Source organism: Taudactylus pleione, unplaced genomic scaffold (genome assembly GCF_031769625.1).
Source record: "Taudactylus pleione unplaced genomic scaffold, aTauple2 ptg000587l, whole genome shotgun sequence".
Classification (NCBI taxonomy): domain Eukaryota; kingdom Metazoa; phylum Chordata; class Amphibia; order Anura; family Myobatrachidae; genus Taudactylus; species Taudactylus pleione.
In genome coordinates this window covers 3,255,982-3,316,929 of record NW_028284989.1, presented here as the reverse complement: position 1 = coordinate 3,316,929, position 60,948 = coordinate 3,255,982, and the positions used below count along the sequence as shown (strand labels likewise).

The 60,948-nt window shown below is 40.7% G+C and overlaps 2 protein-coding genes across 2 annotated transcripts; both read left to right on the top strand.

The window, feature by feature from the left end:
* Positions 1-1,063: 1,063 nt before the first annotated feature.
* LOC148481284 (olfactory receptor 10A4-like) lies at positions 1,064-14,922 on the top strand. The gene is made up of 5 exons (XM_088453740.1): positions 1,064-1,093; positions 6,824-6,877; positions 13,738-13,780; positions 13,965-14,529; positions 14,850-14,922. The coding sequence occupies exons 1-5, from the start codon at positions 1,064-1,066 to the stop codon at positions 14,920-14,922; spliced, it is 765 nt and encodes a 254-aa protein (XP_088309866.1).
* Positions 14,923-27,914: 12,992 nt separating this feature from the next.
* Positions 27,915-28,850, top strand: LOC148481283 (olfactory receptor 6N1-like). The gene has a single exon (XM_088453739.1). It carries the CDS (start codon positions 27,915-27,917, stop codon positions 28,848-28,850), a length of 936 nt encoding a protein of 311 aa, XP_088309865.1.
* Positions 28,851-60,948: the final 32,098 nt, after the last annotated feature.

Genomic DNA, 60,948 nt, shown 5'->3' with positions numbered 1-60,948 from the left:
CCCTTATGTGCACCAATGCAACACCCAAAAACACTGGGTAGCCAGACCCCTATCCCCGGGCACAAGAGGCGCAGAACACCCAGAAACATCTCCTCTACAGACCTCTCTTCTTGGGCATCAAAACACCATAAGGACTCTTAGAAAAATAGGTCCCTTTCCCAACATAGTTGGGCCACTGGTTGTCACCGCCGCACATACCCATGACTACAGTGTGCATCCACATCCTGGCCTCTGGCAGTGGGATTCCTGAGGCACACACAGAGCTGAGAGCCAGAGTGGCCCAAGACCAATTACCTCAGCATCAGGCGGCCACATAAGGGTGTGCCCTAGACTGGGGGAACCCTCATGTAGGTCAGATACCTGGTTGGCAACCCAGCAAAGCACCTGGGGTGGGAAATAATCACAAAAAACACAACTTAAGAAAAATTGAGAGCTAAAAACAAGAAAGGAGGGGAAAGACCAAGAGGGCATAGACAAAACAGGACAAAAAAAATTGAAGAGGGTAGAGAAGAAGTAAGGAAAAAAAAGAGAGAAGAAAACCACGCTAATATTCAAATGATATTGAAAAGCGATTCCCTGTCCAACGATCTCAGAAGGAATCACCTAAAAGAGATCTATCTGTCTTGTTCCTCGCTGTCACCAGGTGATGTTGTCTTCATGCTGCCGTGGTTGTAAAGCATTAGCTATATGGATTGCTGATTTGTCTCTTTCACTTCCTCTTCCAGATTACGCTGGGTGAAGCTGTTGAAGTCGAAGCACAGTGTGCCGCACAGGGGGCAAACGTTGTTAATCTGAAGCCATTCTCTCAAGCATGGTAAATGGAAGATGTGGCGGCAGGATGACATGGCAACGTCCTCTCCAATTTGAAACTGCAAGAGACAGATGGTACAGGAGTCTCCTGCTTTTCCTTCCCCAACAGTTTGTCTTCTGTAGGTTGGCAGGAGAGGAAGAACGCCTCTTGGCATGGTGTTCAGTGCAATGATCTCTACTCTTTGTGCGATTGCTGCATAATGGCTTCCACTTGGTCCATCTCCTGCACTTCCTGATGATAGTACTCCTGGGGATGGTCGCCCTGAGTATGGTGCTCATGATGGTATCCTTTCTGAAGGCATCCTTCCAGCTGATGGCCTCAGGCGCCCTGATCTTAGCCATGTCCCAGTGATTTTGTTTTCTCCAGCTGGAAAAATATTTCATATATTGCAGATATAACAGATAGCCGTAGGCAACATATAAAAATCAAATATTGTTGGTAGACAATATGAGTTACAGAAATAAAACAATTTATAGATTATTTTAATATACTTCTAACTTAAACATGTTGCAGTAGTATGCGTAACCACCGACCATGGTGGTGCCGCCGACCATGGTCCGACCCCTCCTTGTTAGGCAGTGTAGCGCCGACCGCAGTGTGTGTGGTCAGTGCTACACATTTACACAGGACCGGCACTAAGCTTCCAGCGCCGGTCCTGTGCTGCACAAGCTGAGTTGATTCCCTCCCCCTGAATGCTTACCCAATAGCACCAGGAGGAGGGCTCAGGCTGTGCAGCATTACACACACATCGCCGCCAGCGCGGCAATGATGTGTGTGTGAAACAGCAGCCAATGAGCGTCAGACAGACGCTCATTGGCTGCTGCACACACATCGCTGCCGAGCGGCAGCGATGTGTGTGTGAATCAGCACTGCCCACTGCAAGAGCCGGGCTGGAGCTCACTCATGAGCTCCGCCTTCTGGCTCTTGCAGTGGGTAATGGGAGAGATGTCATGATGAATGTCTCTCCCATAATGCAGAGCGCGCCAGCCCTGGAGGACTGACATGCGGCGGGAGCAGTGACCGGAGCGTGGATTCAGGTAAGTGTATGTTTTTATTTTTTTGTAACTTATGTGTCTGCACTACGGGGGGTGGTGGCTACTACTGGGAACACCATTACTGGGGGTCTACTACTACTGGGGACAGCATTACTGGGGGGGTGCTACTACAACTGGGGACACCATTACTGGGGGGGCTACTACTGGGGTCAGCATTACTGGGGGGCTACTACTGGGGACAGCATTACTGGGGGGCTACTACTACTAGGGACAGCATTACTGGGAGGGGGACTACTACTACTGGGGACAGCATTACTGGGAGGGGGGCTACTATTGATGGGGACAGCATTACTGGGGGGGCTACTTCTACTGGGGATAGCATTACTTGGGGGGGAGCTACTACTACTGGGGACAGCATTACTGGGAGGGGGACTACTACTACTGGGGACAGCATTACTGGGAGGGGGATACTATAGATGGGGACAGCATTACTGGGGGGGCTACTTCTACTGGGGACAGCATTACTTGGGGGGGAGCTACTACTACTGGGGACAGCATTATTGGGGGGGAGCTACTACTACTGGGAAAGCATTACTGGGGGTGAGCTACTACTGGGGGCAATGCATCGGGAGGGGGAACCTCTACTGGGGACTACTACTGGAGGGGGGAACTACCAAAGGGGGCACTATTTAAGGGTCTTACTACTAGGGGACCACTACATTGGCACTAAATAGAGAGGACCACTACAGGGGGCCCTGTATAGGGGACACTGGATAGGGGGAGGAATCACTGCTGGGGGCCTGCATAAGGGGGACCACTACTGGGGGCACTATATATGGGGCTTACTACTAGGGGACCACTGCTGGGGGCACTAAATAGGGAGGACCCCTACAGGGGGCACTGTATAAGGGCACTGCATGGGGGGTGGATCACTACTGGGGGCCTGCATTAAGGGGACCACTACTGATGGCACTCCATGGGAGGGATGGGGGACTACTGCTGGGGGCACTATATATGGGGCTTACAACTAGGTGACCACTACTGGGGGCACTAAATAGGGAGGACCACTACAGGGGGCACAGTATAAGAGTACTGGATAGGCGGGATCACTACTGGGGGTACTGCATGGGGGGAATAATGCTTGGGGCACTATATAAGGGGCTTACTACTGGGGGCACTAAATAGGGAGGACCTCTACAGAGGGCACTGTATAAGGGGCACTGGATGGGGGGACCACTACTGGGGGTACTGTATAAGGGGAACTAATGGGAGGCTGCTTAAGGTGGACCACTACTGGGGGTACTGTATAAGGGGCACAACTATGGGCCTGCATAAGAGGGAACACAACTGGGGACATTGCATACTGTTTGTCCTGCATAAGGGGCACTACTGGGGTTAAGGTGCATATGGAAAGGAATGTTCAGAGTGACGATAAAGGGGTGTGTCATGTTGACATGCCCCATTTTTAAGTGACCACGCCCTATTTTTAAGTGACCACGCCCATTTTTCACCTTCGGCGCGCACATAGCAGAGGTGTGGGGGGGCTCCATTTTGACATTTGCCCTGGGCTCCAAATACCCTACTTATACCACTGGCATGGACAGGTAAGTTTAAACTAATATGGGTGCAGGATGTGCGGTGTGGGGCCCCCCTGGACCCGGGGGCCCGTTTGCCTTGCACACACTGCACCCATTATAGATACGCCACTGCTCTAAGCACAACTGGAAATATATTGATATAGTTATTTATAGAAAAGAGGCTGCCAGCTGGAATGGTAACAGAGAGATCCTTTTAGTATGATATTTGTGTTTTATCAAACATATAATATAAATCTATAAAGAAGAGAAATGCAGCCAAAACATTATATTTAAGCTGTGAGAGCTCATCAGGCTATAACATGGGGAAGCAGGACACAGGTCATCTCCAGAGCCTATCTAGGAGTGGTAATCAGTGTAATAACCTAGGGCTCAGCCTCCTGTCAGACAATGGAGCAGTCACCACTCTCCCCTCATATTTGCTGAACGTAGATTTACTGTGAACTCACCTAACATATTACCCATAATCCCCCTTTTGTATTAGAAAACAATCTGAGGACTGAGCGTTTCCTGATCAGTAACTGAGTAACAGCATGGGAGGTGCCCCCAGTAACACAGTACTCTGACCTAACACCTCCATCATCATTCCTCCCACTTCCTAATACAGCTGCTAAAGACTGAGAAACTGGTCTTAGATCTCATTGACTGAGCTAGCATTATACTTAGCCTCATTTCCAATGAGCTGGGCCAACTCCCTCCGGCTCATGGCAGCAGGTGATGATGGGTAAAGTGAGGTAAGAGGGAGATGTACAAATAATAACACAGCACAGATGGGATTGTGCGCTCAGCTCCGGTCAGCGATAACTTGCTGGTAGTATACACTCATGTACAAACCAGTTGTCTCTTTTGAGCCCTTTCTCTAGTGCCAGTAACTGCCAACTGAAGAAATGCCAGTGACCTGGCCATGTGCTGGGGCTTTATACCCGGCCCATGCAGTGGGCACCTCACCAGGATGACCATGAAGAATGCTGTGTACATGTGAATGTGGCATGCGGGCGGCAATTGGTGATGGCCATGTGGCACATCAGCTCTCTGCCCTATACCCCACATCATCATCTTCCCACTGACATTACACAGTGACACATGTGGGGAATCAGTGGGAAATGACAGGTTAGTGCTGAGGAGTCATCACAACCAGAAAGTGAAGCACTGTGAATACTTTCCGGATGCACTGTATATAAGACAGACAAAAAGTATTAGGTATTGGTAAATACATTTAGAGGAAATGCCAAATCTATCCCATATGATGGAGAACTCTGAAAATGTGGCAAACGGTGGGAGGGCCTGGATTAATTTTATAGTGTGCCTGATCCAATGGTCAAAAGCTTTAAGATCATGACCCGGGGTGGAGGCATTATTGTTCCAGCACTGTCTTGAAATTTTATGCAAAAAAAAAAACACTTTATGGCCATTCTAGTTTTATAAGGAAGCCAATCATGTTTTTTGAATTTGCAAGATTTCATGAAAAACTGATACTGGAATGCGACCAGGTGACAATATCCGAAAATAGGCTAAGCACTGGGAGAAAATAAACCCTCTACAACTTTTGCCCAAATAAGCTATATCTACATCAATACATACCTGTATAAAATATGCATTTTGATTTAAATATGTACCATTATATTAACCAGTTTGGGATACTAGAATATATATATATATATATATATATATATATATATATATATATATAAGGCAAAATAAGTTATCAGATACATTTTACTCAATACAGTGTTTTTAAATTTCCTGTGAGATAATTCTTGTCTGATTTATAGCAATTAGTGTATTTACTATATAACAGCACTAACATAATTGACAGCTATTTTTGGAGCAGAAAACAGTTGTGTTAGGACTGTTCTTAATTAAGTAAGAAATTAAATGGATAATGAGAACTATTTCAAGTATCAATGGGAACAATGCTCCCCTGTGTAAAATCTGTTTTTAGAGCACATTATAATGAAGGGTATACATATATAAGGTTATGCTGCATTACGTGGCTCTAACGTTGCTGAATCTGCAGCAGAAAACTTTATTGATAACTCATTTTCCAGTTCTCTCTTCTAAAATATAAATAACAGATCCTGCACCTTAAAGTCATATTAACTTCAATTTTCTTCTACAATATTTTGGACAATGAGATATTTACATTTGCAATAATTGCAATTATAAATAATTTGATCAAATATGTAAGACTTTGATGTGTGTATGTTAAAACCAACTCGGTTTTTTCCCTAAGGTAAACTCCTGCATATAATTATTTTATGATTAATTTTAAGTAACAAATTACTAAAATTGCAAATTCATGGTATGCCTGCAGTGTACAACTTGCAATTGATGAGAAAATGCAAAAAGTTATGAACTAGCAAAAAGTAGATTTGTGTTTCCTGCTTCATAGAAACCAATGTAATGTATTTGATTTCTAGACACCAATAGCTTAAATGTTTTTATGGCTAAAATGCAGACTACTTGCAGCTGACATAAATTATTATTATTATTATTATCCTTTATTTATATGGCGCCACAAAGGTTCCGCAGCGCCTTACACAGTACATAAATGAGCACACAAGAAAAACAGTTAATAGTAATACAAAACAATGCAGGACAAGGACAAGGTTATAAACTCAGCTGCAAAACACAAGCAGCAGGACATGAGCAACCAGATAAATAAGACACAGCGACTGTATGACAGAAGCAGAAAGGAACTGATGTGTAAAATTATAACACCAGGCGTTGAATTCACATAATTACTGCTGGTTTTTATACAAAAGAAAAATAAATTCAGATTAGGGACTAATGGGCCAATTTATCAAGCTTTTTTTATTCTTCACAAAAATATGTAGAAACTGCAGTTTCTGCTTAATTTGATGAACTGTTGCTATGTACTAATAGCACAATGCTGGAGATTTCACAGAAAACGAATTAGCACTGTAGATCAGCAGTCCCCATTATTATAAATTGGGACTACAATCTGACCCCTATGCATGTGCCAAACTCCAAAAAGCGAAGCTTTTCAGAGTTTAACGCTGGTAGTTTACATCATCTTTAGATGGTGTAAACCGATTAAGCCTATGGAGGTTTACGAGCAGGAGAGAAATCTTCAGAACTCTCTCCCTCAGGATCTAGCTGGCTGGTATCTGGTCATTAGGTCTACACTAGTGGAATTAATTCTAGACACTTTTAACAAATTTTTAAAATTTTGCATTTAATCATTATTTTTACATTATAATCACTTCTAATTTATATTCCAATCGAAGTATATGTGAGTATAATCATTACTATTTCTTTTTAAGTTGTCATTTGTCAAATTTCCAGTGAAAAATTCAGTAAAACCACAGTTTTACAGGTATGCTTTTATTATGGAAAAAAATATGCAATTTCAGCAATACACAAAATTAATATTTCGTTGGATATCCTCTGTTTTTAAGAACAGCTTTGATTCGTGGAAGGCATCAAGTGAACCAGAAGTCCCAGATCTTCAGGTGAAATCATATGGTACCAAGCCGGGATTATGGCTTCAATCAGCACTCTCTTGTTTCTTTTTTCATGATACCATCACTTCAAGCCTTGATCAAAGATTTTCTATTGGATTTAAATCCAGACTATTTCCTGGCCAAGTGTCTACCTTCATCTTGTTGTCCTTGTTACTAGTCGACCTTTAGTGTGTCGACTTTCAGTCCCTTGTCGACCTACTGCCTGTTGACATTCATACCTGTCGACCTTGTTACCAGTCAACCTTTAGTGTCGACCTTCTGACCCTGTCAACCTTCAGTCCCTGTCGACCTATTGCCTGTTGACCTTCAGAACCTGTCGACCTTGTTACCAGTCGACCTTTAGTGTGTTGTCCTTCAGTCCATGTCTATCTATTGCCTGTCTATCTTCTACTGTCTACCCAAACATTGTCTATCTAGACAATGTAGACCTAAAGATCCACACCCCTGCCAACACTGTGAGTTTCCTTTAGAATACACTCAATACAGTGGAGATATTTTCATTAAAAATAAAAATATCCACCTAAAACGGATACTTATTAATAGTGGCAGTTCCGCAATTATTAATACTTAAGCCTCTAAATATTTACAAATAGTTAAAACACCTATTAAATATATATATGAATATCTTAAGTGATAGATTGAAGTTCAATATTTTTCACATTTATGACTGATTTCTAAATATATATTGGGAAACCATATAAAAATATATGACAAGTAAGGTTCATTTTAGACATGTCAGCGATGCTTCTTTTGTTTACAACAACCTTTTTGTATGGTTGTTATATTCGTGCACATTAACACTAGAGATGAGCGGGTCTGGTTTCCTGAGAACCGGACCCACCCACACTTCGGGGATCCGAGGCAGATACGAGTCAGCTCGGGTTTTCCGTACTGACTCAGATCTGAAAACGAGGGAAAATGTCATCATCCCACTGTCGGATTCTCGCGGGTTTTGGATTCTATAAAGGTCCCATGATTCGCCGCCATTTTTCATTCCGGCTGTGGAGAGTGAAGAGAGAGGGAGCTGGGAGCTGTGCTGTTGTTATATTGTCAATACTTGTTACTGGCTGGCTGTTGTCTATAGAGGGGCTGGCTGGTTGTCATTGTCCTGTCCATAGGGGCTGGCTGGCTGTTGTTGTCCTGTCCATAGGGGCTGGCTGGCTGTAGTGCTGTGTTGTCCAGGGGGTGCTCTAGTCTTCACCCACCCCCAGTGTGAAAAAAATAAAAAAAATTAGTGTTAGCTTAGCAACACTCATCAGTGCAGGGGTGCTGTGCTGCTGTCTGTTAAGGGGCTGCTGCCTCTTTTCAGGGTTTCACCCCAGTGTTAAAAAAAATCAAATAAACCAATTTTTTGTGTGGCATGTTAGCCACACCTGTTATCATCGTAGGTGTGCAGGGGTGCTGTGCTGCTGTCTGTCGAGGGGCTGCTGGCCAAAAATAAAAAAACTTTTTTTGTGTGTGTCAGTCACACCTGGCTGTCACTGTCATTGGCGTAGGTGTGCAGGGGTGCTGTGCTCCTGTGTATCGAGGGGCTGCTGCCCAAAATAATAAACAATTTTTTGGTGTGCGTGTCAGCCACATCTGGCTGTCTCTGTCATCGGCATAGCTGTGCAGGGGTTCTGTGCTCCTGTCTGTCGGGGGATTCTGTCCAAAGTAATATAAATAAAACCAACAATTTTTTATGTGTGGTTGTGTATGGAGGACAGTCACATGACCGGAGAACAGGATCCACATACCAGTCTTGTAGCTGCCGGCAGCAGTCATGATGACGATGCAAGGCCGTCAACGTTGTCTATGAAGGCTGATGTACCAGGGCTTAAGTCAGACCAAAAAGTCAGGCTAAAAAAATAAACTTTTACCCTGTAAAAGCAAAACAAATTTAAAGTTAAGTCAGCTTTAGAGAAACCAAATATTGGCAGTATGCCATTCACTACATGAAGTGGCAAGGAAAGGATAAGGCATTGGCTTGTATATATGACTGATGGTTCTACTGATAATTTAAGCCCCCTCTGCTTGTAGGAGAGGTACAAAATAAATTACAATTGTTAAGATGAGTAAGACACCGGAACCAACTGTGTGCTTGGAAAAATCAGAAATCCCAGAGGAGAGTCCAAGTGTGTCTGCAGTTGCCATGTGTGAGCCTGACCTTTCTAATACTGTATTTGAAGAGGAACCTCCTTCCACCATTTGTGTACCTTCTGAAGTAGAAATTGAGGATGCTTCTATGGAATTGAACGAGGAGGATGACGAGGATATTTATGTAGTTTGTGATAACAACAAGGATGATGAAGATGTTGATGATGATGCGGATGTTGATGGCGAGGATGTTTGTGTAAAAACAGTAAATCAGGCAACAGTTGTTGCCCATGGTGGGAAAAATCCCATTTTTGCCATGCCTGGGCAAAGGACCAAAAAATCCACTTCTCATGTGTGGAATTATTTCCACCCAAATCCGGACAACCTTTGCCAAGCTATTTGTAACTGTTGCCAAGTAACAGTGAGTAGAGGTAAGGACTATAACCATCTGGGAACATCCTCCCTGTTACGTCACTTGAAGTGCATTCATCAAATCGGAAGGGTACAGAAACTTTGGGGACAAAAAAAAAAAACAACAATCAGTCCAGTGTCACCAAGCTGCTCCCATCTATCTGGATCCAGGCGCCTGCAATATCCACCACCAACACCTGCATCATCATCAACATCCTCATTCGTGATCAGAAGTAGTCCTGCATCCAATATCATAAGGACTGACTCCTCTCCTATCCATTGTTCCTCAGAAGGACCCTTGAGTGTTACGCCTGATGCTGTCGCTATAAGTGGATCTTCATCCCAGAAGGGGACCAGGAAGAAGACTACTTTTAGTAGTTCAGGAAGTTCAACAAAACAATTGACTATCACACAGTCCCTTGCATTGGCAACAAGTATGACAGCAAACACCCAGCTGCACAGCGGATTACTGACGCCATAACAGCTTTGCTGGTATTAGATGTGCGTCCAGTGTCCACCATTAATGCAGTGGGTTTTACCCAGTTAATGGAGGTCCTGTGTCCCTGCTACAATGTTCCTTCTAGATTCCACTTCTCTAGAATAGCAATTCCCAATCTGTACAAGGGCATTAAAAAAAATCTTATTAATGTCCTATGAATTGCCATTGTGCCCACTGTCCACTTAACCACAGATATGTGGACAAGTGGGACAGGGCAAACTAAAGATTACATGACTGTGACAGCCCACTGGGTAGGTGTATTGCCTCCAACTGTGCAAACAGCAGCAGCAGCATCTAACAAATGCCAGCTCATTCAGAGGCAGGCTACTCTGTGTATCACCGGATTCAGTAAGAGGTATACCGCTGAGAATCTCTTAGAAAAACTCAGGGAAATCATTGCAAAATGGCTTACCCCACTTGGACTCTCCTTGGGATTTGGGATTTCTGACAATGCCAGCAATATTGTGCAAGCATTACATGTGGGCAAATTTGATCACATCCCATGTTTTGCTCACACAATTAATCTGGTGGTGCAACATCTTTAAAAAAATGACAGGGGCATGCAGGAGATGCTCTCGGTGGCACATAAGATTTCTGGACATTTTTGACCTTCAGCTACTGCGTGTCGAAGATTGCAGCACCAGCAAGAACTGTTAAATTTGCCCTGCCATCAGCGGAAGCAAGAGGTAGTAACTAGGTGGAATTCTACCCTCTATATGCTTCAGTGGATGGAGGAGCAGAATAAGGCCATTCAAGGCTACACTATGGCATATGATATAGGGAGAGGAGCGGGAATGCACCTTAATCAGGTGCAGTGGATAATAATTTCCATGTTGTGCAAGGTTCTCAAACCCTTTGAACTTGCCACACGTGAAGTTAGTTCAGACACTGCCAGCTTCAGTCAGGTCATTCACCTAATCATACTTTTGCAAAATCAGCTGGAGAAACTGAAGGAGGAGCTGAAACAGAGTGATTCTGCTAAGTATGTGGGACTTGTAGATCAAGCCCTTCATTCGCTTCAACAGGATCCAAGGGTTGTCAATCTCTTGCAATCAGATCACTATATTTTGGCAACCATACTTGATCCTAAGTTTAAGTCATATCTTGTGTTTTTCTTTCCGATTGACATAATTCTGAAAAGATGCAAAGAGCTGGTGGTGAAAAAATTGTCAGCTGAAGCGGAATGTGACACAGCAACATCTCCTCCTTCAGTTTCTACAGCTGCCAGGAAAAAACTAAATTTTCCTAAGAGACCCACTGCTGGTGGTGATGCAGATCAGACAGCAAAATCTAATGACATCTGGTTGGGTCTGAAAGAACTGCCTACAATGAGTGACATGTCTACCGTGACTTTGTCTCATACGGTCACCATTCAGAGAATGGTGGATAACTATTTTAGGGATAGCATCCAAATAGGCATGTCAGACAGTCTGTTTCACTGCTGGAAGGAAAAAGAGGCAATTTGGAGTCCTTTACACAAACTGGCTTTGCTGTACTTAAGTTGCCCACCCTCCAGTGTGTACTCTGAAAGAGTTTTCAGCGCAGCCGGGAACCTTGTCCGTGATCGGCATAGGAGGTTACTTCCCCAAAATGTGGAAAATATGATGTTCATAAAAATTAATTACAAATTCCACGAGGGAGGCCTTTACCCACACTTAAGTCCAAAAAATACAGACATTTCTGACTCTGTAGTGGTGGATTCCCACAGGGACAAATTCATATTGTGTGAAGAAGAGAAGGATGCACACACTGATGAGGATGATGATGATGACATCTAATGTACTATAAAGCCAGTTTGTGTATAGGATCATTGCCACCAATGTCCACTGTGCATTGTCAGCTTGTTTTGTGGAAGGTCCAAACAAACCAATAATTTTAGCAGCAAGTGGCAGTCCCTGTCACTGAAGTGATTGGTTTGTTAAACTGTGAATGTCCTGTTTCATATACAACATAAGGGTGGGTTGGAGGGGCCAAGGACAAGTCCATCTTGCACCTCTTTTGTTTCCAGTATGTGCTGGTTGGGACATTGCTGCATCACATTTTTAATGTTATGGTTTATGAATGTCCAGAAATTGGAATGGCCACAGACAGCATCTCCTGCATGCCCCTTTCTTTTTTTTAAGAAATTCTGAACCAATTGCTGCTTGTTGTGCGACTTGCGCCATTTGGTTGACACAACAGTGACATTCAGGCAAGGGTACACAGCCCAAAGGCCACATCCTGCTTCACGGCCAAAAGGCCACCTGTCGTCTCTCCTCACCAGCCCTCAAGGCTATAATGGCCGCAGCTTGCCAAGAGTTCCAGGCATCAAGGCTGTTGCAGGACTGTTTCCTTCCTAATCATAGCTCTGTATTCCACTACTACTCAGCCCAGAGGCTACATCAACAATCAACTATAAATTCTTCAGTCAGTGGCTGCACCACCAATTATCAATTCTTCAGCCAGGGGCTGTAACACATATAATAAATAAAAAGTATACTTAGACAAATGGAAATGACATGCCTAATAAAATGACAATTCATCACTTTTATCAATTTGGAAATGTTTTCCCTATTCACGCTAAGCTCATGTACATGTTAAGCTGTTTAAAGTGATTGCTATTGTTATGTACCCAAGTAGGTCCAAGCATTGAGTGTAATAATTTTCTAACTAATCTCCTATATATTACCTCAGTGCTCACACTATTTTCATGACACTGCCAACAGTATTATCATTGTTTAGGAAAAAAATATATTTGTTAGATTCACTAAAACAATGCTATATAATTACCATATAGCTGTAGTGCACATTTTTTAATTGAATCATAAAAATGTTGTAGCTAACAGTACAGCAACTTGGGCTCTGATTCAGAGCCGGACGCTCTGACCAGAGCGCTCGCTCTGAATCAGGGCCCACCTCCATTAATATGGAGCGTCCTCCTGGATGCTCGTATAGCTGTGGGTCACCACCCACAGCCTATACGAGCGTGCGGGATGATGGTCGCGATGGTCTTGACCATCGCCAGTGCGAGCAGAAGCCTGCGGTTGAGTTTCTCAACCTCAAGGCCCAGGAGTGATTTTGGCTCTATCAGAGCCAAAATCACTCCCACTGGCATCACTAGTGATGTCAGTGGGGCCGGCTTCTGATGGTAGGTGTTCCCTTGGGAACGCCTCCGTCTGGCAGGCAGGCCCCCGGCACGCCCAACAAAGGGGGCGTGCTGTCAATCAACATCGACAGCACGCCCCCTTTGATCAGACACAACGAGCAAAGGAAAGTCCTTCGCTCGTCGCATCTCGCGCATGCGCACGACGGAGCTCCCTCCGTTGTGCGCATGCGCAGTGCACACCATCGACCCACTTGCGAGCGGACAGCCACTCGCGAGTGGGTCTGAATCAAGCCCTTAGTCTTTTTGCTTTAACTTGAACTAAAATAATGAATGGTAGATATTATTAAGAATAGTAATAATAATAATAATAATAATAATAATAATAATAATAATATGTTAATTCTTAATTTATTTTTTTTATGACAGCAATACTAGTAAAATGACATGTTCTTGACAAACTCAAAACCCTATTTATGGAATAAAATCTAAAGCAGGCCTGGCCAACCTGTGGCTGTCCAGCTGTTGTGAAACTACAAGTCCCAGCATGCCTTGCCAGAGTGTTAGCATTCCCTAATAGCAAAACTGTGGCAAGGCATGCTAGGACTTGTAGTTTCACAAAAGCTGGAGAGCCACAGGTTGGCCAGACCTGATCTAAAGTATATAAAAAAAAATCCTTTGCATTTAGTTACAGTACATAATATAGGCATAAACAATGACAAATATTTAATATTTATTATTTAAAAATTAAATTTTAGAACCTGACTTTTTATCTCCCAGGTATCTACTTGTCAGCAAAATGATGAAATCAAACAAGACTGTGGTAACAGATTTTGTTTTGTTTGCTTTCGCTGATTTGCACCAATTTCGGAATTTACTTTCCTTTATTTTTCTACCGACCTACATTACATGTGTCATAGGAAACATTGCTATTATTATTCTTGTAAGAATAGAACCTTCTCTTCAAACAACAATGTATTTTTTTATTAGTGTATTTTCTTTTTTAGAAATTGTGTTTGTCTCTGTCATTTTGCCAAAACTTTTAGCCAATCTCATTGCAGCTAATAATATTATTTCTTTCAATGGATGCTTTGCTCAAATGTATGTCTTCATTTCCTTGGGTTTAACCGAATGTTGTCTTCTCGCAGTAATGGCCTTTGACCGACACGCGGCTATTAATAATCCTTTACACTACCCAGGTATAATGACACCTGCTTTATGTATTAAGTTAGCACTTTTACCATGGATCATGGGATTTTCTATTACTTCAGTCCCTGTCATCATCACAGCAAATTTAGAATTCTGTGGTCCTAATAAAATCGATCACTTTTACTGTGATTTGGCTCCGGTGCAGAACTTGTCATGTTCCGATCCCTTAATCAGCTTTATATCTACAAGCGCTGCATCAGTATTCAGTGCTGTTTTGTCTACTAGTACAATCATAGGATTCTATGTTCATATAATTATGACTGTGTCAAAGATTAAGAGTAAGGACGGAAAACAGAAAGCATTTTCTACATGTTCATCTCATCTCATCGTTACTGGTCTATTTTATGGAACAGCCTTCACTGTGTATGTCAAGCCTAAGTCAAGTTATTATAATAAGTATATCGCTTTTATATACCCAACAATCACACCTATAAGTAACCCTTTTATTTATACATTTAGAAACAGGGATGTGAGGAAAGTTTTAAGGAATTTAATAACCCGTCTAATAAAACCAGTGTCATCATAATTATTTGTAAATATTTAGTAAACAGACTTTGTACATTTAAGATTTTTTTTTAGCCACTCTTATTCAGTTCACATTTACAGTAGGTAAAGTAGAACAAAATATTTTACTGCATGTGAAACATATGTACAGTTAGTGAATAGTATTTGTATGTTTTTAGAAATCTGTACAGAAATCTCAATAAATTTTCAGTTATGTTCCTTGGTCCTGTTATAAATGTTATAATTCAATAATCATATTAATGCAGGGATTCCACTTCTGGCTTCCATCCCTAAAATTTAAATAAGTTCAATATTCAATTTAATACTTCTTGAACAATTGTATAGTGCCACAAAATATACTGGTGCTATATTGGTAAATGTTAGTAAAATAAATAACATTGAGTTTACAGTGACTCCATGTGTTGCTGCCATATTTCCCACTGCATGGATGTTGCAATTGTTTTTTTAAGGGGTATAGCTACAATGGGTGCAGAGGGTACAGTTGCAGTGGGGCCCTCCTTCCCATGCACCCAGCTCACATCAGTGACATTACAGTGAGAGAAGCTGCTGATCCCTCCTCTGAACTACTTCTTAGTCAAAAGCACAGCACAACAGCTTGTGATTAGGAAGCAGTTTTGCATCAGTACTGTGGGCTCCCTTCACCAATCCTGGGAGAGGGAGTTGCTATTCTGCGCTTACTAGGACATCCCTGGACCACAGCCACACCTCCTCCCTACATAAGTGAGCACTGAGGAGGGGGGCACTGTAAGCTCCTCAGCCAGGCACAAATCCAGGGGGGCATGATCAGTGTGAGAGGAAAAGACTATGGACCTCATTCAGAGTCGGTCGTTGTGGCCGCACGGTCGTACGCCACCGATGTTCGCTAAACTGCGCATGCGTAAAGTTCGCAATGCGCGTGCGCAACTAGCTGTTATGATTAGAAATTTCTCTCTCCTTAAACACAGCCAGGTCGTTAGTTTGAGTGACAGAATGAACCGTTTGTGGGTGGTAACAGGGGAAGGTGCTTGAAAACGGGGGAGTGGAGATCCGAACGCAGGCGTGCCTAATTATGCGAACGGCGTTTAATGGGAGTGCATAATTAACAAAGTAGTGTCATGGCACATGTGACATAGGTTTGTACACTGACTTGATCATAGTGCTTAAGAGAGGGTATGGTCAACCTTAAGCTCTACGACCAGCTCCGATGGTTCCCGATGGTCGCGATTAATCCTTATTTCCCAGGAGATGACGTGTGTTGTGATCGAGAAGGGGGCGTGATTTAGTCTTAGGACCGCTTCTTACCCTCGGTCGTTCAGCTAACAATCTCATTTTAGGATGCAACTTGTGATCGCTTCATTTGCATATCCGGCCCCTTTCCCCTACGACCGAGCGGCCGCAACGACCGACTCTGAATGAGGTCCAATTTCCCTGGTCCCACTGCAGCCCAGCACACAGCAGCATGTGCTGGGCTGCTGACCGGCAAGAGGTGGGGGGGGGCAGTATTGGACCCGGGCTTCCGCCAGGCCCCTCCAACAATCTATCCCTGCCACACCATACTCACTTGCTACTATCAATAACCAAGATCTTGCTTCCTTCTTCAATCCTACATAAAATGGTATTATCTACCTCAGCCAGCAACCTACTCAATTATCTCCCTGACCCCTCACCTTCCCTGTATCTTATCCCACCAATAATAATGAAGGTTATTCACTGTTCTTAACTTTTTACTCTGCTACCTCTCTTCTTGGTCCTATACTCTCACTAATCAGTCAAGCTCTGTCTGTGCTCATTCCAAACTTAAATAAAATCTGTAATCTCTCTCTCTCTCTAATGATATCTTTCCATCGTTATTTAAGCATGAAGTGATTATTCCTATTCTGAAAGAACACAATTCTGACTCAAACGCTCTGTCTAATTACCATCCCATCTCTTAGCTCCCATGCCCCTCCAATGGCTTAAGACAATTGCCTACACCCATCTCACACACTTTATTGACACACACAACCTATTGTAACTTCGTCAATCTGGCCAGCATTCCCAACTGTTCACAAAGACTGCACTAAGGTGTTCAATGATTTAATCACTGCTAAATCTAAAGGCCATTATTCTCTCTAATTCTTCTGGATCTTTCTGCTGCATTTACCACTGCTGACCACTCTCTTCTGATAACAATACTTCAATCCCTAGGTCTTTAGGACAAAGCTCTATCTCAGTTCTCATCCAATTTATATAATCTATTTTTTAATGTTTGCTTCTCACGGCTCAGCCCTAGGTCTACTGCTTCTCTCTATCTTTACCTCATCTCTTGGCAAACTAATTTTTGGGGGATTTCAGTATCATCTATATGTGGATGATACTCAAAGTTAGTACTCCTCTTTAGATGTCTCACCAGCTGTGTTGGCTGACATCACAGATGGTCTCTTTGCCATTTCATCTTGCAGCATGTGCTTTCACCACCTCAATCTCAGTCTTTCAAAAACAGAAACAATAATATTTCCACCACACATTAGAAGTTACAAACCTAACATTCCTCTTTCTGTTGACAGCACAGGAATAAACCCCAACCCTCATAAACACTTTCTAGGTGAGTGACTCTGAACTATTTTGCTTCCGCAATCTATCTTTATCCAAATCACATTACACATATCTCACACAAGACAATGCTCAAACTCTAATTCATGCTCTCATTATCTCCAACATTGATTGTTGCAATAGTCTCCATACTGGTCTTCTCCTAAATAGACTTTCATCTCTACAATCTATTTGAATGCAGCAGCTAGACTGAACTTCTTTGCAAAATGTTCATCTTCTGCTGCTCCGCTCTGTCAGTCCCTCCATTGATTATCTGTATTTTACAGTATTCAATATAAAATATGTCTTCTAACATATAAGGCTATTCATCAAACTACACCAACATATGTTTCTTTGCTTATCTCAAAACATCTGCCATTCTGACCACTCTCCTCTGTGTAAGATCTGCATTTGTCATCCTCATTAATAATCTGGTCACATTCATGGTCATACAGGCTTGGACTGGGCTGCAGGGGATTCAGTGAAATCGTGTCCCACTGATTTGTAGCCATGACCCCTATTGAGGGAGGGCGTGGCCTATGGCACCATTTGTAAATGTATGCCAGGCTGCAGTGCAGCTGCTTGCTGGGCAGTCATCAAGGCTGTGACTGACCCTACTGGCAGCTACACGCAGAGAGGACCAAACAGAATCAGCACTGCAGTGCACTGGTAATAACTCCCAGTAGTCTCTACAGTGGGGTCAGAAGAGCATGTGATGAGCTCTGATTGGAGGAGCCCATTACATGCACATCTGACCTGGAGTTTAGTAGCAGCGCAGCCTCATGAGTGTGACTCATTGTGAGACTGTGACTGCTGCTCTGCTGGCTGCCTGAGGATGCTACTGGTGAGTACACTGTGTTGGCACTACAGGTGGCATAATGTGTGGGCACTAGAGGTTGTTTAATGTAAGGGCTCTACAGGTAGCATAATGTGTGAACACTACAGGTGGCATAATGTGTGAACACTACAGGTGGCATAATGTGTCAGAACTAGAGGTGGAATAATGTGTGGGCACAAAAGGTGGCATAATGTGTGGTCACTACAGGTGGCATAATATGTGGAAACCACAGATGGTAGAATGTGTGGGGACTACAGGTGGCATATTGTGTCGGTGCTAGAGGTGGCTTAATGTATGGGTGCTACAGGTGGCATAATGTGTGTGGATTACAGGTGGTATAATGTGTGGTCACTACAAGTGGCATAATGTGTGGTCACTAGAGGTGGTTTAATGTATGGGCTCTACAGGTGGTATAATGTGTGGGGACTACAGATGGTATAATGTGTGGGGACTACAGATGGTATAATGTATAATGTCTGGGCACTACAGGTAGTATAATGTGTGGAGACTACAGATGGTATAATGTGTGGAGACTACAGATGGTATAATGTGTGGGCACTACAGTGTGGAAAAATGTTTGAACACTTTAGTGTTGCATAATGTGTGAGCACTACAGGTAGCATAATGTGTAGGCACTACAGTGTAGAATAATGTTTGGACACTTTAGTGTGGCATAATGTGGGGGCACTACAGTGTGGCATAATGTGTGGGCTCTATAGGTGGTATCATGGAGATGCTCTACACTGGCATAATATGGGCGGCACTATAGTGTAGCATAATGTTAGTACATGTGTAGTGATCTCATTTACCCACAACTGACCAGCATTGCAAAGGTTACCACTACCTTCCTGACCCCTCCATAATCACCACTACCTATCCCTATCTGCACTACCTTCCTGACCCCTCCATAATCACCACTACCTATCCCTATCTGCACTACCTCCCTGACCCCACCATACTCACCACTACCTATCCCTATCTGCACTACCTCCCTGCACTACCTACTACCTATCTGCACTACCCTCTGACCCCTCCTTACCAAATACCATCTCTCTGCACTACCTCCCTGACCCCTCCATACTCACCACTACCTATCCCTATCTGCACTACCTCCCTGACCCCTCCATACTCACCACTACCTATCCCTATCTGCACTACCTACTACCTATCTGCACTACCCTCTGACCCCTCCTTACCAAATACCATCTCTCTGCACTACCTCTCAGACCCCTCCATACTCACTACTACCACTCTGCACTAGCCTATCTTTGAGTTTTCATTCTAAGATGCCATCAATGTCACACCTTTGCACTTTTTTTATTTTTGTGAGGGTACCGGCAGCAGTTAAACATTGTTATTGGGAGTTCCTGACTAAGGACAGATTTATATGTATAGATAGACACACCCCTTCCACTGACTGGCCACACCCCTTTGTGGGCCTCTATTATTGTGTTCCCCTATGGTCCCTTCATGCTCCAGTCGACCACTGTGGTCATATGACTTATTTAGCTGCCCCCCTCCTCTGTGGAATATCCTCTCTCACACTAAAAATATTTTCTTTAGACTCCAAGCCATTAAGTGCTCATTTAAAATGGATCTTTTCAGACAAGCTTATGAAATGCCAGAACCACACAAATAACCTCCATAAGCTGTTCTACCCAATCGTTTCCCATTTACACCGGCCACATATAACTTTACATAAATTCTCTTTCTGCACTCACACAACCCACTGACCCCAGGCCAACATTGCTGATATACTGTATGCCACCAAGTTTGCAATCTAGAAAATACAAATTGCAATATGTAGCACTTATACTTCTGTATGAAACTCCTATTCCCTATAGATTGTACGGTTGTGAGCATATACCTGTTATTGCTTTCCCTAGAAAGTAGACCTTTATTTCTTTGCACAAATAACACTATTGAAAAATCATATGTATGGGAAGCCATAACTCCGATCCGACAGCTGGGAACACCGGAATCCCAATCAGCATAGAAAGACCGGTGACAGAATCCCGACATGGCTGAAGATGCCGACGCCGTGATCCTGACAGCCGGCACCCCAAAGTGAGTATAGCGGGGCCGGCAGGGATGTTACCCGTGGGGGGGAGGGTTAGGTTTAGGCACCCTGGGGAAAGTTAGGGTTAGGCTGCAGGAGGGTCGAGGTTAGGGTTAGGCTTCAGAGGGTTAGGGTTAGGCACGAAGGGGGGTTAGATTTAGGCACTCAGGGGGGGTTAGATTTAGGCACTCAGGGGGAGGGTTAGGTTTAGGCACTAAGGGGGGAGGGTTAGGGTGCAGGGTAGGGAGAGTTAGTATCAGGTTGCAGGAAAAAAGGGTAGGGTTAGAGGGTAAATAGGACAGGGGAAAATTGCTTACCAATCACCTTTCGGGATTGAAAGCACCTGGAAACCGCTGTCAGTATATTTAAAGCCAGAATCCTAAGTGTAGGAATATCATACCCAACCCCTGTTAAACATCAATTAACGAAAACCATACAGTAGGTTGGCCTCTTGCTTTTGTGCTGCAATTGTGCATGGATGTGTACTGGTGGTAACATCAGTTCTGGAAAAAATGGACACTACTCGTGGACTACATTATACCACCAACACTATATGGATAAGACTATACATTTCTTTTAAAAGTTTATAATGTTGGATATCAATAAAAGTTCACTTACTGTATTACATGTTGATGACCTTCTGGATATTTTTGTTTATCATTTTTTTTATAATATATTTTCTATATTTATGTTCTTGGTTTAGATCAATATACTGTAACTTTGGGGATTCACATTCTCTTATAAGAAGAGCATAGTACTGTTGGAAAAATAAAAAAAAATGTCTACCATTTGTATATCATTTGTACAGTATTGTTTTATTTACAAAAAAAAATATTAGGAACATCATAGAACACAATTCTGCTTGCTATAGCCTTTTTCATCATCTGTATATGCACCTGTGCATGCATGCACACACACATAGGCCTGCCATCAGAAATTGTGGGGCCCGGAACTGACAAAATAGGTAGGGACCCCCTTACTGTGTTTCTGCAACTCTAGACAGCCCCCCTTCTGTCTCTCCAGCCAGCCCCTGCATTCAGCCCCTTACAGCCTACAGACACCTTCTTCTGTGTCTTCTGGCTACTCCTCTTCATGTTGTGACTGGTTCATCTGTCAGTTGTGCGGCACCCATGATGTCATAATGTCACATATGCCTTGTCTCAATAAAAAAAAAAAAAACTTTACTGTAGCAGGCGGCCGCAATCCCCCCACATTTCTCTCTCAGTGATCGCCCCTATATTCCATTTCACAGTAATACCAACACACAGGCACAATCACATTCCCCTCTGCCTGTCAGTGACCCACACACACACACATGCTCCCCTCTGCCTGTAAGTAACCCCCCCACACACAAACTCCTTTCTGCATGCTAGTTACCTCCACCATACATACAGACATTCCCCTCTGCCTGCCATTGACCCCTCCTCCCACACACACTCCCCTATGCCTGTTAGTGAACCCCAACTCCCCTCTGCCTGCCAGTGACCCCCCAACATACACACACTCCCTTCTGCCTACCGGTGACCCCCTCCCTTTCACACACACACTAACACCCCTCTGCCTGCTAGTGAACTCTCCCATACACACACTCCCCTTCTCTGCCCCCCCATTACCTCTATCTCAGTGGCTTGGGAGCCCTTACTGCTGCCTGTTGCAGTTGGGAGGACCTGGGAGGAGTCAGAGTAGCAGAGTGTGCTGGTCACAGCTGAGGCATATGCAGGCTTGCCTACCCTCCTAATTTGGCCGGGAGCCTCCTGAATATCGGGTGCCACTCCTGGCCCCCCAGAAAGGCAGGCAAGCCTTCTGGTTGGCCGCCATCCCTCCCGACTCCCTGTCAGACAGAGTACATAGAGAAACTCCTGCAGTGGGGGGGCCTGGTGACGCGATTCACGCTGAATCGCATAATTATGGCCCCGCCCCCTTGCTTTACAATGCCATTTATTCTGGCATTGTGAAGAGGGGGCGGCGCCACGATGACGTGATCACTCAGTCACGCCCTAGGTTCTGTCCCCAAAACATCACTATCATCCGGTCATGCCCCCTGCTGTAAGCAGACATTCAGCTCCCTCCCGGAAGTATGGGCATATGCCAATCTGGATGCTCTGATCTCATGGTAAGGTGGCTGGTCCAGGGGAGGGGCCAGGCACCAGAAAGTATAGCTCTCAGAAAACAAGCTAATGAAGAGAACTATCTGCAACCCTGACAGCTTTTAGTGACAGCTGCCCGGTGCTGTGGATTTTCAGTCATGATCCATTATGCGCTGGGCCCCCTGTTGCATTGCCTTTAAGTCCATTCCTGAGCACTCCCCTCTCTCTGGCCAGGCCCGGGACTCCAGACCTGAGAGTCCGTCCCCCCCTTGATGGCTGCTCGGTGCACACACACCCTCATACACACACACACACATATATTCATACATATTATTAGTATTCAAGAAAAGTAATTTAAAAAAAATGGGGTCAGTCTATAAGAAAGCATTAATGGCCGAATTCAGACCCACTCGCTAGGAAGCGTTTGCACGCTGCCAGATGACTTTTGCATTCTTCACAGTGCACGTGTGCAAACCAGTCCGAGCGCCACGCATAGACAGCCCGGCTGAATGAGTGACAGGAGAAGCCGTTTGTGGGTGGTAACAGGGGCTGGGCATTAAAAACGGGGGAGTGGAGGTGCAAACGCAGGCATGCCTGAGCGTCTCAACGACATTTCGTTGGTGTGCATAATTAAGAGGAAGTGTCATAGTACTCATCGCTTTATTGAATATTACACTGAAGTGATCGCAGTGCTTGCGGTAGGGTATGGTCAGCCACAAGTGCTGTGTATGGGTCTGCTGTTACCTCATGGTACCGATGGTTGCATAGACTTCCTGGAGATCACATGCGCAAGTGGGCAACTTAAGACAGGCTGGTGGGCATCTGCATACACAAAGCAATCGCACGCCAAGACATAGTGGGCGTGCTAATACCTTGACGTGTGATCGCCTGCCTTCCCAAATTTGCATATGCATCGAGCGAGCGGGTCTGAATCAAGCCCTAAGTTCAATGTATATATTAAGACCCTTTGGTGTCAATGTCTTAAATTCATTAATGCTATAGTTATTCAAAAAATATCCCTGCATTGGAGAGCAGGTGTCATAGTGACTGATTTAAAAAAGTGGAAACGAAGCGGATTTATGAACTCAAGACATTGACACCAAAGGGTCTTTATATAGACATTGAACTTAATGCTTTCTTCTAGACCGCCCACCTTTTTTAAAATTACTTTTTTAAAGTTACTTTTCTTTTAAAATTACCTTTCTTATATTAAAAAACAGCTTGTTTTATAAATTTGACTTTTTTATAAAATTGCCCATTTGTACATATATACTTTTTTTTTTAATAAATTGCTTCCATTTTAGTGGTTTTTATTCATCATTATATACACTTTTATAACCCATTTAATATACACATACTGACATATGCAATGCTAAAAGAAAACAGAGCCACAGAAACGTGCTTGCCGCCTCTGTAAGTAGAGATCCGGCTGATGACATCCGTTTTTAACAGACAAACAAAGTTATTGAAAGATTTTTATTTAAAATATGGACTGAAGAGATCCATCTGTATCCTTGGCAAAGAGCATCTGCACAAAACGCACCACACCGGAAGTGACATCATTGCATCTTCTGGCCAGGCAGACAGTGCAGCTCAGAGAGAACGCTGAAAGAATATATATATATATATATATATATAGTTGCTATTTCAGATATAAACATACACACAATTACATTAAAAGGTTCCGCAGTATTGTAGGTCAATATTCAAGGTTTTATTTATGTCAGCAATGTTGTGAAGTGCATGTTACATGATATCTATGGTTTAGTACATGATAAGCAGACCATGTTTGGCGCCATTCTGATCCGCTGTTTATTTGCAGATCTCCGGTTATATCGGCAAGGGAATCGGATCATGCATTGGGGAGTTATGGACCATAGTGAATTACTGGTTGAAATATGAAACTCTGTATGCTGAGCTTGTGGTTAATTTAAATCAATTAAAGAAAGACAATGCAATCTGGAGAAGATTGGACATACCCCTAGAACTGCCCAATAAGAAGATCACCTACAAGCAAGAATCAATGGAATTATGTTTGTCTGCCTACATTGTTGTTATCATGATCTGTAAGGTATATAGCCTATGTCCCAGCCCCAGTTAGTAGCCATTCTTCTTCTTGGATGACCGCAGGCTTCTGGATTGATGACTGTAACTGGGACCAGTGCGCTGGCGTATGTATATCGACTGTACCTATATTGAATGTAACCTTTGCACATATTGTCTAGATCATGTGCGTTTAAGTACCTATTTTTTATGCTGAATAATAACTTTTTGTGCTTCGGAAGCACAACCAAAGTCTGAAAGTGTTTATTGCTGTCTGCGACTATTCAAACCACTAATTAGCATCATATAAGATTTAGAGGTTATAGGCAGGATTCCATAGAGGTTATAGGCAGGATTCCATAGAGGTTTTAAATAGGTATCATACATACATACATACATGAAATTAATTTATGTTTCATATACACATTATACACAAAGCCTATAGGTCATTTTATACTTTATTTTTAATAATTTTGTGCCTTAAACATAGTTTGTGTACATTGAACCATCAAAAATCAAAGGTTTCACTATTTTAGTTATGCTGAAAATATTCCGTATTTCGGAATATTCCGATATGGGAGACTCAACCTGTATTGTTTTATAAGAAAAGCTGAGTATCAATGGTTAAATAAATAGTTCTTTACACCGTGACTGGTGGGATGATTGTGAGCATGGGATCATGCTCTAGGTCCAATGGGGTGTGAAGTGTGCAATTAAGACCAATGCAATTCATCACTCATCATAAAAGCAACTACTTCAGGGTGTGTGGTTGTCTTGATATATTTGTACTGTAGCTACAAGAATTGGATTTTTAGAGATCTACCTGATTAACAAACTCTCAAAATCTGTTTAATTTCTTGCCATTGTATTGTAATTGTATTACTACCGTGTCACATATTACATACAGTACCATATTCACACACCCCCTTGACCACATACCATGCACTACAAATAAGACTCCCTCCACTTAAGGACCTGTAGCCTGTACGTGACAGTAAGGAGCTGATTGGTTGGCACTTTAGCTCCCTCCAATGCTTTATCACATAGACCCCCTTAGAAAACTGGGTGCCACTATAAGTTTTTGTCAAGTTTTTAGTGTTTGATTTATAGTAATTAATGTATTTACCAGATTTCAGTACTAACAACTTTTTCAGCTATTTTTGAAGCAGAAAAGAGCTGTGTTATGATTGCTTTTTAATTAGGTATCAACTTGAATGTATAATGAGAGCTATTTCAGGTATCAATGGAAACAATTTTCCCCTGTGTAAAATCTGCTCTTTGCACATATTATAATAAAGGGATATAGAAGGCTAATAATAAAGGGATATATAAGGCTAAGCTACGTTATGTACCTCTAATCGGCAACAGAATATTCTATTGATAAGTAATTTTCCAGTCCTCTCCTCTGCAGTATAACAGAACCTTCACCTCAAAATCATATTAACTTCAATTTCCTTCTACAATATTTGGGACAAGAAAAAAATTACATTTGCAATAAATTATAATGATACTGTAAATCATATGCACAAAACAAATTTAGGTAAACTTTTGCATATAATTACTATATAATTAATCTTAAGTAACTAATTACTAAAATTGTAAATTCATGATCTACTTGCAGTTTGCAACTTGCAATTAATGGGAAAATGCATTATTTTTATGGATGAGCAACATGTAGATGTGTTTTCTGCGTCATAGAAACCAATGTAACATATTTGATTTCCAGACACCAATATTCAAGTATTGTTATAGCTAAAACACAGACTGCTTGCATTTGACATATATAAAGACACAGCTGTGATGCAAGTAAAAAAGGAACAGACTTGAAATAAGTTTTTTATGAAAATAATTAATAACAGTTGCATTTTTTTTAAATGCAGTTTTTTATAATAAGAAAGTCTGGTGTAAAAATAAATCCGGATTTGTGACTAAATATTTGCAAATACCCATCCATATATTATAGTTGCAATGTGGTTAAAGTGAAGTTTGAAAGTTAAAATTTTATACATTTTGGGCTTATTTGGGCTTATTCACAAATGTTTTTGGAAAATATTTAGAACAAGTCAGTGATGCTTCTTGTGTTTTCCACAAGCTTTTTATATGGTTGATATATTTGAGCACCTAAACTAGGGATGTGCAGGCTCGGTTCTACTCGGTTTCGTTCGTTTTTTTTTCCCGAATCTTATTGGGTTTCAACTGTCACGAGTTTTGGATAGCTAATAAGATTCGGTAAAAAAAACCGAACGGAACCGAGTAGAACCGAGCCTGCACATCCCTAACCTAAACACATAAGGAATAGGAATTTCTGCTTTCAAAAATGTTAAAACACAGTGGGAGGAACGAGCTGGTAATAAGCTATTTGAACTTCTTTTGGAGGACTTTTTCGATTTTAGTCAGTAGTGAGCAAGCACTCATTATCAGTTTCCATAAGAAATTTATTTACTGTACAGTACAGTATGTTTTCTTGTGTATTTGGTATGCAATTAGTTTGCATCAAAATTAAATTGTATAAAACTACTGTTTTTGAATAATTACACATTTTATGCCTTATCTACCATAAAAACACCCTTTAAAGAGTGCACATAATATATTCATATAATATATATATTTTTTTTTTTCCGCAACATAATTTATTATACACTGTAGTGATAGAATATACAGTAATATAATATAATGTAGTAATATAATAAAATGTTAATTAACCTATATTTTCAAAGCTAAACACATTATTGAAACAACATTTAAATGGAGTAGACTATGGTGTAATATGACTAACTCATTATTTATACTTAACTATGAAATACTTCTTTAGGGTTGCTTAAAATAAAAATCAATCTACTACATATGAGTTACCATTATAAAAAGTGAAGTGAATCTACATTTTCTGGAGTCGTCATCTATTGTAGTGTTAAATATTGCATAAGACACGTAGTAAAGAATATTTAAACAAGCAGGATATCGCAAAAAGACAATCAATCACTGTTTTCAATTTGGAGGTGTTTTCCCTGTTCCCGCAAGGCTCATAAAAATCTAAAGCTAGTTATACTGTTTTTTTATTGTCTGTATCTCCTGTAGTTCCAAACATTTTGTGTACTAATTCTCCTGATTAATCTCCTATATCTATCCTATATATCTCCAATACTTTATATATCCTATGCCCACACTATTATCATGAAACTGCCATACTCATTATTTAAAAAAAAAACATTTGTTCATTTCACTAAAACAATACAGTATACCGTAATTATTATTTAGTGTTCCTGCACTTTTGTCAATTGCATCATAAAAATGTTATAAATTAAAGTATATCAACTTAGTCAAATTTCTTTAACTTGAACTAAACTAATTAAAAGTAGGTATTCTCATTGCCATGGTTCGCATCATGCATGCCATGTAATAATAATAATAATAATAAATTGCTATTATTATTATTATTATTATTACTATTGTAGTATAATTCCATTCTATGTATAAACAGATAAATCTGCTTATAAAATATTATATATAGTATATAATACAAACCCCTTTGAATTTAGATAACAAAGGAATATACATATTCCATTGACACATAACTAAAATTAATTATTTATACTCATTTTGTAACCTGACCTTTTTCTCCCAGGCAAAATATCTGTTCATCAGCAGAATGGTGGAAACTAACAAGACTGTGGTAAAATATTTTATTTTGTTGGCTTTTGAGGATTTATACGAGTTTCAAAATGTACTTTTCTTTATTTTTCTACTAACCTACATTACATGTGTCTTGGGGAACATTGCTATCATTGTTCTTGTTAGAGTAGAACCCTCTCTTCATACTACAATGTATTTTTTTATTAGTGTATTCTCTGTTTTAGAAATTTTGCTTGTCTCTGTCATTGTCCCAAAACTTTTAGCCAATCTGAATGCAGCTAATAAGATTATTTCTTTCAATGAATGCTTCACTCAAATGTATATCTTTGATTCCTTGGGTGTTACTGAATGTTATCTTCTTGTAGTATTGGCCTTTGACCGACATCTAGCTATTAATAATCCCTTACACTACCCAGCTATAATGACACCTACGTTTTCCACTGAGTTGGCTCTTTTACCATGGATCATAGGATTTTCTATCACTTTAGGCCTTGTCATCATGACATCACAGCTGGAATTCTGTGGTCCTAATGTGATTGACCACTTCTTTTGTGACATAGCTCCGCTACTAAATTTGGCATGTTCTGATCCCTTTATTAGCATTATATCTACAAGCACAGGAGCAGTGGTTAATATCGTTGTGTCTTTTATTACAATCATAGGATTCTATATCCATATAATAATCACAGTCTTAAAAATCAAAAGTGAGGAGGGAAAACAGAAAGTGTTTTCCACATGTTCATCTCATCTCATGGTAACTGGCCTATATTATGGCACCGCTTGCATTGTGTATGTCAAACCAAAAGGAACCCATTATGACAAATATCTTACTTTTATGTACACAGTAATCACACCAATGATTAACCCTTTTATTTATACCTTTAGAAACAGGGAAGTGAAGAAGACTTTAAGGAATTCAATAAACCGACTAATAAAATCAGTGTCATCATAATACATCTTAAACATTTATTAAATTGACTTTACATTTTTTTAGAAATAGTTTATTTTTAAAGACTAATTCATCATAAAAATATTATTTTTTTTATAATTTTATTTACTTGATATTTTTATTTAGAAACAAAACATTTTATCACATGTGAGAAACATATATAAGTGAATTGAAATTTTAGTTTTTTTCAAAAGTGTATTGAGATTACCACACTAAACTTTCAGTTATGCTCCTTTGCTTTGTTATAATTCAACTGTTTCATTAATGCAGGAATTCTACTACTGGCTTCTATCACTAAAATTAAAAGCTACTCAACATTCAATTCAATATTCTTTTGGCAATTGTTAAGTACAGCTGATGGTCGATTTGCTATATGCAATATGTTGACATGGACAAAAGGTCGACAGGTATAAAAGGTTGACAGGTATAAAGATCGACTGAGAAAAGGATCATAGCCCAAAAGATCAACAGAGTTAAAAGGTCAACAGGTTCAAATGGAAAACATTTTTTTGTAATTTATCCCTAATGCTAACACTAACCCTCCTCCTGCTGCCTAACCCTAATTCTCCCCCTAATGCCTAAACCTAATCCTACACTAACCGTATCCTCTAGCAGCCTGACTAACTCCCCCTCAGGTGCCTAACTCTAACCCTCAGGTGCCTAACTCTAACCCTCACCCTAAACCCTAACCCTAAAAATGTTGAAAAAAACCCTGAAAAAACATTTTTGTGTTGACCATATGAACCTGTTGACTTTTTGCACTGTCAAACTTTTATCAGTCGACCTTTTGTACCTGTCAACCATTTGTCCCTGTTGGCCAACTAGTATCGACCTATTGACTGTCGAACTAGTCATTGTCGATCTTTCAACGTTATTGTCACAAGATTTGGAACTGTGATTATTGTGAAATTTGTTCCAATCTGTACCATCTTAATCTTAACAACTAGGTTTATAATAGGAAATTGTATATATACAGTATATTATGATGTTTTCCTTATTATTATACAGTATTTAAGAAAATGTTTAAATTTATATGTTTTACTTCTATATCAATGCTTAGTAATAATAATAGAACCCATTGTTATTCACGGATCTCTCCTTATTCATGAATGTAATTGCTCCACCCAGAAGGTGCTTATAAAGGAAGAGAAACACACACTGTCATTAACTTTGATAAAGTTTTGATATTGCAATGAAAGCAGTTTATCGAACATAGAGACCTGAGTCCAGGCAGTTTGTATCACTGTGCACCATCCATGTGAGATTATTGTGCTGATAGATTACATTAACTGGATGAAATCTGGATTTGAATCCTACAAGGGTGGTCACTCACATAGCAATCTGTTGCCAGCAGATGATATGTGAGTACTTGTGGAACCTATGAAATTTGGAACCTAAAATCACGGAATTATATTGCTACGGACTTGTAAATGCCACAACTACCGTAATAGATTGAGACTGTGTTTGTCCCTTTGGTTTTATCAATTTATTTCATGTTTATTACCAGAATCAATATGGAATTGGGACCTTTATTATTTGTTTTCAACAGGTTCATTAATAGTTTTGTTTATTTCTTTTTGACAATTGCTCTCCTACAGGAACTTTATTTAAGGTCACTGTGATACACTCCTTTTGTTTGTGTAAGGTTTTCATGTCTATGATTGATTATTTTTATAAAGTGTTACTAAGTTATATTGTACGTTTTAATACATTTATAGTTTTTACTATTGTTTTTGATTATTATACTGATCTCCTGGGTGTCTTTTCTGGTTCTCCAGAATATTATTATTATTATTATTATTATTATTATTATTATTATTATTATATTAGCAAAATAGACAGCATTCTCCAAAATAAAAATAATTTTCTCCTTTTATGGGAAATTGCGGTGAATTTTTTTTGACTATTAGAAAGCAAAGGCGATTCCTACATTAGCATAGAAGGCTATGGAATATGCTAGTGCTGATATGTCCAACCAGAGCCGGCCCTAGCCAATTTGGTGCCCTAGGCAAGATTTTGGCTGGTGCCCCCTAGCAAATAATATATAAATATATATATATATATATATATATACACCGAACCCGCTAACCCCTAATATATATATATATATATATATATATATATAAATCTCTTTCTCTCTCTCTCATATAATTTTGAACAAAACAATGCAGGACAAGGACATGGTTTATAAACATTGCTGCTATAGCGATCATAATGCTCAAAAAAGCAGCAACCAAGTGTTAGGTGCCCTTGTGGGGCGTTTGGAGTATACAATCATATGAGTAAGCGAAGCAGAAGCACATGAGGGAAGAGGGCCCTGCTGGTGAGAACTTATATTCTAAAGTAATATGTACATATAGTATACAATATAAAGTTATACAAAATGTATCAGTCGGACAGACACTTTTACATAAGGATAGTACATCCTATGAAAATTGAAGCCGTCAATAAACAGTTAAGCATCACATAACAAAACCAGTGCAAAACAATCCAATACTGTATATAACAGAAGGGAACGGCAATATGATGTGCCCATCCAGGCCATTTGCAGGAGTATAAGGTTCTAGCTCATTGCTCTAGGAGCAGTCAGTCTCCAGTGCCAGGAGAGGGAATAACTGTGTGTGATGTAGAGATACTTTGTAAATTGATCAAAAAGGAATAAGGTAGATTTGCTGTAGACTACTGGTGTGTCATGATGGTAAACCAAGAGTGATCCTGCGCTTCCTACAAGTGCACAGAGGGTCTGATTCAGCACGTATCGCTATTGCGATCACAGCTGCAATTATGCATGCAGATCTGCTGTGAAAATATGCTAATGAATGCAATCGCAATGCCATGGCACAGGCAGCATAGAGATGCCCACTACCTCCCACTAGCGCTATCTCACATCTGTAATACCTTGCTGTCCTGCGTATACATCGGGAACATCAACTTCTCACGCACAATTACACCAGGTCTGACCTTACTCAGAAATTACTAACCTCATCACACACAGTGATTACACAAGCTGCGTATGCTGTCGCAGTTGCTAATTTATGCACACCCATGTAACGGTGTCCAAACGGACAGACACGCCTGCGTTTCTCCTACCACTCCCCCATCACAACCCCCAAATGCCTACCTGACATCACTCACTCTGCGATGGCTATGTATCTGCGTAGGTGATCACAGTATGACCGCAAAGCTACCTCACCCACGCGCACATACTCAATACGTACCATCAACTGATCTGCATCGACTATTGCACAGCAATCCAAGCTGAATCAGGCCCAGAGATTGATGCCTATGTAGATCCATTACCAACTTAAACTGCCAATATATAGAGAACTGTTGTCTGCTATGTAATGTTGGTCAGTTCTAAAATGAAATTACATCAACAAAATATTTGAAGCAGATAATAAGAATGTTTATGATTTTTCTTCACAAATCACATTGGGCCTGAAACTGAGACGTACCAAATGTGGGCGAAATTAGAGTTACTCTGAGTCTTGTGTGTCCCAGTCTTTTCTCACCGATGGCTGAATGGGCATTATGGGAGGTAGTGGACCTATTCTAGGTTCGCTTCTGCACAGCTCCCAACACTTTAGTCACATCTGCTGCACCTACAGTAGCATGCCATAGGTGTAACTGCCATTATTAGTGATGATGGCTTATCTTATGGGCGGAGGACCGGGGAAGGTGCTAACATATAGCTGCGTATGACTCACAATATGAGCAGATACTTGCATAGGAGTTGTGATCGCTGTAGGCATCTGGAATTGTGTCATATTACAGAATTAGGCCTATTGTGTCATCATTCTACAGAAGTATCTTTACAACCCCTGGCCCTGTAGGATTACTACTGCCATTATCTCCAGAAAGAACAATGTGGAGTAACAAGGCTCATGGAATAATGTACCCCCTATTGTGAAACGTAAAGATATAATAAGTTATAGATATGTTCCATGGCCAAACTAAACAAATGTACACCAGAAGGGCTGCATTCATCTTTATATTTCTTAAGTGTGTATATGAAGAGTGAGGTTTGATGTTAACCGTATTCAAACTGAAACATTTGTGTATTATACATAATACAGTATATTGCAATGATATTAGCAGTCGCAATAGTCTTGTGTCCGATCTGGACTTTAAATTAACCTAAGACAGCTTGGTGACTTCTAATATCCTTGTCATTTTCACTAAGCTAAATTGTATTTATCAAATTGGGAAGGTCAGTTGCAGCTCTGCAAAGTCTCAATGACATGAGCTCTTTAATAAGCGGATAACAACGTGTCCAAGTGGTGGAGCCCTGGGGGAAGCTGAGGTTACCTCTTGGTTGGCAAAAGGCAACTGGCGACAAAGATGAAGTAATGTGTGGACAGGGCACCGGGAAGACAAAGTGGACATAGACAGTTTATGATGGAGAGTCAAAGGATAAAACAGAAATCAGTTTCTGAATAGGATCTATATTACATATGTAGAGGATTCTATAGAGACACGTACATAATATAAAATCTCATATCTCGAGCAGGTACAAGAGGATACGTAATGAGGTGACTCCTGCCCAGCCCCTGCTAAGAGGCTACTTTTCTGGCTCCAGTCCTTACCTGCCATGGATCTTGCTTACACAGCTGTGACTGACTCTCAGCTACGTATATACACTTTATGGTGCCTTGTGCCTGCCTGCTGGCCGGGTCCCGGGACACGACAGTGGCTAATATGGAGGCAACGTGGTAATTTATGCACACCCATTCTGACCTGGCCACTGTCAATGACTGTCTCCACAGTCACCTGACTGGCCGGGCTGACTGCTGCTATGCCCAATCAGAGCTCAGCTCTGATTACAGTAGCAGCACATGGAGGGTTATGCAGAGCCGTGGATGCCCCTAGGCATTCCAGATGCCCTTGGAATTTGCTTAGAATGCCTATGCCTATGGCCGGCTCTTTGTCCATCCCAGAATCAGACCCTTTGCTGTTCATGTGATTTGCCATTTATTTTCTTTCTGCCCTTGCAAATTGCCACTGTAATACCTATTTTCCCTTACTGTTCTCATTACTTGTATCTTCCACTCTTCTCTCCTCTTTTAGTATTTCCCTTTTTCCTTCTTCATACAGATGTGTCCACATACATCTTTGCTCCAATCTCACAAAATAGCTTCATTTGGTTCAGCACAGACTTTGCGGCTTAGCCATGCTGAGGATTCCGCATATATTTTTTTCTCAAAATATGTCTTATTTTCGCATCACTAATGTGACAAAAGCAGAATGCAAGGGTACACGGACTGCTGGCATTCTATATACTTCTGTGTGTGACTCAGTAGCTGATCTTGGTAAAAAAGGCAAAAGACAGAGTTCCGATACAAGCGACCACGCCATACCTTGCACATTATAGCATTATGCTTAATCTGTGACTTTATACATATTCCATTGCAAGAAAAGCACTAATTTCATGTGCATGATAAACTGTATCTACGAAGCTGTTACAGTATTTCCCTATTTTTAATTTTATATATATTCCTTATTTTTTACTGATCATTCACTGGCTAGAAACCAGTTTCATTGGTCCATTAGTATATGAACAGACATTGCCATCTCACACACATAACTTAGTCTAAACATAAAGATGTTGGCTTTTGTTACATTGTGCCCACTTCCTGTCTGGGGCTTATGCCAGGTACACACTAGATGATATGTCTTCATCATTCCATCGCTGATAGCATCAGCAAGTGTGGATGCACTTGCAGATGCCAACACCTCCGCCAGGTCCTATCACTAATGAGGTCATACAAACTAGACATCGTCTATTGTGTACCGGTCTTTAGATACACTTACACAAACAGGACATTAGACAATAAGTTCTGACCACTTCTTGTACTGGTAACACCCGAATATCAAAGGATACCACCACACACCAGAGCACACCAGATCTCCTGTTTTAGCTTTTCATAGTCCTTTGCATCAGCCAGGCACAAATCATAGTAGGCCTTTTGTGGTTCTCCAGACAGGAAGTGTGCCACAAGACTTGTCCACTTTTCCTTGGGCCAACTCTCCCTTTCTGTGGTTCTCTCAAATGCCGTGAGATACACCTCCACATCATCACTTGGAGTCATCTTCTGTAAAAAATGACAGGCGCATATGGAGCAAGTGTGGGTTGGATGGTCAGTGGATGCATCTCCAGACCGGACTACTAGGTGTTGTACCACCTCTTTTAAGGCCAGGCGGGTTTCCTCGATAGTGACTTGTTGTTGCCTCTGGGCTGTCTCCAAGGCCAAAATTTGCACAATGGTGGATTCCTGCTGAGCTCTGGTAGCTTCCTGCTGAAGTTTGTTCATTTCCTGCTGAGCTGCCATAACTTGGAGCAAGGCCTTAACAATGTCCTCCATGTTGTCATTAGGTGCAGTTTAGAAGCTGAATCTGGCTTCTCTAAGCATCTGCTGATGCCACCTTCATGGATTCCACAATTATGTGTCTGTTCCTTTAAATTTTAAAGGAAAATTTTTGCAATTTCAGTGTGTGAATGCCTGCATTCTCCACCAATTGTGACACAGTTGGGATAGGGGTCCCTCTCCTGGGGTACATGGACTCCATCTTTACACACTCCACAGCCAGAGAAACAGGACACAATTCTGGGGTTCTCATTCAAGCTGGTCAGAGCCAGTCTTTATTGTACCATAAATAAAACACAAACAAAATCCTAGCCCATCTGGGCTTTAACTAGACAGTAGGTTCCCTCACTATCAGAACACTATAAACAAGTTCTAATCCACAGGTCTGTATCAAAACAATGTCTCAGAGCAAGCTAGCCTGCGGGCCTGCCCTCCCAGGTGTGAGACACTCAGCCAGAACTAAATCCAGCTTATAACAGCCATTTCCAGGCGCAAGCCCTAATGAGCCTGCTGCCAGGCTGAAAGACCCAACACCCGGAGTGGCCTGTGGATGGAGCCCACCCTCACCTCTCATCCACACCCCCAGGACCCATTCCGTTTTTTCACCAAAGCCAACATTCCAATTTGTTCGGCAGAACAGACCTGTCCCGGGGGTTTAAAAGACATATGTGAGAAATCTGGGACACACATATATGCCATCCACAACTTTTCCAGTGCTTCTATATATATATATATATATATATATATATATTTATATTAAAATAGAAACTCAGCACTCACCATTGTTAAATCACTCACCATAATACATAAATAATGGGGTTTGGTTCATGGATCGATCAATGCATTTAAGCCTGCAGCCCACATCACAGGAACCCATTTCTATGCAGAAATCTGTCCTACCCAATTCCTTCCCAATCTGTCATACTTATGGAAACCTGGTAGTTGCTATTATATTATATATATATTGTAATAAGATCGGGGTAGGAGGTCCCTCACCTGGGGTAAATGCACCCCTCCTAACCTACAGCAGCCAGGGTTTTTGAGCAAGCAAGCTCATCTGGGCATTAACTAAACAATAGATTCCCTCAAAGTGGTAGGATCTACTGCCCTCACCACAAACATAGGCATATGCACAGTACTTACAATTAGCATATCAGAGTGTCTCTGAACAAGCCTGACTGCCTGATTTCCCCAGGTTATGAGACCCTGAGCCAAACCTTGACACAGCTTATATCAGTCTCTGACAGGTGCCATCACTTAAATAGCCTTCTCTCAGGCTGAAGGCCGGAACACCCGAGCTAGGCTTTTTGGATGGAGCCCTCCCTTCTCTCTCACATCCACACCCACAGGACCCATTATCTGGCTTTTACTAAATGCCCAAATTCTCCTCAAGTAGACACAGACATTCCTGGGGGTTTAAAATACATAGGTCAGAAACCTTTGGCAAATATATTTGCCGATTAGCACTTTACCAGTGCATTAGCCAGCAGGCTTTCTGGCCTGTGCTCAACTGAAAATTTTAAGATTTGTACTGCCAAGAACCACCACATTATTCTCCCATTGCTCTCTCTATTCTTAGACATCCACACACATTTTATATATATATATATATATATATGTAGCAAATCACAGCACAACTTTGCTCATTGTCAATGTTTCAGTGTCTTTTATAAAGGCATACAGTACATGCAAAAGAATGTACCTTAAATACACTTCACCCTTTGCTCCTTGACCATGCTGCTCCGTCCTGACGGGGGTCCGATGACATCACAAAAAGTGCTGCAGCGCCGGCATCACTGTCATCCCAGGGGGCGTGTTCACCCAATTGTGTTTTCATCACCAAGGCAACCTGAATCACAATACCAGACTCGAGCTGAAATTACAGAATAACTTACATTGCTGTGCTAAATCTACTAAAGTGGCAGTATCAGTGTACTACATAAAACAAGGCTACTGTAACTGAATGAAGACCACCCTAAAATGAGGAAACTCAATGGCAAAAAGAAATGATTAATTAAAAATGTTATCTTTACTTCAGGACCTACAGGATGCCTGTCAACAGATTGACAACATGATTCTAACATTTCTAACTAGAGGATATAATTCTAAGGTCCTCAAAATGGCTAAAGGCAAGAGTTTAAAGGTTTAGAGACTGGCAGCTCTTAATCCAACACATAATAATGTGTCTGATAACAAAATATCATGGACATAGGAATTTTCTCACAGATCGGGTGACATAGTGAAGAAAGCTAAACAAATTTGGCCAATTGTCTCATGACCGTACACTGAAGATGCTTAAGGACACCAGGATAGTACCAGATTTCAAAAGGGTTCGCAACATAAAGGATCTTGTAGTTCACAACAGGTTCCTACACACTTCCTGACAAAAAAGCTGGGCAATTACAGGTGAACGGGCTGCATTACTTGCAGTCATTTAGAGACTGGCAACACATTCGTACATCCTTATTCAGGAAAGAAACTCTACATTAAATATCCTCTGACCCGTTCAAGTCGTTTTGTTGTTTACTATATCAGGTGTCCTTGTGGACTCCTGAATATAAGTTAAACAACACATCAATTCAAGGAGCGCATGGCCCTCCATCAATCAAGCATTAGGGCAGCTATTGATGGAAAATCGGTGGACCAACTGGTGGCGAAGCATTTTCAGGACCTCAAGCATGGACTGGCAATGTCGTGCTGCAAGATGATAGATTGGATACCACCTAGCAATAGAGAGGGTGATAGAGGATGAATCTTGCTCCAACATGAGGCAAGATGGATACACAACATACGGACTTTTATACCTTTGGGTTAAAATGAAATTAATTCCTTCTCTTGCTTTCTATAAATTTACAGTCTCATCTTTAAACTTGCGGACCCTACTAATTGTAGGTCCTGACATAAAGATAACATTTTTAATGAATCATTTATTTTTACCATTGAGTTTCCTCATTTAGGGTGGTCTTCATTTAGTTACAGTAGCCTTTTTTATGTGGTACACTGATACTGCCATTCCAGTAGATTTAGCACAGCAATGTGAGTTATACTGTAATTTCAGTTCTAGTCTGGTTTTGTGATTCAGGTTGCCTTGGTGATGGATACACAATTGGGTGAGCACGCCCCATGGGATGACAGTGATGCCGGCACTGCGGCACTTTCTGTGATGTCATCAGACCCCCGTCAGGATGGAGCAGTATGGTGAAGGAGCACAGGGTGAAGTGTATTTAAGGTACGTTCTTTTGTATGTTCTGTATGTCTTGATAAAAATGCCCAAGCACTGAAACATTGACAAGGAGCAAAGTTATGCTGTGATATGTTAAATGTTGATGGAGTCTAACTGAGTGCCGTCCTGCATATTCTATGGTTTATCTATCTTCCATGGGGATGTGTACCAGAGCATTCACCTTGTTTTGAGAGTGCTGGACCTTATGGACTCTCTCTCTCTATATACAGTCAGGTCCATAAATATTGGGACATTGACAGAATTTTCATATTTTGGCCTCTATTCACCACCACAATGGATTTGAAATGAAACAAACAAGATGTGCTTTAACTGCAGACTTTCAGATTTAATTTGAGGGTAATTACATCCAAATCAGGTGAATGGTGTAGGAATTACAATGGTTTCTATATGTGCCTCCCACTTTTTAAGGGGCCTAAAGTAATGGGACAAACTAAACAATCCTGAATCTAACTTTCACTTTTTAATACTTTGTTGCAAAACCTTTGCAGGCAATTACAGCCTGAAGTCTGGAACGCATAGACATCACCAGATGCTGGGTTTCATCCCTGGTGATGCTCTGCCAGGCCTCTACTGCAAATGTCTTTAGTTCCTGCTTGTTCTTGGGGCATTTTCCCTTCAGTTTTGTCTTCATCAAGTGAAATGCATGCTCAATCGGATTCAGGTCAGGGGATTGACTTGGCCATTGCATAACATTCCACTTTTTAGCCTTAAAAAACTCTTTGGTTGCTTTTGCAGTATGCTATGGGTCATTGTCCATCTGCACTGTGAAGCGCCGTCCAATGAGTTCTGAAGCATTTTACTGATTATGAGCATATAATATTGCCAGAAACACTTCAGAATTCATTCTGCTGCTTTTGTCAGCAGTCACATCATCAATAAATACAAGGGAACCAGTTCCATTGGCAGCCATACATGCCCACGCCATGACATTACCACCACCATGCTTCACTGATGAGGTGGTATGTTTTGGATCATGAGCAGTTCCATTCCTTCTCCATACTCTTCTCTTCCCATCACTCTGGTACAAGTTGATCTTTGTCTCATCTGTCCATAGGATGTTGTTCTAGAACTGTAATGACTTTTTTAGATGTTGTTTGGCAAACTCTAATCTGGTCTTCCTGTTTTTGTGGCTCACCAATGGTTTACATCTTGTGGTGAACCCTCTATATTCACTCTTGTGAAGTCTTCTCTTGATTGTTGACTTTGACACATATACACCTACCTCCTGGACAGTGTTCTTGATTTGGCCAACTGTTGTGAATGGGGTTTTTCTTCACCAGGGAAATAATTCTTCTGTCATCCACCACAGTTGTTTTCTGTGGTCTTCTGGGTCTTTTGGTGTTGCTGAGCTCTCCGGTGCCTTCTTTCTTTTTAAAAATGTTCCAAACAGTTGATTTGGCCACACCTAATGTTTTTGCTATCTCTCTGATAGGTTTATTTTGATTTTTCAGCCTAATGATGGCTTGCTTCACTGATAGTGACAGCTCTTTGGATCTCATATTGAGAATCAACAGCAACTGATTCTAAATGCAAATGTCACACATAGAATCAACTCCAGACCTTTTACCTGCTTAATTGATAATGAAATAATGAGGGAATAGCCCACACATGTCCATGAAATAGCTTTTGAGTTGATAGTCCCATTACTTTTGGCCCCTTAAAAAGTGGGAGGCACATATAGAAACCATTGTAATTCCTACACCAGTCACCTGATTTGGATGTAATTACCCTCAAATTAAATCTGAAAGTCTGCAGTTAAAGCACATCTTGTTTGTTTCATCTCAAAGCCATTGTGGTGGTGAATAGAGGCCAAAATATGAAAATTCTGTCAATGTCCCAATATTTATGGACCTGACTGTGTGTGTGTATATATATATATAAATATATATATATATACGGTCCGGCAGCACTCAATGCAAATAAAACTCAGACAGCAGATGTTTAGATCAACGTTTCGATGTTACACCATCGTCATCAGGATTAAAAGACATACAAACAATACACTTACTTATACCCCCACCTGTCAGCGTGCATGAAGACAGCTTCCGGGTCCGTCCCGGTGGCGCCCACCAATGACGTCACCCACGTGACCCGTTGCCATAACTATAGTGCAAACATACAAACAAAATTACATTTACGGACAAGAAAAAATGGTTACAAGGTAACACATAATAATACCATTATAAACATCGTCCTGTAGATACAACAAAACAACGTACATAATCCACAAAAATGTTGCACTAAGGCTGTCATAAATAAACGTCATATTGTACCTCTAATAATCATCGTATCTACAACACAAATGGACTGCACATATATGATTGAACACTAGTGTAGACAGTATTAGCCTAAATCACTCACAAACATATAACAGAGACAGAACAGCATATATCATACACCTTAAATGATTTAGTAAAGAACGCCTATATACCTATCGCAGTTCCTCTAGCAATGGCATGTAACTAACTCTGCAACCAGTTTGGATATTATACCCATAACAGACAAGTCAAAGCCAACCAGTATTACCAGTAAGGAGAGTATGTCAAAATATTAAGGATGAAAATTGGCAAAAAGTCAGAGACTTCCAAATCAATGCCATTCCTTAAAGCTGTGATGAATAAAGTGTAGTACTCCAAATGTCCCTTCACAAAAAACAATGCAAACCAAGATTATCATTTAACCCTTTAGGGTGTAAAGTACCTAGCCTAAAAATCCACTGGGATTCACACTGCAACAGCCTTGTAGAGCGGTCTCCACCCCGAACATGTGGTGGGATATGGTCAATGAGAATATAGCGTAATACTGATAAGTTGTGTCCTGCTTGTAAAAAGTGTCTAGCGACCGGCTGGTCACTAGACCCAGTGTTAATCGCAGCCCGAATGGCAGATCGATGAAGCGCCATACATTCGCGTAAAGTCCTGTCAGTCTTGCCGACATATCCTAATCCACAGGGGCAAGTGATTAAATAAATCACATACCTAGTCGTACAACTCAGCCTATGTCTTATATTATAATGCTTGCCACTGTGGGGGTTTACAAAAGAATCGCCTGTGGTCAAATACCTACACGTTAGACAATTAAGGCATTTAAAGCATCCATTCTTTGGCCTCATGAAATTACGTTCCTCATTTTGATTTTTATTTATATTTAGGCCACTGCTCACATCGGTCTTGACTACCCAATCCCGAATATTCTTGTCTCGTGTATAACAGGACATAATCATGGTGTCAATGAGATTGAGGTCCGGATCATTTTGTACAATAGGCCAAAGCCGTTTCGATAGTGTGTTAATCATAGGGCTAAAGGAATTGTAGTGGTTAACCCACGGCATGCGCTTACATTGATTAGAGGTTGTTCTAGAGCACAATAATTGATCTCGTGGAATATTCATGGCCCTATCCTTGGCCACTAACAGAGAATCCTTATGGTATCCCCGAGACAAAAATCTGTTAGTCATTTCATCCATCTTAGCACTAGCTATCTCAGCATCATTGCAGATGCGCTTAGCACGTAAGAATTGTGAATATGGTAAGCCGTATTTAAGGGGCTTGGGATGAAAGCTATCAGCATGGAGCAGCGAATTTCTATCGGTGGGTTTACTGTAAAGGGAAGTACCCACAACACCATTCTGATTACACACCTCCACATCCAAAAAAGTGACGCAATCTGCTCTGAGGTTGTATGTGAACTTAATGGGGCTCGTACTATTATTGTGGCCTTCCATGAACTCTATGAATTCATTACGTGTACCCGTCCAAATTATAAATATGTCATCTATGTAACGAGCGTATAAATGTATACGCTCAGATACAAAAGATGAAGAAAAAAAGATATTACGTTCCTCCATGAACATATACGCATTGGCGTACGATGGGGCCACATTCGACCCCATCGCACAGCCAATGCGTTGCAAATACAACTTCCCCGCATACATAAAGTAGTTACATGTGAGTATCATGTTCAATAGTTGGACCACTAACTCCACATCCGGACCCTTGTATAATGGATTACCTTCTATCAATCTACGTACTCCCTCAATACCAGACTCATTAGGTATAATCGTATACAAATTAGAGATGTCTACACTACATAATAGACTGTCTGGCAGAATATTACCAATAGCCAAAAGCTTATTCAAAAAAGCGGTAGTATCCATCACAAAATCAGGATGGCCAGTTACACAGGGTTGCAACAAAGAATCCAGGTACACAGAGACACATTACTACACGTTATAAGGCTGATTTGTTATCGTGCTTGCAACATGCTGTGGGTTTGGGTACCATTCCTCAGGAACTCTGTGACTACCTTGTGCCTAAATTCCCTATCATTCCTATAATGTACACGCTGCCCAAGGTGCACAAGAACTTGGACAATCCCCCCGGCCGACCGATTATCTCGGCACGGGGATCATTGTTTCAATGTGTCTCTGTGTACCTGGATTCTTTGTTGCAACCCTGTGTAACTGGCCATCCTGATTTTGTGATGGATACTACCGCTTTTTTGAATAAGCTTTTGACTATTGGTAATATTCCGCCAGACAGTCTATTATGTAGTGTAGACATCTCTAATTTGTATACGATTATACCTAATGAGTCTGGTATTGAGGGAGTACGTAGATTGATAGAAGGTAATCCATTATACAAGGGTCCGGATGTGGAGTTAGTGGTCCAACTATTGAACATGATACTCACATGTAACTACTTTATGTATGCGGGGAAGTTGTATTTGCAATGCATTGGCTGTGCGATGGGGTCGAATGTGGCCCCATCGTACGCCAATGCGTATATGTTCATGGAGGAACGTAATATCTTTTTTTCTTCATCTTTTGTATCTGAGCGTATACATTTATACGCTCGTTACATAGATGACATATTTATAATTTGGACGGGTACACGTAATGAATTCATAGAGTTCATGGAAGGCCACAATAATAGTACGAGCCCCATTAAGTTCACATACAACCTCAGAGCAGATTGCGTCACTTTTTTGGATGTGGAGGTGTGTAATCGGAATGGTGTTGTGGGTACTTCCCTTTACAGTAAACCCACCGATAGAAATTCGCTGCTCCATGCTGATAGCTTTCATCCCAAGCCCCTTAAATACGGCTTACCATATTCACAATTCTTACGTGCTAAGCGCATCTGCAATGATGCTGAGATAGCTAGTGCTAAGATGGATGAAATGACTAACAGATTTTTGTCTCGGGGATACCATAAGGATTCTCTGTTAGTGGCCAAGGATAGGGCCATGAATATTCCACGAGATCAATTATTGTGCTCTAGAACAACCTCTAATCAATGTAAGCGCATGCCGTGGGTTAACCACTATAATTCCTTTAGCCCTATGATTAACACACTATCGAAACGGCTTTGGCCTATTGTACAAAATGATCCGGACCTCAATCTCATTGACACCATGATTATGTCCTGTTATACACGAGGCAAGAATATTCGGGATTGGGTAGTCAAGACCGATGTGAGCAGTGGCCTAAATATAAATAAAAATCAAAATGAGGAACGTAATTTCATGAGGCCAAAGAATGGATGCTTTAAATGCCTTAATTGTCTAACGTGTAGGTTTTTGACCACAGGCGATTCTTTTGTAAACCCCCACAGTGGCAAGCGTTATAATATAAGACATAGGCTGAGTTGTACGACTAGGTATGTGATTTATTTAATCACTTGCCCCTGTGGATTAGGATATGTCGGCAAGACTGACAGGACTTTACGCGAACGTATGGCGCTTCATCGATCTGCCATTCGGGCTGCGATTAACACTGGGTCTAGTGACCAGCCGGTCGCTAGACACTTTTTACAAGCAGGACACAACTTATCAGTATTACGCTATATTCTCATTGACCATATCCCACCACATGTTCGGGGTGGAGACCGGTCTACAAGGCTGTTGCAGTGTGAATCCCAGTGGATTTTTAGGCTAGGTACTTTACACCCTAAAGGGTTAAATGATAATCTTGGTTTGCATTGTTTTTTGTGAAGGGACATTTGGAGTACTACACTGTATTCATCACAGCTTTAAGGAATGGCATTGATTTGGAAGTCTCTGACTTTTTGCCAATTTTCATCCTTAATATTTTGACATACTCTCCTTACTGGTAATACTGGTTGGCTTTGACTTGTCTGTTATGGGTATAATATCCAAACTGGTTGCAGAGTTAGTTACATGCCATTGCTAGAGGAACTGCGATAGGTATATAGGCGTTCTTTACTAAATCGTTTAAGGTGTATGATATATGCTGTTCTGTCTCTGTTATATGTTTGTGAGTGATTTAGGCTAATACTGTCTACACTAGTGTTCAATCATATATGTGCAGTCCATTTGTGTTGTAGATACGATGATTATTAGAGGTACAATATGACGTTTATTTATGACAGCCTTAGTGCAACATTTTTGTGGATTATGTACGTTGTTTTGTTGTATCTACAGGACGATGTTTATAATGGTATTATTATGTGTTACCTTGTAACCATTTTTTCTTGTCCGTAAATGTAATTTTGTTTGAATGTTTGCACTATAGTTATGGCAACGGGTCACGTGGGTGACGTCATTGGTGGGCGCCACCGGGACGGACCCGGAAGCTGTCTTCATGCACGCTGACAGGTGGGGGTATAAGTAAGTGTATTGTTTGTATGTCTTTTAATCCTGATGACGATGGTGTAACATCGAAACGTTGATCTAAACATCTGCTGTCTGAGTTTTATTTGCATTGAGTGCCGCCGGACCGTATATATATTGGAGCCCCTGCTGAGGAGCTTCACCGGAGGGCACCTAACATTTGTCTACATTACATGTGAGTGCCACCCGTTCTGGATTATATATATATACATATATATATATATATATACACACATATACTGTATATTCACTCTATTATGTGGCACTGTGGAAAACAAAACTCAAAAACGAGAGGGTTAAAAAAATCTCTACTATTCACTTACTATATTACTATTTAAGGTAAAAAAAAAATTGTACCATTATTTTAACCAGTTTGGAATTTATGAAGATGTATTTCTATGAGGTAAGAATAAAAGGTAAATTAATTTCTAGGTTCAGTTTGACTGGATACAACAATGCTTGTGTAATCAAATGTATTGTTAGTGTTTGATTTAGTGCAATTAAATTATTCATAGATCACAGTACTACCATAATATTCAACAAATTTTACTGTGGTAGAGAAAAATGTAAATCCAATAAGGGCCTTATTAAGACTGGTTCATAATTAAATACCATATTTAATGTATAATGAGAGCTATTTCAGGTGTCAATGAGAACAATTCTCCCTTGTGTAAAATATTGCCTTTGCACACATTATAATAATGGGTATATAAGGTTCAGTTACATTACATGGCTCTATCGCTGCTGAATCTACAACAGAATAATTTTTTTTTAAATCCTTTACCAATTGTCTCTTCTAAGGTATAAATAACAGAACCTGCACCTCAGGCATATTAACTTCAATGTTTGGACTAATATGAACAAGGATTTTTTTTATTTGCAATAAATTGCAAGTATAATTAATTTGATTATATAACACTGTAACATAGGTATGCATACAACAAATTCAGTTTGCTCTTAAGGTAAACTTTTCCATACAATAACTTTACAATTAATGCTAAGTAACTAGCTACTTAAAAAATATTATTTTGTGGTTTACTTGCAGTTATAGCACCATGTAGCAGATGGAAAAATGCATTATTTTATGAATGAGCAACAGGTAGTGTTAAGTTTTCTGCTAAATAGAAACCAATGTCATTTATTTGATTTTAAATACACAACTAGCCTAAAGCTGGGTACACACTATATGATCTATCCTCCAATATATTGTCTCTAAGTGGATCAGTACAATATATCATACAGTGTGTATGCACAATCCATCGTTCCCGGCCATCATTCATCGCATCGTCTCATCTGCTGTGCTGCACGTGAGATGGGATGATGCAATGTACTGTGGCACACATCATGTAGTATGTACATAGCACTACACATGGGGGTATATTTACTAAAGTGAGAGTTTTTAGAAATGGAGATGTTGCCCATAGCAACCAATCATATTCTACTTAACATTTAACTAGCACCTTCTAAAATATAATAGCTAGAATCTGATTGGTTGCTATGGGCAACATCTCCATTTCTATAAACTCTCACTTTAGTAAATATACCCCATAGTGTGTACAGGAGAAATGATTACTTAGATATAATCCCCCGATAGAATACATTGTGTCGTCATTTGGAAGACCGCCGAGGGTGTACACACTATATCATGTGTTCTGCGATTTAGTGAAATTGGGATGACCATGGCATCATATGTTACATTGTGTAGTGTGTACCCAGCTTACGTGTCATTCTAGCTAAAGCACAGACTACTTGTCACATCTAACGTCACAACTGTGATGCAAATAAGCATGAACAGACTTCAATAATTGTATAAAATACAATAACTAGAGATGTGCATGGACCCCCCTGTTTTGATTTCAGTTTTGGCAAAAGCACCATCAAATGTTATAGTTTTGGATTTGGAAAAACCACCCTCAAGTGTTTTGGTTCGGATTCGGTTTTCTTTAATTTGCTAAAAACAGCCAAAGTCATGATATAGGATTTCCCTTAAAAGCAGCATACTGTATGTTGTAAGGAAGAAGAGTTTAAATCATTTTGGGTTTAAATATTTTCAGATATGCAGGTCAGTCATATTGTTACTAAGTGGTTAAGGTGAAACATTTAAAAAAAAAAAAATTCCACATTCAGATCTATGTTTTTTTTCCACCTTTAGGGCTCAATCCTAAATTTGTTTTTGCATAAAAATGTATGACAGCTTGAGGCACTTGTAGTGATGTGTCTTTAATACGTTTTCCACAAGTTTTAAATACAGTTATTCTGTTAATGTGCATTAACATGAGAGAAATAGGGCGTGCTGAAGATAACTTTTATATCGTTCTTTTTACACTTATTTAGCAGATGAGATGATGACTAACCTCACATACAGTAGGTATGAACCAGTGCTCAATATCTACAAGAATCGTACCTAGTTTATGTCTACTTAAAGCAGTGCACACATTTGTTTGTATTTAAATTAAACTGGATGTAATTATTTAAACAAAAACACATTATGTGCCTTATGTGCTTTCCCCCTCCACACACTTATCTCTAAATACAGTTATTTCTCCAGTATGACTGACCGTTATAACAAGTCAAATAAGATACAAAATGTCCTAAAGTAATGCTGTACAGTTTGCACAGTTTTGATAAGCACTGTGTAAGATCTCGGTATGTTTACAGGGATGTAGTTTAAATCCTGAGGGTCGGGATGCAGGAACTGAGAATGCTGGTGCCAGAATCCTGACAATAATCAGAATCCTGATGCCAGCAGCACGACTGGCAACATCCCAACTGTAAGTATGGGGGTTAGGGTTGGGCACTAGGGGGAGGGTTAGGCTGTGGGGAGGGAGGTTAGGTTTAGGCTGCAGGTGGAGGGAAGGTTCAGATTAGGCAGGGGAGGGGTAGGGTTAGACTGTGGGTTAGATTTAGGGGTAGGATACTTCCCGACAGGTGTCAGTATTCTAACCCTGTCGGGATACCAGCATCGGGATTCTGACCTCTGGGATCCCAAGCACAGGCATCCCGTACCCAACCCATATTTATAATATGACAATAAGTATCATAATAAAGTGAATATACATCACTTTCTATTGTTTGTAGTGTTTCTAAATGTCAGTTCTCAAGGAAGTTGCAAGCATTGTGTGTAACGACTCTCCTGACTACTACTCACATCATAGTCATTGTTGTTTAAAAATAATATATACAGTATATTTGAGTTACAAAAGTATAATTGTCAATTGTCTTCTAAAATTATTGCAACTTATTTCAATTTAGTTATTTTTCTTACTATTTATTTACCTTGAACTAAACTAAGTAACCCCTTTGCTGCAGATAAGAGGAAAGTGTCATCCACATATGATGTAACATTGCAGACCTAGTGGTCTATTCATCATCACTTAATGTCTTCAACAGCAGTTGAAAATTAACATTTTCACCTGCAAGTGTAGAAAGTAAGTTTTTGGGCCATTCATCAAAAGGGTAAAGCAGGAGATATCACAGATATCTCCTGCTTACCGGAATGGCCCGCTGTCCCCATACACTAGTATCACAGATATCTCCTGCTTACCAGAATGGCCCGCTGTCCCCATAAACTAGTATCACAGATATCTCCTGCTTACCAGAATGGCCCGCTGTCCCCATACACTAGTATCACAGATATCTCCTGCTTACCAGAATGGCCCGCTGTCCCCATACACTAGTATCACAGATATCTCCTGCTTACCAGAATGGCCCGCTGTCCCTATACACTAGTATCACAGATATCTCCTGCTTACCAGAATGGCCCGCTGTCCCCATACACTAGTATCACAGATTTCTCCTGCTTACCGGAATGGCCCGCTGTCCCCATACACTAGTATCACAGATATTTCCTGCTTATGGGAATGGCTCGCTGTCCCCATACACAAGTACGGGGGACAGTTAATCATGCTCCAAAAATACAATATTTTCTGAGCTTTACTGCAGGAGCATTCCCCATCCTTTCCTATGGGAAGGAGTCCCGGGTTGCGAAGAGGGATCCTTTCGAATCCCACCGCCCCTGTCCGGCTCCTTCTAATGGACGTCAGGGCTCTTGTGCACATGCTTGACTTGTAGGTCATGTATGCGCACTTGTCTCACTGCTCTGAAAGGAGCAGGGAAGCGATTTGGGGAGACAGCTTATTTCTGGATTAATTGATTCGGCAGTTGTGGCGGGTTAGCATGTTTATTATCGGGGTCCTATAATTAACATAATGAATAGACCCCCAGGAATCCCACTCATCAAATGTAGCGAAGGACCCAATATTAATAAAGCAAAATGTACTTACCCCAAGCCGATAGTGATCAGTGATGAAGAGTTGTGGGCTCTATGTAGCGATGCTGACTTGCATGTATGATTACTGTACATGAGATTAGTGAAAAAGAATATGCTTTATAATGCAGTTAGATAATGTAAAACCATATATGCTCTGTTCCCCAAGATCTGGACCCTAGAAAGGTGGGAGCACCATTGTTTGAAAGAGGGGAGTCCCCAATTTTAAACTAAAAGTCATTGCCTGTCGATCAGTGTAATCACCAGATAATAACCCTTATACTGCACTATTTCAAATGATGGCATCACTTAGAACTTTTTGTGCCTGATTCAGAGGTGCATGCTATTAGAACGCAATGATGATGCTCACATAGTTGCCACCACGCATGCAGGAATTGTTCAGTAAATGCCTATGATGCATGCATTACACAGAGTGTGCACACAAAGACAATGTTACAATCAAGACAGATGGTATCAGGAGCAGTAAAGTGGTGGTCATTTCTGGGCGGGCCTAGTAGGTGTCCTGAATTGAACACAATAGAAGTGAAAGCAGCTGCATTGTCAGCCTCAGCCACAGAGGCCATAGTCAGATGCAGAGCTGGTGCAAGTTTATATGGTGCAAGCGATTTTGTGCCAATGGTGGCTTGTCAAGAATCACTGGTGATGTTACATCATGCACTGAAAGTGGGCATCTTGGTGCTTGCACATTCGGGCACAGGTTACTGAACTAGGGCAAGGCTGATATCAGCATTTGCATATTATCTGAGAAGCGACTCTGGCAACAGGTGCAAGAGGAGATGCAGCAGCATCCACCACTATACAACATCACCCTACACTACAGAAAACATACATGTCCTATCACCCCCATAATACAATCTGCACACATTGTACATCCCCTCTTTGAAATGATGTGTCCCCCTTCCAGCTATGTTATGATTATAACCTGGGTTTAACTGATGATATTACCTTGCTCTACAGAAAATATACATTTTCCATTTATAGATGTGACCTTTTACCCCCATAATTGCTCCTATAAACTTAGGACACCTATATTTTACAGAGTGGAGTTCCCTCTTTCCAATTATGTGTCCCCTTAGCAACTATTGTCAAGTAATAACCTGAGGTCACCAAACAATAAAACTTTGTTCTAATGAAAAATCTGAGATTTCCACAGATGATCACCTACCAATACCACCCTATGCTATGGAAAAAAAATTCCACAGATGGGTGAGGGCACATTATAGCCCCTCTCCGTGAGGTTTATAAAAAAAATAAAACACATCTACTTTTAGTTCACTTACTTGTAATTTCAATTAAAAAAAAATATGTTTACCAATTTTGGTAAAATTTTAATTGCCATGTTAGAAGAACCAAAACAATGCAATGTCTTCTGGAAAAAAAATACTGATATTGATGTTGGTCTGTGGTGAGAGCAAACATCAAGAAATGGTCTCAACATAGGGGTTAAATGCAATTTCTGTTGTTTTATATGAATTATATAATGTATACTGTTAATGATGATGACTATGATAGTAATAATAATAATAATAATAATAATCATTATGATAACATTACATAAAAAACATTAGTAGTAAAATTACATGTTGGTTGCAAAACTAAAAGTTGACTTCTGGAATATAAGGTACAGTATAGTATAAAATATAACTGCTTTGTATTTAGTTAAATATTGGAATAAAGGCATACAAATGACAAATATTTAATATTCATTCTTTACATATTAATTGTGGAACCTGACCTTTTTCACCCAGGTACTTTTTCTTATCAGAAACATGTTGGAAACTAACAAAACTGTGGTCAAATATTTTATTTTATTGGCTTTTAATGAATTGCACCAATTTGAGAATCTACTTGTCTTTGTTTTTCTACTGACCTACATTACATGTATAATGGGTAATGTTACTGTCATTGTCCTCGTTAGAGTAGAACCTTCTCTTCATACTGTCATTTATTTTTTTATTTGTGTATTCTCTATTTTATAAATTATGCTTGTGTCTATCATTGTCCCAAAACTTTTAGCCAATTTATTTGCAGCTAATAATATTATTTATTTTAATGAATGCTTCACTCAAATATATGTATTCCTTTCCTTGGGTGCAACTGAATGTTACCTTCTTGTAGTAATGGTCTTTGACCGACATCTGGCTATTAATAATCCCTTACACTACTTAGCTATAATGACACCTACTTTTTGTTTAAAGTTGGCTCTTTTACCATGGATAATTGGATTTGCTACTATTTTTGTCCCTGTCGTTATCACAGCACAGCTGGAATTCTGTGGTCCTAATGTGATCGACCACTTCTTCTGTGACTTGGCTCCACTGCAGAACTTGGCTTGTTCTGATCCCTTTATTAGCACTATATCTACAAGTGCAGTTGCTATATTAAATGGTGCTTTGACTTTTATTACAATCATAGGACTTTACATCCACATAATAATGACTGTTTATAAGATAAAGAGTGAGGAAGGAAAACAGAAAGCACTTTCCACTTGTTCAACTCATCTCATCGTAGCTGGCCTATTTTATGGAACAGGCACCATTGTATATGTCAAACCAAAAGGAAACCATTATGACAAATATCTTGCTTTTATGTACACAGCATTTACACCTATGATTAACCCTTTTATTTATACCTTTAGAAACAGGGATGTAAAAAAAGCTTTTAGGAAATTAATAAACCGTCTAATAAAAATGGTTTCATTGTAATACATATAATACATATATTAAATATTTGCTGAAGTACCCGGCGTTGCTTGGGTTTAATTCTTTAAATGAATAAGTTAGGCATTCCTGCCCAATTGCCACCCCTCTGTGAAGTTTTCATCCAAAACCATCCAGTAGAAGGCACAGAACAGGCTCCCTGGGTCAAAGTTCTGCCCAGCGAACACCAATGGGAGGTCCGACTGTGAACTAATCTTCAATTTATTAAGATAGATCCTAGACCAATTGCCAGGCATCTCAGACAAATTGCCACCCTTCTGTGAAGTTTTCATTTAAATCCATCCAGTGGAAGTCCCAGAACAGGCTCCCCGGGTCAAAGTTCTGCCCAGTGTACACCAATGGGAGGTCCATCCAGGACCTCAAAACCCTTGTATGTCTTCTGGGATTCAATATTACCACTCTGTGAAGTTTTTGTCCAAATCCATCCAGTGGAAGGCTCAGAACAGACTCCCCGGGTCAAAGTTCTGCCCAGCATACACCAACAGGAGTCCAACCAGGACCCTAACCCCACTACAACCCAGCCAATATCCAACTGGACCACCTTGCATTGGTTTCACCCCAATAGGTGCAGGGGTTTCCAAATGCATAACCGGACAGACAAACAAACAGATCAATTAATTTTTTATATAAGATTGTCACATAATATTCAGTCATTTTAATGTTTTATGTATTTATTCAGTTGATGTTACCACATTGTAAATATATCTCAGTAAATAGTAATTTTATTTCAGTACAATTACAGTATATATTGAGATTATCACACTAAGATTCCAGCCATGTTCTTTTGTCTAGCTGTACTACAACTAACATATTTGTTGTTCTCTGTAAGTTATTGATCTAAATTTATGTATAAATATTTGTGATAAAGAAAACAATGACTCTATAGAAGAAGTTTCTGACTCATACCGGGAAGTATTGTCAATATATTGTACGGTTTACTGTATTGTACTTTTTTTTTGTTTCCCCTCTGTACAGTACTGCGGTCCACCTGTGGTGCCTGATAAAGTCTAACAATAATAATAATAATAACTATTTCCTCGAAACCCAAAGCCTAAGGGTTGTCTGTGGGAGGAAGGGGGCATGTTATTGTTTTTGTAAGGATATTTTTATGTCTATCCCAAGCATGTTTAAATATTGCTCTACTGTATTAGCCTCTACCAACACTGATTGGTGGCTACTCCACTTATCCACTACTATTTCTATGAAGTAATTTTTTCCTAATTTTCCCCTGAACCCAGTGTCACTGAATGTCCTCGTGTTCTAATGCTACTCTTCCTTTGAAGAATGTTTCCCTCCTGTACCTTGTTAAAACCCTTGATATATTTCAACATTTCTATCAATATAATTGTTAAAAAGCAAATACAATTGACCACAAACTACCCTGACACTATGGCAGTTTCATATGCAGTATGGATATACACATTATATTACAAGGACTATAGACATTGTAAACATTAAGGGGAATTGCAGTCAGCCACTCACATAGCTCTCTCTAAGGGGTATAGTTACTAAAGTGTGGGTTTTTAGAAGTGGAGATGTTGTCCATAGCAACCAATCAGATTCTAGCTATTATCTTCTAGAAGGTGTAAATAAATGAAAAGTTAAATCTGATTGGTTGCTATGGTCAACAGCTCCACTTCTAAAAACCTGAATTTTAGTGAATACAGCCCCTACTGTAGGTCTATATGCACTGCAAACATTACAAGGGATTGTTGTTACTGAACCATACTTAGTCTCCCAGAACATCTGGGAGACTCCCAAATGTTCATGAAAAAGAGCGTGTGGTCCACATGCATCCCACCCACTTCCTTGTAAACTGGGCAGGATGGGAAGTATAATGCTGCAATTCTCAGGTCTATATGGAGGGGGCAGGGTCAATATGATACAATTATATAAGAATTACCTGCTTTTTGCTCTGCCCCCTGCTAATAGACCCACAATTCCTGGTATTATGCCATGAAGGATGAGGTCTAATGACAGAGGCACCTGGCCCAAACCCTTCAGCTGTCAACTGCATCTCCTCTCTGGGTTTCTACTGTAGGGGATAAAAAAGAAAATTAGGCAAGTACAGTTTGCACCAGGAGTGTATTAGGAGAGGAGGGGGCCCGTGTGCAGTCTCCATCTGGGGGCCCCTCCTCTCCACCTGGCTGCCAGCAGCACACTGAGTGCCGCAGACTTTGGGCACTAGAGTAGACTCTAGTGCTATGCCAGAGTCTACTGCACATGCGCAGATCACCTCACTGTTCACAGAACACCGGGAAAATGGCCAAGGCGGGCATTTTCCAGGCAATTTGTAGAGGTATGGTACCACCAATGCAGGACTCCGCAGAGGTAAGTATTTAATAAATGGGTGCAGGGTGTGCGGTGTTGGCCCCCCCTGGACCCAGGGGCCTGTGTATACCACACACCCTACACCCATTATAGATAAGCCCCTGGTTTGCACTGAAAACATAGAACTGCAATTAAAACACAAACCACTTTTTATTATACATTGACCATTATTTGCAATAAATTATTAAGAGGTAACATTATTTGGGGAATGAAAATCTTTATTTTTTCACTTAGCAATTAGTTCATGAATGTTACGGGTAACAACAATCTGCATACCATTGTGATCTTACACCCAGATGCATCAAGTTGAAAAAATCCAAACTTCAGTAAGGGGCAGTGTTTCATCATTGTAAAAACTGTATGAAAGGAATTACCTCAGTAGCTGTTGTGTTCTTTCACTGGATCAGGTCCCTCAAGTATGTGTGGTTGGTCTATGAGCAAAAATAAGCACTTAAGGGTGACATTGACAAGTGAATTTTGGTCATCCATTCTGGAAATCATAGTGGGTTCTTAGAAGCAATTTCATTTTGCAATAAATATAATCTGGGAATTGCTACATGCCAAAGTGGGATGCTTTTAGATCCCTAAGCTTTTTAAGCATCAAGGGCAATAAATGTAAAATAATTAAATAAATAAGAATTGTCCACTATATATGCACTCTAGCAAGAAACCAATGCAGCTAACTATTTAGAGCAACAGATGTCTGCTGTAGCAAAGTGTAGAATTTCCAAAATTTTAATGAAGATTCCCCTGCAGAAGGACAATGCATTACTTCTATCAGTAGTAGTAAATTTGCACAACCAATGGTGACTGCACGATCTTTGCAATAACAAGTATAATCCTGCAGTCCTTGTAAACTTTCAACAGAACATATGTCAATACATGGCTTGTCAGATGCATATCAATTTCATTTTGTATGAAATTAAATTCAGGGGTCAATTCAATTAGGTGCAAATTGCAGTTTTCTCTTCGAATTCACAATGCAATTAGCAACTCGCACTGAAGAGTGAGTTCACATTTTTCCATTTCATCTCCCTGAGGGAGAGAGATAGAAAGGAAAATCTTTATTTTAAGGTTAAAATGTCGGGACACCATGTTGAACCCCTTGGACACCACCGCTAATGACTAATTAGGCAAGTGGAAGTTAACAATTAGCTTAATTAGTCATGTTTTGGTGTTAAAAAAATGGCCTCAAATTACCCCAATCAACTTTATTGTTAGTTTAGGCACCCCAAATTTAATCACAGTATGTTTTTATTTGAAAAATATTTGTTTAATAATATTTTACAATTTTTTAAAGTGTCCTTAAAGTAGGCATCCCAAATTTAATGATAGTATTTTTTAATTAAAAAATATTTTTTTTTATTACTTTTTTACAATTTTTAAAGTGCCCTCAAAGTAGGCACCCCAAATTTAATTACAATATTTTTTAATTAAAAAATTGAAAAAACATAAAAATATTATTATTTTTCAAAGTGCCGTCAAAGTAGCCCAAATCACCTTTTTTCCTAGTTTATTTTGCATTTTTCATTTAATTTGTTTGAGATTAAACAAAAAAATATTTTTAAAAAAATGTTTTGCCTTTTTTGAAAAAGGCACAAATCAGCCATTTGATACCATTAAAAAACATTCAGTACTTTGCTAATACCTACAAACAGCCTTCTATACTGTCCTGATAATAAAATTATCAATTTTGGGGGGTCCAGGATGGTCTCCCCACTTTTTTATGCACTTCTCTCACATCTCATTTGGCAGTCAATTTGCAAACCTCCGCTGCGACTACCACAAATAGGCATTTTTATTTGGATTAGAAAATTCTCAGGTACACGCTTTTGTGCAATGGCATCGAGTTTCACTGAAACAAACTTGCTACTCGCAATTCACACCTAATTGGATTGACCCCTTAGAGTATACATAGGTAATGATTTTTTCATTTATTTACTAATATTATTATTATTAATTTATAAGGTGTCACAAAGTGTCCATGGCACTATACAGGGTAAACATAGAAATATTTCCCTATAACAGTATCAGTACAGTACATATCAGCTAACATTACTATAGTGTAACACATGACTGGGTAATAGTAATAACAGGGGCATAGGTGAGGAAACTCATTGAAGCTTGATGTAGCATGCAGTGATGAGTCGCTGGTGGGAGATGATTCAGTACTCAGTATATGGATGAGCTCAGAGGTGTAATTAGATCTTAGTGGGCCCCACAGCAACATTTTGGGGGCCCCCAATGCATCTAGTGAGACTTCTTCCACATTGCTTTACAGGTGGGAGAATGCCTAATGCTGCCCATATGACATCTTTTTTTCCATGTATTAACATCCCCAAGTGTCATCATCTTCACATCCTCACATATCAGCGTCATCACCCCCCTTCCCCGCATTTCATCTCTGTCTTGGTTGCTTCAATAGATGGTTTAGATAATGAGTTAATTGTCTTTAGCTAGTTCCAAAATCTGAACTAATGCAACTGCAGGGAAATGCTGGGAAAATGGACAGATTCCTAAATGGTAATGCTCTCTACACACAATGAGAGCTCCAAACATAAAGAAATCAAGGTATCAAGGAAGAATCTGTTGTACAAAGGACATGCAGTAATCACAACACGTGCCCAGGATTAGTGTGCAGCTCGCAGGACAATGCTGGGTGTAGCATGCTTAATAAGCAGTCTGCCTTTAGAGCTATGTCTTATAATGGGACATGACAAAGAACTGAAGTGCAGCTGTAAACTGTTCTGAGATATGTAATCACCTCCAGCATGTGCTCAACATACCAGAAAAACTTTTGCTATCGGCGCTAACAATAATATACTGCAGAAAAATGGGGTCCCTTGATGCTGGGCTGCAGGGTTAAGTGCTTTGATCAAATCATGACAAAATCCCCTTTGTTTTATTTGCTGCACACACACAAATTTGCAGTATATTATTGTTAGCGTCGATAGCAAAAGTTTTTCTGTTTTGTATACATATATGGTATTAATATTGCCATGCTGCTGGTACCATGTATGATATGGGTAAAACCGAGCGCAGGCATATTTCTTTTCTGTTATGTGCTCAACATACTATGGGTGCCACTGAGGCACAAGATACTATCAATAGCAATAGCCAAGAGGGTAGTTGCTACTGTAGATCCCCTTTATCTGGATGGACTTTGTCATGCTATGCCCTGGGATGGCATAGGGTGCACTTCACAGGCATGACAAGGATAGATACAACCTATACTTGGGGGCTTCTTGGCTGGTGTCACACATACATTGTCAACTGATTGTAATTTTCACAACCAATAACAATGTGCTTTTAACTGTATAGACAAGTTTTGAACAACTTGAGACAGGGGACAAAATATACTAAGAGGCAGGTTCTAAACCCCAGCAGTTTGGTGGTGGTTTTGCTATCCACAGATTTAAAAGGCCAAAACTGCAAAGCCACCATCAAAACACATTTTAGAAATAGAACAGGGCTAAAGTTACTAGTTAGTGGTTTGGGTGTCCTTTAGAAACCGCCACCAAACTGTCGGGGTTTAGAACCTGCCACTTAGTAAATTTTCCCAAGGTCTAGATCTGATTCACCAGTATTTTAGCAGGGTTTTGCACGGTTGTAACCATCAGCTGGAATCTGCTTCCAGTGATGTGTGGCCAGTTATAAAGTTATGATACTCCTGAATTTGTATAAAACCCCTAGATTCACACTACGAAGGGCTTCTGCCTATAACAACTGCCCATTGTTCCCTTAGAGTAGGTACTTAGGATGCCACCATGTCTTAACCCTCTGTACAGTAGGGACAATTATCAGGAGCTCTCTTGGGCAAACCTCTCCATCATTTTGCTCCTTCCTACCACAATCCATTTAAACCATACTCCTTTGCCTTGTCTCTTTCTCCACTTCAGTTACTCTTATACTATTAGCTTGCCTATGGATATAGTGGGTGCAGGTAGTGCAATTGCTATGGGGCCTCAATAGTAAACCATGGAATCAGGGCCAGAAAAGGTAAATCACAGAGCTGGACAGAAGCAACCAGACAATCATATCTGGACAAATACAGTTGCTGAGCAGGGCTATTGGTGAAGTAGCCTGCAGATGGTAAATGCAGCAGGGGCAAACAGAGTAACAGTTGCTCAGAGCCTGAATAGCTATAATGAATAGCCACAAAGACTAGGCTATCGACAAACCCAGCACAGGCTAGTAGAAGTATTCCAGGACACAGAGTGACAGGATCAGGACCAACTAAACACACTGAAGTATAAACTATAACTGCCAAGGATGTGTGGGACTGACTGCCTCTACAATGAGATGCAGGCAAAAGGGTAACAATAGGATTTTTCAAATAAATGGACTGAATGATTATGGTTGTTATGGATGATAACATACTCTCTCCCCCAGGGATATGGTGCCACTGCATTCCAAAATCTTCTCTTGGAGCAATGACTAATTTATCAGATTGACTACGGGGCTTGGCTTAACACCAGGGCTGACACTCCCTTTCAGAGAGTAGATACTGCATATCTGAGTCTATTGCAAGGGTGGAGTCTTGGCTTGCTGGTGTATCTTCAGATTACATGATGCAGTGGCTTGTGAGTGGAGCCACATGGCTAAGAAATGTCCTATTGCATTGATGTATGACATCACATTTCTATATCCAAAATAACTCAATAATGGACAAAACAGTTTAACCTTATCACCAATCAGTCTTTTAAATTGTACTAATAATATAAGGGACATGGGCTAGACTAAAGGTATGTGAACAAACAATATAATGGCATCAGCTCATCACATGGTTAATTAAGATGAAGGAGTTCTTTTGATGAGATTGAGTGAGGTAATCATGGAATTAATAAACATGTATGGTTAATGGATGAGGTGGGGATTAATTAATATTGAGGGTGCTAGTCATTTTAAAGGGGTTAATTTTAATTTTGAATGGGTTGATTTGATAATTCTAGTAGTGTTAATAATATTTCAGTAATGATTACTGTAATTAATGATGAGAGGATTATATTGTATGGTGGTAACTAGAATACTGCATTATATGATGAGCACTGGAATTCATTTAATTTATTACCTGGCTGTCACAAGATAGATATTGGATACTAACCGGTCGGGATTGGTGAGACCTAGTACTGAGGAGCGGAGTCTAACCTGCAGGCAGTATTCACCAGGGAAACCCCAGAGAGGTTTGGGCTTAGCTGCATCCGACACGCAGGTTTTGGCCCTCAGACTTGGTTCCCTAAAATGGGTACTAGTATGCTCTGAATTGGAGTGGAGTACGATGCAGAAGTACAACATTGTTGACAAGCCAGGTCAGAACCAAATGGACTAGTGTCACAGTTGGTGCTAGTGAGTTACCTGTCTCAGGTGATGAACTGGAATCACTGGAGGCCAGCTGGACTGGAACCATGGGTAACATGAATAGCTCTTTTAATATAAGAAGTGGGTAGCAGTGAGAACTGCCTTTGGTGATGAGTGACTGGAACTGGAAACTTGAAACGTTGGAGTGAGAACCAGAAGGAACTTGGAGGGACTGGACTGGGACCAGCAGGTAGGCTGACTGAGCTGGTCGGGGTACCAGTAGATGAGCTTGCAGATGGATGGTAGCACGGAAGCTACTTGGTGCAGCTAATGAGCCGTGAGGTGAGTGGACTTGGAGGAACCGGACTGGGACCAGCAGGAAGGCTGACTGAGCTGGTCGGGTTACTAGTAGATGGGCTTACAGACAGATGGTAGCGTGGAAGCTACTTGTTGTGGCTTGGGAAGCCATGGGCAGACGTTGGTAGCTGGGTGGCTACGTGGAGCGGCTAGATAGCCGTGGGTAGATGCTGGTAGCTGGGTAGCTACGTGGAGTGGCTGGATAGCCATGGGTAGACGCTGGTAGCTGGGTGGCTATGTGGAGTGGCTGGATAGCCGTGGGTAGACGCTGGTAGCTGGGTGGCTACATGGAGCGGCTGGATAGCCGTGGGTAGATGCTGGTAGCTGGGTGGCTACGTGGAGCGGCTGGATAGCCGTGGGTGGATGCTGGTAGCTGGATGGCTACGTGGAGTGGCTGGATAGCTGTGGAAGAAGCTGGTAGTGTGGAAGCTACTTGGAGCAGCTTGGGAGCTGTAGGTGAGAGATGGTAGCGTGGAAGCTACTTGGTGCGGCCTGGGAGCCATGTGGAGAAGCTGGTAGCGTGGAAGCTACTTGGAGTGGCCTGGGAGCCATAGGTGAGAGATGGTAGCGTGGAAGCTACTTGGAGTGGCCTGGGAGCCGTAGGTGAGAGATGGTAGCGTGGAAGCTACTTGGGGCGGCCTGGGAGCCGTGTGGAGAAGCTGGTAGCATGGAAGCTTCTTGGAGCAGCCTGGGAGCCGTAGGTGAGAGGCTGGTAGCATGGATAGCTGAACACAGCAGGTTTACAGATAGCACTGGTCTAGGAACCAGCAGGAGCCTGGGACACACTGGTACTCAGAGGTACAGCTATAGCACAAGTTGTACACCACAGGACGTAACGAGATGTTCAAGCACTGAGTGCTATTAG

Excerpts from the sequence above, each read along its gene's own strand:
- LOC148481284 (XM_088453740.1), top strand. The coding sequence starts at position 1,064 with ATGGTCGCCCTGAGTATGGTGCTCATGATG. Across the intron at positions 1,094-6,823 it reads TGAGTATGGTGCTCATGATG|AACAGCTTTGATTCGTGGAA; the intron begins GTATCCTTTCTG and ends TCTGTTTTTAAG. Across the intron at positions 6,878-13,737 it reads CAGAAGTCCCAGATCTTCAG|GTATCTACTTGTCAGCAAAA; the intron begins GTGAAATCATAT and ends TTTATCTCCCAG.
- LOC148481283 (XM_088453739.1), top strand. The coding sequence starts at position 27,915 with ATGGTGGAAACTAACAAGACTGTGGTAAAATATTTTATTTTGTTGGCT.